Raw genomic sequence first — 65,671 nt, 5'->3', positions numbered from 1 at the left:
CATTGTCATACACGCACCGACCATGCAAGGGTGCATTGAACGTACTCTCAAGGTTCTAACGAGGGTCCGGGACTTTGGCCTCAAACTTGAAAAGAAGAAATGCCATTTCCTTTACCAGACAGTTTCACATCTCGGGCATGAGATAAGCGGTAAAGGGATTCGACCATGCCCATCCAAGATCGAGGATGTTCTTAATTGGCATCGACCAAACAATGTCCAGCAGCTCAGACAGTGGTTAGGATTTTGCGGTTATTACCGCAGATTTTGCAAAGACTTCAGCAAGATATGCCGACCACTGAATGATCTGCTGGTAGGTTTGTCGATGCCTAGGAGATCATCCAGCACACCAGCTGACCGCTCCAAGGTAAGGAGAGCCCAGCTTGAGCCCTTTCGGGAAAAGTGGACCGACAGGTGTGAGGATGCCTTCCTTGCACTGAAGAAGCTGCTTACAACTGCACCAGTCCTAGGCTTTGCCGATCTGTCGAAACCTTTTGAACTGCATTGCGATGCTTCTGGGTTTGGTCTTGGGGCTGTCCTCTATCAGGAGCAGGATGACATTAAACGGGTAATTACTTACGCTTCACGTGGTCTCAGCCAGACTGAACGAAATTACTGCGCTTGGAAACGTGAGTTCTTATGTCTCAAGTGGGCAGTTACTGAAAAGTTTGCTGACTACCTCTATGGTGAGAAGTTCATCGTCATAACTGACAATAATCCCCTAACCTATGTCATGACCAATGCCAAGCTTGACGCTACTGGCCAGAGGTGGGTAGCAAACTTGTCTGTGTTTGATTTTGAAATTAGGTACTGCCCAGGAAAGAACTTGAATGATGCCGACTCTCTCAGCAGAAGGCCGGGCCTAGTACCAGATGACAACCAGATCCAGGAAGAGGTAAGTACTCAAGTAGAGTTCCTAAAGTCTAGAGTCCAGCAGATGGATACCGCTGAGGTATCAGCGTTATTCCAAGGGTATGTACAGCCAGCCAACGAGACAGGTGAGATACAAGGTAAGCATACCCTTAGATACCCCTCCCAGTCTCCACCAGTTGTAATTGCAACAAGCCTTGCAATGCAACCCTCGTCCATACCAGACCCTTACACAAATAGTCTACAAGGTAACACCTCTCTCCCAGGTCTTAGTGACACTGATTGGCACCAACTCCAGATGGATGACCCAGACATTGGTAAGGTAAGAACATTCATTGAATCAGGTTCCCACCCTTCCCCTAAAGATAGGAAAGAAGCGTCCACACACCTGCGTGTGCTGTTCCGGGAAATGAAAAGGTTTGTTCTACATAAGAGTGTCTTATACCGGCAAACTAAAGACCCTTTGTCTGGTGAAGTAAGGCTCCAATTAGTAATCCCGCATAGCTTCATTGGCCAAGCTATACGTGGAATCCATGATGACTGTGGCCATTTGGGCTTTGACAAGTGTGCCTCTCTTGCGAAAACACGGTTCTACTTTCCGTTTATGGCGTCGACCATTAAGAAATGGATTGACCAGTGTGACAGGTGCATAAAGCGGAAAAGGAAACAGGAACGGGAAGAAATGGGCACCATCGTGACTACTCAGCCATTGGAACTTCTATGTTTGGATTATCTAAGCATAGAACCTGACAATGTAGGGGTAGAAAATGTTCTAGTCATGACGGACCATTTTAGTAAGTACTCTGTAGCAGTCCCAACCAAAGACCAGCGCAGTTCCACCGTGGCGAAAGCCCTGTGGGAGAACTTTATTGTTCACTATGGCTGGCCAGCCAAGATCTTAACCGACCAAGCACAGGACTTTAATTCTAAGTTGATCAAGGAATTATGTAATATGGCCGGAGTAGAGAAAGTCCGCACTACCCCATACCATCCCCAAGCTAACCCCGTAGAACGGTTTAACCGTGTCCTGCTAGACATGTTAGGATGTCTTTCCGATAAGGGTAAATCCGAATGGAGAAAACATGTCAGCCCCCTTGTACATGCTTACAATGTTTGCGAGCATGATACAACACACTTTTCTCCATACTTCTTGATGTTCGGCAGGAATGCTCGCTTGCCCATTGATCTTGCCTTTGGCATTGACCCCCAGTGGTCGTCAGAGAAGGACAAGACAACATATGTCAAGAATCTCCGGGAACAGCTTAAGGAAGCGTATGATATAGCGTCAAGAAACATGGCTAAACGTAGTAGTGCAAACAAAAAGCAGTATGATCTTAGAGCTAAGGCCCCCGTTTTGGAGGTAGGTGACCGTGTTCTGGTAAAGAACGTGCACTTGCGCGGAAAGCACAAGCTAGCGAACAGGTGGGGTGACAATGTATATGTCATTCTACATAAGATAGGGGAATCCCCTGTCTACCGCGTGCAAAAGGAAGGAAGCACGGATATCCCTAGAGTCCTCCATCGTAACCTCCTCCTCCCATATGACGGACCTGACAATGACAGACCCAATGACACTGACTTGCCAACCACCAAGCCTCCAGTTACTAGGCAAAGACAAGCGACCCCACGTAGTAGAAATACTGCTAATACAGTAATTAATGAGGAAGAAGATGAAGACAACGACGGGGACATCTTCATCATACCAAATGAGTCTGTCCCTATTGAACATACTCCAGACCCTAACCCCTCACTTGACGAAAATGACATTATCCCACCAGATACCCCCTCACTTGACGAAAATGACATTAACCCACCAGATCAAAGGACCGATTTGGCTATTGACATAAATCACCATGACGATAACCATGACGACAGGCATGAACATGTAAGGAATGTAAATGATATCACTCAAAATAATAACTTTGATAATCCTGATAATGCTGTCGAAGAGGATAATAATCAGACGGTTGCGAAAAGCGACGCAGTTGATGATGATGTGAATGTGGATGTTGAGGTGGATGTGCGTGATTCTAGTGATGGTGATCGTGCGGATGCCGGAGTCGATGAAAGTGTAAAAGTAAGAAAATCTACCAGGAATACTAAAGGTGTAGGACCTAGTAGGCTTACGTATGATCAACCTGGAAAACAATACGATGTAGATTTTAAGTTGGCTCTCGCTCAACAAATGCGAGCATTTTTGAATGATTTGTTGTAAATTAATTATAATTATTTGTTCATGTTAATATAGGATAGTACAATGGATACTATTAGGTCGGTTTTCTGAGATATGTTTGTTTTCTGTATTTAATAATTGTAGATTCCTTCTTATCTAATACCTCTAATGCTAATGTTAGGGCATGTCCTAGGAATGAGGGTTCTCATATCTAAGTGTTAGGACGGAGGGATCTACCTGTGGCCGCCATCGGATCTGCGAGATGTAGCTTATAGCCTGTCCCGGTCTGCAACGCTGGACAAGGACCTAGTACAGCCACCAAAGATGATTGTGGGGGATGCAGTGCTCATCGTTCTACACTTACTGAACCTTGATGTCGCCTATCGCGTATAAACAATGAAGCTGAAAGTACTTCTACGCGGAGCTGCAATTCACCCTGAAGTCATCGTAGACATACACAAAAGGATGAACATTGGAACAAGGAAAGTCAACAGTACTTCACCGTATTCATCCCAAGTTCACAGGATGCCGAGATGAATCTCCGTATCCGAACAGATTCTGACCGACATGGATTCGGCAGGACCATGAATTAGTTGGCGTCGTAATTATGATACGTGAGTCAGGAGAACCTTGACACAGACTGTGAAACTTCTTGTATCAGATCAACCCCCTTGAAGACTACACGGTGACATCCGAAGAGAGTCACTAACATTGTGTATAATGAGCTTCATGAATAATTGTATGTCGGCTGTTGTCGTGATGTGGACATCTGCTTTTAGGGCGGAAGAATATGTAGCCCCTGTTTGGTGCAACATTAATATTATATATAAAGTTATACGCATTTCATCACATGTTTGTAATATTACATGTGAGTCCATGAATTTTATAACTTTGCCCTTTTCACCTTAGTGGACATTCCACATGCCCAGTGCAGTGAGGAAATACATAGTACATATATTTGCCCATAGTCTATGCATACGAGTACACACGTGTGCCTTGTATGTGGTATACCAACTGTTCCTGGAACCAGGGGAGAACATCACCGTCCCCCTGAAACATGAGTCATGAGTCATGTGTGGTCAAGATTGACCATGGTTGGGTCACTCCATTCTTTTAGCCTAGGGGTGTTATGGCCTATGAATTAATGTACATAACTACATACTGTATCAATTATGATTGTTTATTGATTGTTTATCTTTCTCCACTTGGGAAAGTTATTTATATGATTATACAATGTTTCATCTATATCAATGTTGTATGATGTAAGTGTTAAATGCTTATCCTGAACATGTATTAATGAAAGTACTTAAGCTTTTTACCTCTAAGTTGGGAGATGGCATAAACCATCTCAAAGTCAGCCATCTTCTCCTCATCATCAGCCTCTTTTGTCTCCAACCTCCATTGGGACAACACCATATTAATTGTCGCTGACAATATTTAATATTTCTTCTCTTTAGGTAAGCACATTATTACACTTTTTGAATATCTTACTCAATTATAACCAACTGTTGGCATTATGTATTTCTCAAGAGTGGATGGTTATGCAGTTGTGAGATTTAAATGGATTTTGTGTGAAATTGTTGTAGAGATGGGAGAAAGTGATATCTCATGCTGTTAAACCATGTGATGCTATTGAATCATTCTTTTAACTTGTAAACTTATTACAGTTATTCCTGATTATTACTAACCGATGAAAATATACAATGACAATGATACTCTCTGTTATTCTGGCTGCGCGCGTGAAGCATAATTCTATACCAAATTGCAATGGGAATTTACTTGGCGCAATATCACAACGAGAGCTTTCTAGTTCATAAAAGCCTCCTTAAACAGAGAGTACTATCGTCATCATATATGTTGCATGTTTTTCTGTAAATATTATTTACTAACCATTTCAGTTTTGATGTATTGGCATGAGGATAATAATAATGATAGTAATTAATTTAGAGAATAATAGTAAAGATATTATTCGTGCTCTTTTGTCTCCAACCTCCATTGGGACAACACCATATTAATTGTCGCTGACAATATTTAATATTTCTTCTCTTTAGACAACGTCACAATGAAGGTCGTCGCCTCAGCACTAACCATTTCAGAACCCTCATGTCCAATTGATATAATATAGGATGTAGATGTAGTAGTGATAAGTTATGTATGACCTTGTAGGATTAGTATAGATAGTTATAGTTCAGTTAAATGTTATTGTTTTTGTTAAACTTCTATGACTTTATAGAAGTGCATGAAGATAAGTTGTAAATAATAAAGGGAAAAGACATCCCAATATATACTCACATAAATAATGAGTAGTAGTTTAGATTTTCAGACTCTTGTGTGTAGTGATTGAATGAGAGTGATTGCTTTGATTGTGTAACTGTATGTTCGGTGATATGTTCTCAGTGTTCGTGGTATGATTGATTGTTTGTTTATGTGATGTACTTGGTGTGCGTAGTGTGTGTGTGAATCCTGTGGTAACCGGCATAAAAGGGGGGATTATTTGCAGGGGTACTAATTAAAGAAAAGTTCCCCGATATGCAATTTTGTATCAGACTTCCGCTGCTATTATGAGTAACTGTGTGATTATTATATGATCCTCACCCCACCCCAAAAATGTCGGTGCTACACAGTCATGCATGAAGTCTCTTGTCTTCTATGTTTGTGAGGAGGGTGCAAGGTATCCACGAGGGATCGTATAAGAAGGAAGTTAGCCTACCACCCGACCGCAGCTGCGGTCATGCACGTTGAAAAAGATGCACGGCGGGTTGTGACCATAGGATTTTCCATAATTATTTGTAAAGTTTGACCCCTTTAATCGTCTACGCAGGTTTAAAACAATATACAATTAGTTTGGGGGGATTTCCCCGGTTTTTCACATAACTCCGATATTATTTTAAAAGTCCTCACCAGTAGTTACCCTTTGTAGATTTATTCCAAGATAAACACGAGGTCTATGATTCTTAGAAATAACACGGAAGCAGTAAAATAAAATTCTTGAAGGATATAACACGGTGATATCTCTATGGGTTCTAGGAGACCTACTCTCTGGACATCCACCCCCGTATAACCACCCCCAGTCAATTCCCCCCTAGGACAACTACCCACTAGGGCAACCAACCTCTAGGACGACTACCCCCCGGACAACTATCCCCCAGACAACTACTCTCTGGGACAACTACCCCCTAAGACAACCACCGCCGGACAACTACGCCCTTAGACAGCTACCCCCGGACAACTATCCTAGTTGGTTGTTGTCTGGGGGTAGTTGTCCGGGGGTATTTGTACCGGGGGTAGGGGGTAGGGGTCCTGGGGGTAGTTGACTGGGGGTGGTTATCCGGGGGTGGATTCCAGGGGGTAGGTGTCCGGATACGAATTCTATGATGAAAATGCTTCGGTTAAGGGGGAGGGGATGCTAGTCATATCCATATTCCGTACATAGAGAGAAGCCGACGTATGCCTCCCCCCTCCCCCATCCGTATGGAGGGCAAGGAGAGCAAACCGACAATACATCAAAAAGCACGCCGGGCTGCCGACATACCACATATTGAGTATTGAGTATTGAGTATATCAATATTGAGGATCCTGCTTCCCTGTGTATCAGTTTTACCATGAACTGCTGGCAATGCTTCTTTTCCATAGTGTAAAATATATCAAAATATAGATTGAAAAGAAAGCCCCCCTCAGTGCCGTATGTCAGTATTATCAGGAAAAGGTCATTGACGAAGGCACCGGCGCAGCTAGCTCCGCCTTGGCCTTCGCGCCTTTGCGGATGACCTTCGGGGGCTCTTTAGGGGCATTTCGGGGGCTAATTCGCCCCGAGCCCTCTTGTATTTTTTCACTGATTCAAAGAAAGATTAATCGATCCTGCAAATATTTTTGAATAATTTGTGTGCACTGATTGAAATATCTAATGAAAAACAATTCGTATCTCTATTTGAAACGTATCGCGAATAATAATCCGACCTGAGTTTCCTCATCTTACAGGCAGCTATACACTCAGTCCCTGCCCAATTGGTCAATTACCTCCCCTTCCTCGGACAACTTACTTTCCCCTGGACAAACGTTCCTTAAAGGTAATGGCCGGTAGTGGTAAAATTGCGGTTCAAGGGTTTTGGGGTGCAAAATATTCATTCAATATTGTTTAAATATTACCTTCAGAGGTTTAGATGGCAATACTCCCACCTAAATTCGCAAAAAAAAAGCAGAAATATATGCCCAAATATTCCATGTTGAAGTGCATTCGCGATATCTATCCAGACCAGATCGATATAATTTACCAAATATATCAATTAGTAGGCGGTTTCCAGGCAAATTTGTACCATCACGTATTAGTCAAAACATATTATTTCACATGATTGGTAATAAGAGCTTCTGTTTCATTTTTTGAGAGGGGGGCGTTTTCAAAACTGGTCTATACCTTTAAAACCAAGAGTGGTTCTACAAGATTTTTTTTTTTTTTTGATTTTTTTTTTTTTTTTTTTTTTGGGGGGGGGGGGGTTGGGGGGGGGGCTTGAGACCCCAAGCCCCCTCTTAATCCCTTACTGCATTACATTCTCAAAATTACATCACACACAATTAGTGTTAGTTGTCCGACGGTAATTCAAATGGGTAAGTGGTCCGGACTAGTTTTCCCGTGGTAGTTTCCTTCGGGTCGGTAGTCTAGGCTCATTGGGGGAATTTGTCCTATAAGCTTGTCTTGAAAAGTTGGCTAATTAAAAAACAATTAGTCTGTATATATCCAAACTGAAAGAGGAAGTCTGGCAACATGTCTTGCGTCTTCTCAATTTGCTTACAGGTACCATTCACGGCATGGCATTGTCATGATTCATAACTGACACAATAGAATTTCCTGTGTGAACCCAGGGAGGTGTTTACATGGAGAGAATAATAATGTCAAAACAAGAAACTTCCGTGATGTCGCGAGTAGTCATATCTCATAGATATATCTCATAGTCGTATTTCATATCATGAAATAATTGATTCCTGATATAAAACGATGGCACGAATGTTTCTTGTTTAACAGGAGGAGACTGTGCAAAATAATTCACATGTTTGCTTTTGAGACGCCAGAGTGTTGATTTAAGTTAAGACGTACGCTTTTGAAATGGGGAATATGCCAAGGGAAAGGCTACAGAATACAAAACATTCCCTATAAAACTTATAAATCTTTTCTCAAAAGTCAAGTTGTCGACTTTGTATATTAAATGGCAGAGGAAAACCTCTGAATGAAAATAGATCTGGTAACCACATCCATTCCCTGTTTCCTACAAGTCTTCTCTGCTGGAATCGGCCTTTATACATAGCTATCGCTGAATATCATTAAAAATCAGGCTGATGGTTCTCTTCAAGGCTATAATTATATTTTAGGAGAGAGGGGTGATATCAAAGCTCAGATGAGAACTTCATTCATTCATTCAATCATTCTTTTTTTTAATTGCTATGAGAATGATATCCGTTTATAAAAAAACGACGGCAATGGAAACCAGCTTGGCTAACAACCTGTCATATTAAATTGATTAACTTCTTCTGTATTAGCATGACGTTGAGACATTCACGACATCTTCAGACAAGCCAAACAAGACAATGTCAAATAGATATTACTTTCATGTCTCGTGCGGACCCGGGGTCAGCGGCAAAGGGTTCGAGAGGCGAAATTGTGATTCTAGAACAATCATCCATGTGCTTCTTCTTCTTCTTCTTCTTCTTCTTCTTCTTCTTCTTCTTCTTCTTCTTCTTCTACTTCTTCTTCTACTTCTACTTCTTCTTCTTCTTCTTCTTCTTCTTCTTCTTCTTCTTCTTCTTCTTCTTCTACTTCTTCCTCTTCGTCTTCATCATCATCTTTTTTGTTAAAGAAATCTTCGACGGGCTATGCAGCCTAAAGATAAATACGAAATAAATATTGCAAGCTAGCTAGCCAGAAAGACAAATTAGGTTTACTGTGATTAGGGCATATTGCATGCCTGAGGAGTACCTGGAAGTTCTCTGCACTGTCAGCGTGCACTATTTGCATTTTAGTGCTTATTTTAGTTTTTTTTTAAATAATACAACTGCTATATTTTGATCACGTATCCTGCTACATGTTGCGCCTTCTCATTGTCGCGTGTCAAGATGATATCCCCTTTTGACCTAATATGGAAAGGGTGAGGAAAGATAGAATACATGAGAGAATTGCATTCATATCTCGTTTCGATTGCAATATGTTCTTCACCAAAGAGATACGTATTAGGGCATTCGTTTCATTCTTTCATTCACCACCCCTCCCCTTCATCTGTTTTGAAAAATCATTATTCCCAGCCTTCTGACAATGCAGGAGATTCAGCAGCCAGTTAGCATTGTATGTGTGCATTGAGGCAAGGAACAACTTGTATTCATTTCTACCATGTCTCCCAATAATAATAATAGTTCTATTCTACCCCCCCCCCCCCATATTTCATACTTCCCTTCGGAAAATGTTGACGCACGCTCTGCCTCTGAGGCTCTGCAACCCCTTTTCTCGTAAGCACTTCCTTGTTTGTTGGGTAGGCTTATATGAAGTAGTCAACACACAGTATCGGTCGTATATATATATATATATATAGTAGGCTAGTCTATAACATTCAGCAAGGATTTCCGAACCGGACTAGGACATTTCATAGCACCTATTTACAGAAGCATTCAAAGGACGAATCATTACAATGTAAATATTAAACTACCTTGCTTACTTCGTGATAATTCGGTAGGTCTATGGTGGGACACAAATGTTTGCAAGTCTGTTCATTCGAGTCATGCAGCCAGCCAGCCGGCGAACTCTGTGATGCTTTCGGACCTCTGTGTGTGTCATTTGGAAAGCAGCCTGTCTAACTTCAAAGTGGAATAATATTGTCGGGATTTTGTTTGTCATGCTAGACTTGGCATGAACGTGGATTGTGTTCATCTCATTTTGGAAAACAGGTATTCTATAGATTTCATCAAAGGCAACGATTGTGACAATTCTCATTTTGTGTAAACACGATTAAATAGAAATTGCTACCATTTATCAGCACGGAATTATCGCAGTGCATTTTTCTTTTAATATAACTGTTAAAAAAACGTGAATTTCTTATTTTCCTTATAAGATTACGAACAGGCATATATGATAAGTATCAATATCCCTTCTATATTGTACTAGTAACAATCCCTTTCAGCTGTTTATCCAAATCTAATCGATAACAAGAGAAGATTTTAAATGATGGTAAGATCGCACTTTGATCGAAATTCTTCGGATAAAAATTACATTTCATTTATTAGTATTATTGATTCATATAAACATTATTGGTTGGTGACATATCTTTATTTTTCAAAGGTGAAGCTAGAACCTGTGTAAGATTCACGTGAAAATGGCGGGTAATAGCGGGGTTCCGAACAGAGAATCTTGGGTGATTACCTTGAGGGTGAAAGCAGGCAATGACCAGTGTGCTGACTGTCGTGACTGTGACTGTGATAAGTGCGGTTTTCCAGGTGAGGTTACAAGGATATAATTAAGTGTATACACGTACCAATTTAAATGATTTATAGTAAGAAATAAGCACGTTTATGTTTTCCTGTAACATGCTACTCTTTCTAGGCTATTCTGTTTGAGACCTCGTTCATTAACACACCCAACCCCAACCAGTCCGTACACGTGTGATAATCATCACTATCAGTACACTATGTTTAAATAAATGCTTCATCATGTTATTAGAAACCGATCCATCATTAAGAAAACAATGACTACAAAGTAACAATTGAGATTAATGAGAGTTATATGGATGCCGGGAAAAGAAAAAAATACTTAAGAATAACCCAAAGGTCTTCTTTTCTAATCCATGTTAATTATCAAGATTTTGGTATTCAAATTCACTTTGTCCTTTATAGAGGAAATAGCTCATCAGTTTGCCTTTTTAGCTTCATGCTTATACCATGGACCTACTATAGAAACAATGTAAGATCGCATATGCATTGTAATATGTCGGTGGCTTCCTCACACTTAGAGTGTGAGGATGAGTAAACCCAAAACATATGTGTGTAATCTGACATGCAAAGATATTCAGTCATGACGATTGCACAATAAACATGTATCAAAGTGTACTATTATCTTTTCATGTGTTTATGTTTTGGGGTAATCTTTAGAGTCCCTTTTTAGTAAGAATTTACGGATGTTATTCATTAAAATAAGGATTGAAATGACTTTCCATATGTAACGAATGACAATGCTGTCATAACAATTCGGATAAACTAAGATACTAACCCCTCCACCCCCACCCCTCCACCCCCTCCCACCAGCGCACCTCACCCCGTCGCTAGGTACATTACCGCCCCTATATACTAAAGTGATATTTGCTTAATCTGATTTTTCCAACGACCACTTACTGAACTTTATATTCTAAACACATTAGGCTGAAGAAAAGAAAACAAATTGTGTGATATACGAGAAAATCATGTTTTTATTTCCTCATCTATATTTTAAAGGGAACATCAAGTCATAAAGCCTGTAATAATTACAAGTGATAAGAAGTATTGCAACTCGTTTCTATTGCATCATAATGAATTCAGAGATGTATATTTGCCTATTATACTATGTATGCTTACTTGAATGAGATATTAATGAATCAAATAAACTTCACGATTATGTTCATAATATTTGTTCAACATAAACCATGCAATATGTTAGTGATTTATAACTATGCATATATCCTGCATGCGGGGCTTGTGGGCAATCAACTACCATGACTGATGGTGGTTCGGCAACTTTGTTATTTTGACCAAACTACTTCCTAGCTCCAACCTCTACCATCATATTTCTGTTTTAGGGAGATTAATTAATACCGAATTAAAATATATATTTGAATATTTGCAATATTATGAAATGTGCGAATCAATTAATACAATTACAATTGTTAAGTTTACGAATTTTCATTATCTACATTTGTTTAACTTGTTATCAATGTTGTATAGAATGCAGTTTAGTCAGTGGCTGCAACGAAATGATGATTATACCTTAAATTAAAAATATTCAATTCATTTCAATATAAAGGGACTGGTATAGTTTGTTTAGCAACATACACCGTAACATTGCAATGTTGTTTGGATAGGCCTAGTAATCCTTTTGTCGACTCTGTGGTATATCCATGATAACTGAAATGAGGATTTCTCAATCTCTCCGCTACATCTCATATACATATTCATATCTACCCATCGTCTTGTTATTATCATTTGTATATGATACGATATAGATCCTGTTTGGGCTTCGACTGATTTTGGAATCATTGTTTGTGAGGAATGTAAATCACTTCATGAATCGGTGACGAGAGTGGAATTCAAATCAATCCTGAGTAACAATGAGTGGACGGAAGAAGAATCCAAGGTAGGCTATTATTCTTTTAATATATTTATGATTTTTATATTTTTGATTGCTTAAATGATTTGATGGTTAACTTGAAACCAACGATAAACTAGGATAGGTCTGTTTATCCCCTAGTAGTAGTATCAGTGGTAGTGGTAGAAGTATAATGATGACTGATGATGATGATGATTTCAATTTCAATTTAAAATAAACATTTATTTTCTTCCGAACAATACAATATATAAGTAGGAACATAAATATAATTAAACAACTTGTATTACAAGGAAGAAGGCGCGAAACCCGAAAAGCATAGCTTGTAGTGGGTACGCCCGAATACATAAATACATTACATTATAAATGGGAGAAAGGAAGAAAGAAAGAAAGGGATAGGCAAAGAGGAGAGGAGGATAGAGAGCTTGGAGAAAGAGAAAAGAAGAGAGGAAAAGAAGAGGACTGCAACATAGTATCAATGGTGATGATGATGATGATGATGATGATGATGATAATTAATCATAGTAATGAGAATAACAACAACAACAATAAACTAATACTACAACTATTACTAAATAATATTAACAAAACAGTTTTATTATTATTATTAGTAGTAGTAATTAATAGTAATAATAGTGTGGTAATAATACATGTAGTAGCAGTAGCAGCAGCATCAACAACTGTTTTAGTAGTAGTAGTAGTAGTAGTAGTAGTAGTAGTAGTAGTAGTAGTAGTAGTAGTAGTAGTAGTAGTAGTAATAGTAGTATTAGAAGTAGTAGTAGTAGTAATAATAAACTAATAATGATACTAATAATAGTAGTAGTAGTAGTAGTAGTAGTAGTAGTAGTTGTTGTTGTTGTAATACTAATAAAGGAGTGTGTTATGCTTTCATAAAACTACATGAACACCGTTACGAAACAGCATAAATGAACAAAGATCAAATAAGACCAAACAAAACCACTCGTACTGATAAAAAACTTCATCTAGAAGTTACAGGTTTGCAATGTTTACCAAAGTCTGTGATGTAAAGTCTGTTCAAGAGCGTAGATCACCCAGAAGAGCAAACACCGTTTGAAATATATCTCAACAAATCAAATATTTATACACCAATTATGACGAGCTAGACGCAATTGATTTGTGTTTGCCATAAAGACGTACGAACATTCTGTAAAAGAAAATGCACAAATCATGATTTTGCTTGATTTTTATTTAAAACAATGTTACCCATGCAGCGTTTAAGATTAATTCATACCCACAGTTTAACAAGAGGAAAAGCTGTTCAATAATTTAAAACAAGATTAAGAAGACTGATGTGTTTCGTTTACGTGCAAAGTTTGGGTCATCCAGTCTATATTCCATTTTTGTTTAGCAGAATCAATAAACGAATCAAATATAAAAGCGATAATAAGTTATCTATTTATGGTATTCACTTAAAATTTCGTACAAGATATATATACCTATTTCAATGTTATAGGGTAAATACAATGTACGAAATATTTAATTCGATTGTTGGGGAAAAGGGTCAAAGGCCATTGGTGTTTAATTTCAATGCACCAAATGCAATGAATTTGTGTTTCTGTGGTTTGCTTTACAATTATGAGAAAACCGAACTTTTGTACAGAACGTAATGCTCTATTGATAATAAAACGAAGGGGTTTTCCCCTTCACTACTTAAATTTCTTTCGCTCCCTCGAGTGTTGTTTACATACACGTACGTCCGTCTCGTAGTCTAGCTTTCGGGCTGCATGAGTTTTTACCAACTTCACGGAAACATGGTCTATATTATTAACAAATGTGTTTAATTGAGGTCTCTTTTGTATAAACCTGAAATTTCTTTCTCGCTGGAGAAAGATGGGTAGTGGGATTATTTTATTCATACTCAAGACAACGCTAAACTTTTTTGTTAGATTGGACAAAAATTATTGAACCTAGAATATTTGTCCCGGTGCGTGGTGAACGCCAGCAACTGAAGACAAAAATTGCAGTTAATTGTGATTTATTGCCAATAATATATATATATATATATATATATAACAGAATAGGAAAAAACAACTAAAGCAACGATCATAAAAAATACACGTTTACTGGCGTGTTCGTCCATATAAATAAAAGATCAAATATCGTTTGAAGATATTAGGCTACTTTCTCCTTAAAACAAGGATGTTAAATGCACCTTAACACAAATTGAGTTGTCTTCTAAGGCAGATGATGTAAATATTATGACGCCTACCCTTATCAGAATCGAACTAAAGGGTTTGTGGCGCAAGGTCTATAGTTCAAAAGTTTATTAATCAATTCAGACAACGAACTATGGTTATGATGACACATTTCGTAGAAAAATGCCACCACCACCCCCCCCCCCCTCCTATATCATAATGCTTACGTCAAAACAGACCATAACGCGTATATGAAGAAGGAGAAGAAGAAGAAGAAGAAAACAAAAGAAGAGGAAGAAGGAGAAAAAGAAAGAAAAAAGATGAAAACAAAAAACAAAAAAAGGATGCAGGCTACATACAGCATATGTTGTAGCTTACTCGCCTGCCTTGATAACCCACGTGATTTACGGGAAAAATTAAGGATCTTATTGACATCAGCTCAACTAACATTGAACTCAGATGTTGTGTTCCTTAAAAATCTTATTCCAATAGTACAGGCGAATCTAGGGAGCATGATAATGTGGGGCATCCCCCCCCCCCACACACACAAAAGAAAGTTAGGGATCACAAAACAACTCCATAGCATTTCTTAGCCCAAGCAGGAAGGAAGTAGATCTACCACTGCACTTTTATATCAATATGATTCCGACCTATGATATGTTTAACTTTCGTGTAAGGTTCTACTCGAAGAGAGGCGGTGGTTGGCGCCTTACGTTAATGCAAATAAATTTGAAAAAATAAAGGAACCTTCTCAAAAGTAGAACTTCACTGTTCACTTTGCTTAACGAGGGGTATAACAGATGAATATGATTTACAGACCATTTAATATGTAGGCTGTTCAATCATTCTAATTCACAATCAAAGGAATACAAAGACATTAATGGCGGTAACATCACAATATAATACTCTTCATTCATGACAGTTAATTATCATGATAATAATACATTATTCAGGGATATTTGTCATACGCACAGACACATACATGAAAAAGAATTTCCAGCACAACTTCCGCATACCGATTATGGAAACTTGCAACTCTGTGAAATTGACCCTATTTTTTCATTCGAAGGCGCTCCTATTTATCATATCTTTTTGTAGTTGTATTTTGTATTAGCACATTCTTCAGACTGGGAAATGTCGAGAATAACATAACAATGAATGATTTATCTCTATCATTATTGTAACAATGAATGCAAATAATAATTTGCTTACAGGCCTTGTCTGATGCAAATATCCCCAACTATTTTATTCAGATCTATATGATTTCAGTTTATTTATCACGAAATGTTCACTTGAACACATGTGGTTAAGACTGCCACCGGCAAACCTGCAGATGTTTGTGTTATCATTATCCCTGTAAAGTATCTTAATCACGATTTCTCAATAGATTTTAATGGACGATTTCTTTGGAAATGTCTACATCCTTTACCACTGTGAACTAAAATAGCAAAAATATAATCAGGCGATAAACTGCGGTTCATTGGTTTCTAAGTGCCTGAAGTCATTATTTGTTCCCGTGTTAGTCTGTACCAGTTTTCAATTTCGATTTCTTCTCGTTTACCCCCCCCCCCCCTCCCCCTCTATCCCATTCACCACAACCCTCGTTCATATGAATGTATTTCCTTATTCGTCATTTTGGAATATTTGGGCCTAATCTTGCTCTACACTTAACTAATAATAAGTACTTTTTACAGCACACTTATATCATCCAAGGCGCTACAATGTAATTTAGTAATCCAATACATTAAAATGTTCTCTTCATGTGACATTAATTGAAATATGAATTAATTTACATTGTTACTACCTCTTTCTCAAAGGAGTGCCGGCTCATTATTCTTTTGTACCTCCCGTTCTTATATTTGTCTGAAAATAATGTCAACAGGCTGCATCTTTGAAGAATTATCCTGTGTTTTCTATCCTTATCATCTATATTTCCTTCTTTCATATCCTGTGTAGAAAATGGAGGTGACATGCAATAGCGAAATGAACGAGATTTATGAGAAACGAGTTCCACCTGGCTATCAGAAACCCACAAGATGCTTCAACAGGTAATTCTCAATAACCTATATTCACAACAGTAGTAAGACCCCCCCCCCCCTCCGCCGCCCCCAATCTGGGCACCCCCAACTAATGCATGATGGGGTTTCTTAAATTCATGTATATACCCATGATAATCCTTAACGGCTGCCTGTAGCAGAGGAATAAATGGTAAAAGATATATATAGACGAATAAAAGCACATCCTTTATTTTCTTGTACCTGTCGGCTCATGCCTGTCTTATTTCTGTCACCTCTTGATTTCAGGTGAATTGATTCAGATGTATCCAACTTAAGAATAGTATTGTATATTCATATTGTTTTATACTTGCCATCATGGTATATGAGCTTAAATATCATATACTCTTCTCTTGGAGCATGCACGGATGACATAAAATACAATGTAAACCTAACCGAAATTTTTAATTTCATATAACTCCTGTATTAGCCGTAACAGCTTGCGTAAATTATGCATGTCGAAACGAGGTTCATATTTGTATGTTTTGTTCGACATCCTTGCACTGTTATCAGACAAATAAAAAAAACGTTTCCTGGTTAGTATGAAAATAAGGAAATTAGATGTTTTGTATCTTATGTGCTGATCTTTATACACGTATGTGTTTGTGAAGTGACCGGTTCCCTTGCGTGTTCTCTATATCATGTTAGTATATCAGGCTTATTGGGTAGCCCGGCCCCCCCCCCCCCACTCCGGGGTCGGAATGACCGCATGCGTGTTACCAAAATGTCCGGTTAAAGGGTAATTTTCGTGCGACAAAGTCCGGCCCGAGAATTGTAAAAAAAAGGGTGTATGTGCATTTATTCACCCGGAGATTTCTTTAAAAAGGGGGTGTTTTTATTTTTTTCTCTCATCTCTTTCGACTCCTGAGAAATTATTCCGAATTTAGGGGGGTACATTGAGCATTTTTCCGTATTTAGGGGGGTCTCCAACGGCAGGAAAAGCCCGCGAAAGGGGGGGTTCGGAAATGTTGGCAGTCCTCAGATAGGGGGTGCTTTCAAAAAGACGGAACGAGCATACGCGTACCGTAAATAACACTGAGTGGGGGGGCCGGGTTGGGTAGACAGACTCATTGAATGGGATGGGAGGACTGCAAAGTTGATATGAAAGAAGAGTTGTAATATTTGTGTTATATGAACTTGATGTATGACATAGCATTCAGAATGAGACACCCCCCCCCCGGCACACAACGACTTATATGATTTCATAGCATGACACAGGCAAGTCATTATTTTGCAATCGCCCGTGCTTGCCTTTAGATACCGTATGGTTTTTTTCTCCTGTCATTTTAGCTTGTTATCGTAATTCTGAGCATTATCACCTAACCTAATGGAAATTTTCGGAATCATTTGCGACCATGTGAATTCTAACGAGACTGTTTGACCGAATCGTTTTTACAAATTTGTGAAAATAGGAGGCATGATTCCGTTGTTATAATACAAATATGTTCTACGGAAAATAATATCAGTATATAGAGCTATCCAGGCTTAAATGAAATAACAATGTTGCTTTTACCACGAATGATTTGGTTTTGTAGAAATTGAATTAGAAATTAACTTATAATATAATGTATGTGACAAGCAATGAATTTTATATTTTAAACATTGTCTCAATTTATATCAACCAAATGGATCTGTAGAACATTTTCGGGTTTATTTCCCACGTAGACTTTGTTTTTGTTGAAGGGAAATTGATCATTTTAGACAGGAAGTGTCGATATATGGATGATGACCCTTTAATCTCACAAACAAGGGCGTTTGTCCAGAGAGAGATAGAGGGACAGAAAAGGAGAGACAGAAATTGATACAGAGAGAGAGAGAGAGAGAGAGAAATAGAGAAAGATTAGGAGAGAGAGAGAGAGAGAGAGAGAAGGGGAGGGGGTGTGAAAGAGTATTTCCCTGATAAAAGTAAGGAAATTATTAAATGGAATAACTATGTCTAATACAAAGTTGATCAGTTAATCCTATTGAAAAGATGAAGATTAAGTTCGTAAAAGTAATTATTTCAAATCATATGTCCTTCAGTGAATGGGTATATCATAAAAATATCCTTTGCTGTATTTCGTAAGTTTGTATCTACCCCTTACTCCTGAAGGGCTTTCCGGGAACACTGGTTGATCTCAAAATACATCAAACGCCACTTCATGGGTCCAGAGAAGGACGCAGCCTTCCCCAAACTTCCCAAAAGGGCGGATAACATCTCCACCACTGTGCCAGCCTACCTCAAGATAGGCGAGAAGACTGGGTATCTATGGAAACGAGGTCGAGATGATGACATGTTCCAGAAGAGATGGTTTGAATTCAGTATCGGCGGTCAGTCGGGCTCGCGAGCATCCCTGGTTTACTACACAGACGCCAATGTAATTATTGTTCTTAGTTTGATTGGTTTGATTTGATTTGATTTGATTTGATTTGATTTGATTTGATAAGACTTGTTTATAATTTGATACTGTACTACATCGATGGCAATATAAGGATCCTTTACATTCTGTACTTTTTTTTAGAATAAATACATTTGAATCGATTTGATTTGATTTGATTTGACTTGTAGTTTTTTGATTGATTGGATCATTTAAACACAGTAAAAGCACAAATTAGCTATATTTATAAATTGACAATGAACCTATTGGAAACATACAAGAAACTAATAACAAAAATAGATATGTGACTGTCTCACAATATCATGTAATTCTAATGTTACCTTTAATTATAAGTTTGATCAAGAAGAATCTTAATCATGAAAAATTATAAATATTTGTGTAGGTGCGTTTGTACAATGGATTACAATTTTCCTCTCTTTTTATTAAAAAAAAACAGAAGCAGAATCTTCGAGGAGATGTAAGCCTGAATAATGTCCATGTATGTCTGGCCTCAGAAGATAAGATACGTCATCCTAATGGTCTTCAGCTCATCTTAGAAGAAGGAAGACAAGTCCGGATGATTTATCTATATGCTGATCACGAGAAGGTAAGACGTTTTACTGATACTTGTATGAAAGAGAACTAACTTAAGACGATTTAAAAAAGTTGAAGTACACAAGTTGACACATGGTGCTCCATACATCATTGCACTAGATTCTGTTTACTTAAGTCTGTACTAAAATAAACTTTTTGAATACAGGTCAACTATTAGATTATCGGCGAAAAAGGAAAGTACTTGAGCATTTTTTTCCACCGACTCGTAAAATAACATCAGAATGAAAGTCTAATTGCAGGATTTGTCTGTTAATACTTTCACTATAACGTTGAAATATTGCCTGCAAAATCATTGATAAGAGCTTACAAACACATTATTCATGTTTACATCATTGCGTTTATTGATCGCGTGTCATTCTTCTCGTGTTATATCCTGGAGTGTGTCGAAAGCTCGTCAATACAACTTCTGAGAATCATTTTTATTCGGTTTTTCCTATTATCACTTTCACACAGGAAGAAAGGGAAATTGTTTTGTCTTTAAAGAGCATTTAGAGTAGAATATATCAAGGCTGAGTTGACGTATGCTGTTTTGACAAGTTAACATCTTTCATTAAAATACTACTACTTGATGCACTCAACGAATATTCATTGTGCTTTAAAATCAGTATATACTATTTGCACATGAGCAGATAAAAGTCATTCGTACAAAACTATAAATCGTGCTGTTTGTTTAAAAGTGAACACACGGACTAAACCTCTGTACATTTCGGCAATTTTATTGGACTAATATGTCTATTATAGCTTGGGTCTTAATTTCAATCATTCTTTTCCTCTGCCCCTGCTGTCAATCGATCATGCTCCTTCCTATATTGACATTAGATTGCATGAGAATTGGTATGAAACTCAACTGAACTCTGTGAGATTCTTTTATTCACGCATTCGAAACTAAACGGATGTAGTTGGAGCAGGGATATCCCTGGTTGGAGGTTATTATGCGATATTAAAGGTCAGTTGGGGCCAAAGAATAGAAAAACTGTAGCTTTATTTCAATACCATGTTGGCCTATGATAGTCATTATAGGGACGTGTAGGTATTTTCGAGTAATTGTATAAAAACAGACAGATATTGTTGGACAAAATTAAGATTTTTTTTCTCTTCTACATGCAACATGGCATAACCAAAATCTTAATGATAGACCTGCTTTCAATATTAACAAGTTTCTGTTAAATTGATTTATTGATTATCAAGTTAGGCTATATGATAGAAGTGCCATTTTTGTACATCAAAAAGACTTTTACTTCTCGTTGACTGACATGAGTGAAAAAATTATAGTGAACGCTTATAAAACCAAAACTAACAACAGACTGTTTCCTATGAAATGGTTATAATGATACGAAATTAGAACAGGACAATAATATTTCCGTTTGAGAAAGGAGTCAAAACCTTGTTTCTGTTGATATGATTAGTGATGCATCCTTAATTTGAAGAACTGAACAAACAACTTTCCTTATAGATCGGGAAGGATGCAAATGTGTTAACTGATTAAATTACCAGTCCTGTGAAATATTAGAATCATCGAATTTCAACATTATATATTTGGGGTAACCCCGCTAGTCATAAGAACTGCTATTCACAAGGACCGTTATTCATAACGTAGAAATGGTGAAGGACCGCTCTTCATAAAACGGAAAGGGGGTCGCTATTCATAATTCACATTGAGAGTCAGTACTCTTAAGGACCGCTATTCATAAACATTAAGAAGGGGCGCTGTTTATAATTTATATTGGGGTCACTACTCATAAGGACCACTATTCGTAATACGAGAAGAGGGTGAATTATGAATAGCGACCCTCAATCTCCTCGTATTGTGAATAGGGACCCCTATGAATAACGACCCTGATTTCGTATTATGAATCGGGACCCTCTACTTCGATTATGAATAGCAGTCCTTATGAAATATGACCCTTATGAATAATGACCTTTTTCTCAAAATATGAATAGCGGTCCTTATAAATAGCGAGCGGCCCCATATATTTTTCTATTGTCTTATGCAATTAAATTCTGAAAATTGATAAGAGCAGCTTACCTATTCCTTCTGGTTCAGCCCAGTCTATACGGTCACCAAGCGTTCAGGCATCATTCCAGATATTAGTATTATAATTCAACACAATTTCAGAGTTGTTATTTTCTTTTTCAACCTTTTTTTAATTTTTTTTTTTACACGAGTTCATACTTATCAACTCTGCGTGTCAACTTTTACTTTGATAATCGTTCAAGTGAAATACAAACGAATAATAATTTCATTTAAGTGTGATCTCACATCTTCCTTCAGACATTTAAATGCCAACTTTATTGGAGGAGCTCGCGCCTTTAAATGTTTTTTTTTTAAACAGATAATATTTGCATGGCGCCATGCAAATGCAGTGAATCATCATCAGTATCATCATTCTAGAAAACTTTGTGATTAGGATTAATAATCATTATATTCAAGGGAAATGTGACTTATAATAATGTTTGGGGCTAACACAAAAACAAGCATAACAAATATGCATGTCCGATTAATAATTATAACCTGGTCAATAACAAATATAATAATAATAATAATAATAATAATAAAAATAATAATAATAATAATAATAATAATAATAATAATAATAATAGGTATTTCTATAGCGCCGTCTTTCTAGAAATTCTATTCCGAGGCGCATTTATTATTACCCCGGCTATAGCATTTCAAGGGATTAATTCCTGATAATTGATATGATACCGACCCTGTCCAGGTATAAGGTGGCACTCAATACTAAGGAAGTTCTCTATTGTCGTTACTAAAATTCTTACGGTGGCTTCCTCACGCCTTCCTGGTTTAGAATGAGACTTTCAACGTGTATGACTCACTGTAGACGGGAAGCTATTGTGTTGTCATTAATTTAGCCGAGCGTTTTTGAAGAGGTAAAATGTTGCCACCTTAAAGTCAGGATTCAAGACAGGTTAGGAGTGCATAGGAGGTGATGAGAGATAGAGAGAGAGAGAGAGAGAGAGAGAGAGAGAGAGAGTGAGAGTGAAGGAGGAACAGGAAGAAAGGGGAGGGAAAGAGAGAGAAAGACGCAAAGATGGAAAGAAAGTAATAACGAGAGAGAAAGAAAGAGAGAGAGAGAGAGAGAAATAAAGAGAGAGAGAGAGTAAGAACATGAGACAGAAAAGAAAGACAGGGAGATAGAGAGACAGAGAGAGGGGGAGAGAGGGGGACAGGGACAGAGAGAGAAAGAGAGAGAGAGAGAGAGAGAGAGAGGGAGAGGGAGAGATAGAGAGAGAGACCGGGGTGGGGGTAATTATTAGAGCAGAAAAGTCTTGGGAATGGTATCCATTACTTTATGAAGTAAAATTAAAAAATATCCGTTAATAAGGGAAGGATTTATATTCAACTGATCAAAGTGTTCAGGAAAATATATCTCTCTCTATGCGAAGATGATTTTGCACAAAAACCTGTTATTTTATCTTGGAAATAAATCTTGCAATGTCTATGATACTGATATAATGTTTATAATAGTGTAAATAGTTATCTAACAATAGCAGAATGTCATATTTACATCGACTTCGAATCTGCGTCTTCGTGGCGGGGGGTGGGGGGGGGGGGATGGGTGGTCGAGAGAATATGCATAAGCGTAAAACTTTGATCAGGCTTATTTCTGCCGACTGGTTACTAGATACCCATCCATTAATGGAAGGGACAATAGTATTTTCCCCATGCCCCCTTTCCATTTTGGCTACGCTAATGGACTTGAGTTCATAAACATATTTACCATGCATGATCTACAAATGTTGTGTGCATTCTTTACACAAGGCAAACAAAAATACAATGGCATCAGTGTAACTATGCAATCCATGTGTAGACTAAAAACATAACTCCCCTCTCTTTCTCTCTTTCTCTCTCTCTATCTCTCTGTCTCTCTCTTTCTCTCTCTCTCTCCTTCCCTCTTTCTCCCTCCCTCTTTCTCCCTATCTTTCTCCATACAGGACATGATAGAGTGGTACCAAGCCATTTGCATTGTCAAGTTCTGGGTTGCCAGGTATGTCAGACTAGAGTCCAAACAACCCGACGGTGTAAACCAGGTAAATATAGCCTAAAATCAACACGATACCAACCCACTTGACCTCGAAACATGATCAAGACAAACACGGAAGAAGCGAAAAATTGTTCTTCGTCACGAGTTGAAAATTAAAAACAAAAGCTCGGTTGATTTTCAAAGAACATGTCGAGGACAATGGAAGGAAGGGACATTACCTTTTTCTTCGTAATTGAAAGCAACTTATTGCTTTTGTGATAATAAATTAAAAAACACGGGACAAATGGGGGTAGAGAATCCTTCTGTCTGTGTGTTTTTTTTAATAATTCTTCAGCGATTATTATTTAAGTATGGTACGGAATAAACCTCGATACCATAATTACAGCGAATTTAAAGAATTCCACTGTTCCTCTTCGGGTGCTCTTGTAAGAAAGAGACGAAGCATTATCAACTATTTTCATTCGATGTAATCACATGTAAAAGAAATCGGAATGAATGCAATAACAGTTTTTGTTAATGGTGCATTCACGCACCGACCTGGATACTATTGTATTCATGTACAGGTCTGTATGAGAACACGTTACAAAACAAACACCTGGATGTATTATTTGTTCTTCTCTGGTTGATTTCTTTGCCTTGCTGTATTCTCAAGCGAAACTTTAAACCAGTTGGGAACAAATAACTTTACCGTAGTCCTAGACAAGTCATATCCCACGCATTGAGCATGCTGAGAACAAAATGATACACATATGCTGAAGTAATAAATAGCATTGAATGTATTCACTATTCATGTATTGTCATGCATTGAAGCAACGAGTAACTACAATGGAAATTCTAAATGTAGTTCTCGAATATTGCGGTCAGATCATAAAAAATACAGCTGCTTTTGTTTCTGAAACGAAACTAAAGATCATAATATACAGAAGGATATTGTATTTTTTCCACTGGAATTGGAGAGTTGTTATCGTGTGAAGAAGGGAACTGATAAAGAAAGACCGCCACATGAAAAAAACGCTATGAACAGACTATACTGAAAGACGGGAAGTTGTGGAAATTAGGGCTTTAATTGTCCATTTGATAGACATTAGCAGCCATTAATAGATTGAGGGACGCTTGATGCACTATTATTCAAGCTGGCTTGTATTAATTTAATTATCTTGCCTCAACGCTTCGTCCACTTCCAGATTCCAAGCCTTAGGCCTAATAATTGTCTTGTACACAGAGACATGACTTTGGTACAGTGTCTGCAGTTTTCTATTATTCATGTTGCAAGGTATCACAAGCTCAGAGTGGTCATTACAAATATAACATTTGTAATACGAAAATACAGGATAATTGTTGACATCACCATGATTAAACAGGTAACTTTTCGAAGTTATTGCATGTAATGTAATAATTGGAAATGGACTACAAAGCATAATGCAATCGGATATTTATTCTAAACTCGTATACCGAAGCGGCGTATAAAGAAAAATCATCGTATGTGAAAGGAGCGTATATAAACTAGAAAACAACATCGTCTAAAGAAATGCCATATAAATAAACCAATTTTGACGACGTGACAGATGACGATCATCAGTGTGCTCTCACGATAGGCCCAGCCCAGTTATATGATTTTAAAAAAATGATACGATTGGTCTTCATCGATTTTATGTTCCAAACGTTGCTCAAACAGGCGTTACGCTGCCTGACGTTTAATTTCCTTATATCAAAAAGATTCACCGGTTATGCCATGGATGTACGAAGTTTCTTCATACGATGTTCAGACGAGGAGTAATGTAATGACTTGTCGAATAACAGCTTTACGATAAATGCTCGTAGTGTGAACGCAGGCTTAGATGTTACAAAAATCACTTTCCATATGCGCCTTACTTAAATCAAAGATGGAGACGTACAAGTTTATGCGGACTGTTTTCAACTAAACTTAAGAAATTTTACAAACGAATTCAGTACTTGCCAATACTGTACTTGAGCCTTTACCCATCTTTATTCCATGAACCACCTTGCTTGAAAATGAAAATGAATTTGTTTCCATGGGTAATATGATTATTTACGAATCCACAATATGCCTGTCGATACATCACACACCCGGTCCTATTTCGGTCCTTGCACAGGTTCATCGGACTCTGAACCATGAGATTCTCTTGGAAGGGTCTTTGCAGAAGACTGATAGTTCAGCTAAGAAGGCCTTCAAAAGAAGATGGTGTATCCTCTACGGCAAACGCCTCATGTACTTCAACAACGAGCTGGTGAGTTATGTCATTGACATGCCATGAAGTTTTGTTCCTGGTTTGTAGGACCAAGGTCTAAGGCAAGGATTTTTGTACTCCCAACATTTGTTTGATCAAAATTATCAATTATGTATTCGGGTGTTTGCTTTATCTGTGGTGAAGACAGCTATCAACTTTACCATAACATAAAATGTCAAATCTACATCGAATGCAATCATTTTTGTTTGTCTATATATTTTTTACAGTTTGTGATGAAAGTATTGCTTTTTGAAGAAAAAATATGTAGTGATTGTTGAAAAAAGGTTATTCCAGGCCACCATGTGCACCTTTTTGACATGAAATTATGTCTTTGCAATAAATCATGCCCACCATGACCCAACAATACTTGATCGTTGGTCCTTTCAACAGGATGCTAACCCACTCAAGGTGGTCAAACTGGGGTCCCATACAGAAGGTTTCTCATTGAGCATGACTGGAGATCACCATCCTCAATGGCCCAAAGGGGGATTTAACTTCCTCCTGAAGACTCCTGGAAGGGTGTTCACCTTCATCGCAGATGCTGAACACGAGAGACAGGCCTGGTTTCGAGCTCTCTTCAGGGCGTGTAATCCGAATTCGTGTCAAGGTATGTATGATCATGGCTTTCTAGACAACTGAACTAGATTATTTGCAAATGTGTAGGTTGTCTAAAATGTATGACTAATAGTGTATATCAAACATACTGTACAGCAATTAAGATGAAAGCTAGACCAACAAACTCCAAGTAGTCTCGAGTGTTTTGGACAGGAATAATTGTAGATAACCACTAATCAGATGAACACCGTTGAAATGATTTCTCTACAAAAATTAAGATAATTTGTTCAAGTCTATAAATTACAGCGAGTTTTATAAGGTCCTCGTATTTGTGCCATACGTTATCTTAGTTAAATCATTTCCGGCGTGAACCTTCTGTACTACAGCTCGACCCAAACCACCACCTCGGCCGTCAAGTTGTACCCCTCTACCATCTCCTCCTTCCAAACCAAGGGGTTCCTTGCCTGATGTCCCGAAGCACGATGTCCCGAAACCCGAAGTGCCAAAGCCCGAAGTCCCGAAGCAGTTTACCAGTCAGCTTTCGATTCCAGCACGTGATCCTCCGACGCCGAGCCCACGTGTTCCTTCTCCTGCCAGATCAGTTTCTTCATGTGCTTCTGACAGAGATTCACAGGCATATCTCAAACCTATCTTCAGGCCTTCGGACGATCTTCCACCACCTGTCCAACCAAGGTGAGAGCAATTAAATTAAACAATAATGCAATCAGTTTCCTGACTATCTTAAGGTGGTATTCCGATAGAATCATTATATTAATCCACATGAACGTTGTAGAATTAAGTCCTAAAGATTTGTTTTCAAAAGACGATATGCAATCATTAGGATGTTCTTTTTTATTCTATGTTTCTAGACCACTTCAGACACTTCCTGGCTACGTCTCAAGTAGCGATGTACAAAGTGACGATGAGGATTACCCTGATGCATCAAGCTCGAGTGAAAGCGAAGAACTGAACTACATTGAGTTGGATGTGGTACCTATCATTTGCACCAAGGTAGACAAGCTTGGGACCTGCGTGAAGGCATACGGCTTCTGCCTGAGGGTTCCTCAAGAAGCCATAGATGTTCCTCGAGAGAATAAATGTTTTGTTTCCATCACACCACAGCAATGGGAATGCCCGGTGATTACTGACAATGAGCTACCTGGTATCAATGCCCACAGCGCGCAGGTCATCGAATGCAGGAGTTTCAACTACCATAGACCGCTTCTCAAACCCTTGCAGCTGGAGATACCTCACTGTGCTAACATCGGTGACCTCAACGAATGCAGAGTTAGTCTGTGGCATAGACCACCCCTAAGCGATAGTAAGAAATTTTTCTAGATCTTCCTTTTCAAAGGAATACTACAGATCTTATAAATGAAAATGCGACGCTCATGTTAATCAACTTGGGTATGAACATAACGGAACGGGAGACATATCAAGATTAAATATATTAACATTACAGTAAGTTACACCAAAATCTGCTTCCTATATCTATACTTGTTAACAAAACTATTTATTTGGGTCATTTTAAGTCCTTGGCCATCACTAATATTACTGTCTGCCTTTATCTTTATCTGGATTCTCTGTTGCATGCTTGCTTATCTTTCCTTAGACACCCTCGCACAATGGCGAGAAGTACCAGAGACTAACACAGCCCTGACATGCCGCGTCAAGCAGCGATGTCTTAAGCTTGGAACTCTTCATCTGGGTAGCTACGCCTTCCTTTTAGATGGTCCTGGAATACTTGGAAAGTCCATGCAGATGGCCATCTTCACTAGAGCCAGTGCCCATACAGAAGTCGTCACAGCACACATCTACCTCTTCAACAATATCAGCAGTGATGCAGTCTGGACGGTATGCATGTTTCTTGACTTGACTCTGCGTCCTGCAAACATCCGTTCAAAGAATTAAAAAACAAAACAAACAAAAAACACTCAATTTCAAATGATTTGAGATTCAAAATGTTTGCATGAACTACACTTGATTACCTGGGTTGTCTGACGCTAGTACACTCAATGACAAGGAGCTAGGGGGTTCAAGCACCAAAAAAGGTTGAAAAACAGAACAACATTCTTTTGAAGAAATCTCACGGGAGTCGAGGCTTCAGAATGCAATATCATGTCGGAATTATAAAAGTTATATGTAGCTTTGTATACATACCTTTTGCAAATTCCTTGCTGTACAACGATTGGAAAGGAAAATTGAAATCACAGGAACAAAATATCACAGGATTTCAAACACGGATTTAGACACCAGCAAAACGTATCTCACATATGAAAACCTTTCACAGACAAACTTTACCTACATGGTTACCGAAACTGAAGATGATTACGAGTGTGGTTTAGGAAAAAGAACAATACTGTATTAACGATTCCTTTTCTTATTTTGTTCTCATAAACTGAACAGATCATTGAAGAGAAGGAGTTCAATGGCGGCTCCGTATTGAGTGACGTCAGTACATCCTTTTCCATTCAAAGAGGTGGCAGTGAACTGTCCTTGACCTTACATGACCTTGAAGGTCTTCAACTCTGCAATGACCAACCCGATGTGCTGGTAAGTCAAACATCGAAAATACTGACCACTGTTCCATTATTTGAAAATATGATTGCAGGACTACATAACATGATGTTTCATTTTGGATAGCGGCCAGTGGCGTACGCAGGATTTTTTTCAAGGGGGGGGGGGGTTTTAAAATCAAAAGGGGGGTTTTAAAAAAAAACATACATAAAACATACACATAAAAAAAACACTCGAGGGGGGGGGGGTTAACCCCAAAACCACCCCCCTGCGTACGCGCTTGATAGCGGCACTGCAGTATCATTAAACTAATTCCTAATCCAAAACAGACTATATGTTAAATCATTTTTTAACCCGAAAGGTGTTGATGATCATTACATCGCAATTCAGACCTGCCTTTTTGAATGGTACTAATGGTCAAGGATTGAAAATACATGTTGAGTTGAGCATCATTCTAAAAGTGATGTGAGACAAGACTAGAGTAGGGAATTAATTTGATATTGCTCTTCTTGTTTTGATGTATTAATGCTGTTAGTGTAAGACGTATGATTAGAATTCACCTTACCTTTATTGAAAATAAACCTTACTTCCCCCCTCCTGAGCATTATGGATCTATTTTCTAACTTTCGAAGTCAAACTGATCAGCCATTCAGCTACTTGCCCGAAATATCAAACTTAGTGTATTTATTTGAATCCATTCCTTATAGACGGTTCCCCAGAAGAAGCTTTGGCAGTCTCCTTTCACCATGTTGAGAGTAAAGTTTAAGAACACAGCTAGTCAAGGAAAGGCTAACGTCACTCTCAGACAGGCCGATTCTACCGGGGCAGACAGTTGGCAGGAAGACGCAGTTTTTAGTTTCTCAGCCGATGTAAGTAATAACCCTCTGCCAAATGGCGTACCCATCATTGTTCCTTCGTTTTTAAAAAGGAAAAGAATCGGTACAACTTACAGTGAGCCAGATACATTTAGCTCTTCCCCCGTCCCTGTTTATGTAGATACGCCAACGAAAGAAGAACATCACGAGACTTGTTTTGTTGTTGTTGTTCGATTCAAAGGTTTGATTAAAAAACAGATGTGAACTATGATGATAAAAAGAAAAAGAAATCAATTCACCTTTTAAAAGAAGAACACACCGATGTGCTCCCTGATTCTTCATAATTTTTTGTAAGAAATCGGCCTTGAAATACCATTGATGAGAAGGGAAAAATGTTTATAAAATATTCCAGTTAGTTAGCTTGCTTGCATACATGAACGTTTCGCTATCATTTTATGAACTTGCTTGTCAAGGAATTTAATAAGATGTGAAGGAATCGTGAAAGAAATTGTTACTGTTAGAAGGTTCCTTTTTTTCTTGAATGATATGTTTTTCTATCTGTTTCTTATACGGTTTCGTTTCGTTTCGCTTCGTTTCGTTTATTTTAGCACGGTGGCATACTGCAGCCATATGGCTGTTCTTCAGCATGGCCGTTCATGTATAAAGGCAATAACAATTTTACAAAGAAACATGCATTAGATTAACATGGTTGACGTGCAAAGTTAACTGAAACATACACATACATATAGGTTAGAAGGCGAGAAATATAAACAAGCCCTAATTGAGAAAAGAAGAATAGTAACAGAAAAAAGAAGAAGAAAAAAGAGAAGTTTTTAATTCAAATAATTTATTCACTCAATATAAAAAACAGACACATAGAATTGCGAATAAACGCATACATGTATAACAAATATAAAAAGATGGACATAGCAAAATCAGTAGATGACAACACAAATAACATAAATTGAGTGGGGATCAGATTAAAGATCTACTCAAAGATCTTGTGAATTCGACCCCTTCGAAAAAACAAATCAGTAGTTTTGTTTGCTAAAGTCAAACATGATATCACAAATATTATTAATTTCTTTTGAAAGCATAGTAGGTTGGTTTACATTTAGTTTCTATACCGGCAATTCATTCCATAGTCTTGCACCAACATAACTTAAACTTTTCTTTTTGGAGCACGTTTTAATACTTGGTAAAGTAAACATCCGATTAAATTTAGTTGAAAGATGATCCGGATTTAATTGGTCTGCAATTTTATACATAAAACATGTTTTTTACATCTCCCAACTAAGGTATCCCAAAACAAATTTTCATACAAAAGTGTAGTTGAATATCTATTTTCCATTCTTATTACTGTTTTAAGAAATTTATCTATTTTGTAAAATTTGCCATTTTTGACTATTTTGTTTCTTCGTATTATTACAAACAACATCACAATAATCTAATTTACTTTGAGTTTTTAAGTTATATATAAAGAAATGGGCTTTTTTTGCAAAATGCAATTCTTATTCTTTTTAATTTTAACCAATACAAATTCTTTTCAGTATTTTTACACAATTTTTCTACATATTTATCCCAATCTAAAGAGTTATCAATGTATATCCCAAGCTATTTACACACGGTAACCTGATTCCATCTTCATGTTATCAATACAAAGATCTAGATTTTGTCCACGAATTCTTTTTAAAAATCCGATTAACATTGTTTCATATTTCTTTGTATTTAATTCCAACATGAAGACCAATCAGAAATATTCCGTAAGTATCTCAAAAAGTATTGGAATAATTTCCAAGTTAAGATTTATGTTACCTCATAAAACTTTATTTTTATTGTATAATTCGTTAGTACTCCCATATATAACCTACTGTAACGTTGTTTGGGCTAGTTGTGGTTCTACAAAGCTGACCCCTATTTTTAAACTACAAAAGAGAGCAATTCGCATTTGTACAGGATCGCATTACTTGGCCCACACCGATCCTTTATTTTTTAAACAAAAAGCACTAAAAATTGCCGACTTATATACTATTCAAATAGCTATCATTATGTTTAAGTATATTAATAATCTGCTCCCTTCGTCTTTTGATGACATGTTTAAGTTCAATAGCTCTGTCCATACCTACCCAACTCGCATATCCGGAAACTTTCATCTCACAAACCCAAGATTGTTAATTGCCTCTAAATCAATTCGTCATTATGGTCCAGACATCTGGAATAATCTTTCAGACAATATTAAATCTTGTTCGACCATATACTCCTTGAAAGCCACTCTAAAAAACTATCATTCAATCTTATGAATCCCATACTCCAAATTAATATATTCACATAAATATTCACATTCGTCATTCAATATCCTCATTTTACTCAACTGCTACATACAGCACCAGCACCTGCACCTGCAATGCACCCACTTGATCAGTAAATATCAATTTCAGTCACGAATCTTTTTATGAGGCCGCCATCAATTTCAAGCCTTACCGCTCACAATGGCGGTCTCCTGCGTTCATTGATTGGATTATATACTATATTATATGTGTTATATTATATTATATTATATGTGAGAGTATGTATAGGTGTATATGTGTATGTGTATGTATGTATGCATGTGCTATGTATATGTATATATATATGTATATGTATGTATATGTGCGTATATATGGATATATATCTATTAAAAAAAGTTTAAGCTCACTTCCTTATTTTGTATTCATTATGTATCATGACTATATTGTTTATCTTATGAATTATTTTGTATATTATCTTTGTAAACACATTTTATATTATGTATTGTATTATTTTGAACGCAGAAATAAAAGCAAACAAAGTCATGATTCAAATGATTTTCAATATCTTGTAGAATATTACAAGTATAGTAAATGCAAGTATCATCGGCATATAATGAAACAGCATAATTTCGAAGACAGTTTGGTAAGTAACAATAAAGATCATTAATGATAGTGGTCTTAACTTGAGGTACTCCACATTTAATTAGCGGTGGAGAAGACTAAACATCATTTACGACAGTGAATTGATCGCTCAAGTAACTATGAAACCATTTACATGTATGCTCATCTTATCCATTAAGACGCAGTTTATTTTACTATATCGAGAGGTCTACGGTATCGAAAGCTTTCTGTAAATCATATTGTTACCATGAATCACCTCCCCTTTATTCATAGTGTTATGTAACCAATCTTTGGTGACGCTAAAAAGTGCCCTTAACGTAGAATGATGGCGGCCTAAACCCTGATTGATTCACATTAATAATATTATTACTGAGAAACAAGTTTTTCTGATATTTTTGTTATAACTGGTAGTATGGATATTTGGCGATAATTGGTCATATCTATTATTTTACCACTCTAGATTGTAAGCTTAATGGAACTTTGCCAGTTGCAAATGACAAATAAATTAAATACACCGACGGCTTCAAAATATATTCAACGACTGGTTTCAAGAGCGTTACTGATGAATTCTCATTTTCAAATGCTTTTCTTTTATCGGGAATATTCATCAATAATTCTCTGACACTCTGATTAATCACTGACTGAAGACGAGTATTACAGGCGTATTCTGTACAATCGTTCATTATCATCATCATTATAATCACATCTCTATTCTTGAATTGATACACCGATATCTACAAAAAAATTATTAGATATATTTGCAATTTCTTCTTTATTTTGCAGTATACCATTATGGTATTGTATAATGATATTATTTTCATTATCTTTCTTACTTGGCATAAGAGCGTTAAATGATTTACAAATTTGTTAAGAGTTTCCTTTGCTTAATTAACACTCTTTAAATTAAAATCGGCCTTCGCTATTAAATACGAATTTACATAATGACTTGATTTCTTTAACATTTAAATTCAGTCCAACCATCATTTTTTAAAAGAATTTATTGTTTTTTTCATTTGAGAGTTTCTTTCACAAATTAAGTCCAATATTTCTGACGTCATCCAGAGGGGATTCTTATTTTTCTTATTCTCCGTTTCTTGAGAGGCGCATGTTTTTCAATAATAACCATCAATTTTTCTATAAATGTATCATAATATTCATATTTTTACATTGCTAAATATTATCCAAATGAATATGTTTTACATCTAAAATGTAAGCATTTACATTCAAAATAAATTAAGATCACGCATTGAGTTATACTTATGACAACTATTCTGTTTTACTTTACGATTTTTACCCCATGTACAGTATACAAGATAGTGGTCATTCATACTTATACATGTAGGTAAAACTCCAGATTTATCAAGTCAAGTCCAATATAGAAGAGGTATCTTTTGTGACTCTTTTAGGAGCATCTATGATTTGGGAAAAATTCAAATTATCTACAATTTCTGAAGGTTGGTTTGTTTAATTTTTTTATCAGCCTGCATATTGCAATTCATGTCACCAAGTATTACATAATCACTATTCATATCATCAAGTCTTTGTAATACATTTCGAAATTTCCCAAGCATTTCAACACAAGAATTAGGTGGTCTGCATCAAACAATACAAATAACATTTTTCATATGCGAGAACTGCAATTCAACAGCGCGTCAATAGACCATTTTTCATCAAATTTTCACGTATTACATAATTAAAATCAGCTTTAATGTATGCTGCTACACCTCCACTATGTCTATCTCCGTCCTTGCGTACAATATTATATCCACTAACCTTCGGTTTAGAGTCATGTATCAAGTCATTAATATGTGTTTCACTCAAAGCAAAAATCTCTGGTCGAGTTCTCGCGTGCAGTATTCTCAGTTCATCAATATTCTTCATAACCGATGTACAGTTGAGATGGATTAACTTCAGTCCTGTATGATTAGAGATTTTGTTTTATTTCTTCCTCTATATCTGATTCGGTAGTGTCACTATTATTCGAGCTGTCATTAATGACATTACTTGTATGTTGGTTTGTTCACATAGTTCACAATGTGTTATTTGAAATATAAGTATTGTGATCTTCATGCAACTCTTCACCTTTTGTTAAATGTTATATTTCTGATCAATGATGCATGATAGGTCCTGAAAACTTGAGGAAAGGGATGTGTTCCGAAGTTAACTGGCTGTATCCAATGCGTGGACTATAATGCCATTCATAACTGACAATAAAGGAACGTCGAAATTGAATAATATGATTGGACACGAGAAAATGACTTGACGTATGGAGGTATTGATGCTCGTATTTTAAATGATTTGACTGCTCATTGTGCATCTTGTTTTGCATGTCATTATTTTCTGTCTATGTTTGTTGACAGGAGCATGGTGCATACTGCACGCCTGCTGACATTGCCCAGTGGCAGGCTCGATCCCAGCACCTCATAACCCCAGCTCCCGGCTCCCGGGAATCTATCATTGCAGGGGAAGACTCCTACGTGCATCTTGACTTTTACCCGCTGCCCGCCCGCCATACGTCGGAACGCCGCGAGGCGCAAAGGAAACAGAGCCTTCGACACCACCACACCATCCGCCTCCTCGGACAACACCGCGGTCGCACCCCTTTCTCGAGGACCACACCCCGCGAATTTCAGAAGAAATATCAGGGCGGGTCAGAAGGGGATGCGTCATCCTCGACAACACCGAGTGAAGCGAGCACGGATGGCAGTAGCCAGACCTCACAATGCACTACCATTCCCAAGGGGTTGAAGAAAGACCTGGGTCAAGTTCTTGATGACATGGCCGAGTATGGAAACGACTGGAGCATGCTAGCACGCTATCTGGGGTTAGAACACCTCATGCATCGCTTCATCGTCAGCTCACATCCAACAATGGCTATACTAGACTGCTGTGAAAAGATGGGCTACACCCTGACCTACATCGAGCAAGCAGTGAAAGACATTGATCGACAAGATGCAGCCAGTCTTGTAAGAAGCTATATTACCACCAAGGAAGGTAACGAGGACTGACACATCAACAGTACTAACAAACGCTTCTCTTGATAATGATGGATGTAATCAAGGTCAAGTGAATATATAGACATTTATTTTCAAATGGTTCCCGGGATAAAAGATGAAAGCCACTGCGAATATGGTATTTTTTCTTTGAATATGTACTTTAGGACAAACTTGAAGCAAGTGTCTCGTCCAAACAGATGGCGTCGTTGTCTAAATAGACTACATCTTGATGGTAACACTGAAGAAACATAGCTTACTTCTCAACTCTGACTGTCATTCTGAGAAGATTATGTGGAAAGACTTTTAGTTCAGATTCAACTTTCTGCCCAAAATGTATGTTCATGTCATATGACTCGACTTCATTTTGTAGAACTTCGCTGCCGAACAATGATCAATTGGGTCTAAATACGCAAAACGTTCATAGGATAGAACTACTGTTTACCATTGTGGAAATAAGATTTTGAGTTAATGTGTAAAAACTATTTTGAATGAGTATACAGGATGTATATATTACTTAATAATTTCTGCTTTTGATTCGTAACCCTTTTGCAAAAAGGAGATACCGATGAAAACATCTCAGTAAATAAAGGTATTTTTTATTCTTTAAATATTTAACTAAGCAAACGGAAAAGGTATTTTTCAATATGTTTTAATTATGCCCTTTACTTTCCAATATGAATATCATTCACATGGATATATTTGGTGTGTATTGTGAAATTTCATTTTAAGTGCTTAATACATCTTTATTTTGTGTAAGACGTATCTAAAAAAAAAAACTCAGTTGTTCCTATGAGACTTAGATATAAAAACGGTACAAATTATCATCTATGGTACAGGTTATATTATTATTGTGTCAAAATTGAGGGTGTTAGCATATACTTATTTAAACTTCACATATCAGCAAAATACCTGTCACTATTTGCTCTTTATTCTCCGAATTACGCAAGCAATCAACTCTGGTCTTTTAGAAGTGGTGGTCAGTTACCTGACTGCTAAGAAAGCAATGCTTGTTAGTAAGCAACCAGAGGACTGACGGTTTTAGTTCCTCTCCGAGGGTCTTATTGGTTTTACTTCTGTGTGGAATATTCATTCCACATGGTTAAATATGAACCATAATCATCATTTGAATTCCTTTTCATATTAGTTAGTAAAATGACAGGTGGTGTTTCTTTTCATGGTTATATTGGTGCATTATGAACCTTTGGTCTTATTCTCTGTCATTGAATTTTAAATGTATATTGCGTCATATAGATTCATTTTTTTCGTTGATACTATGCATTATTACTCAGATAGTTTGCTACTTTTGTATTCTATTTGTTGACAAGTTTGTTGGTAATGTTTGAACATGTTTTCACCCATCCCCAATTTTTTTTCTTCTTATTTGCTGACAAGGTACAGAAAAGGCTCTTCATTAGCCGACAGGAATCATTAATGATTTGCAAAAGGACCTATTCCCCATGTTTTGACATAGGATGAAAACAATGACAGATTTTGCCGACAGACTTTCTGAAAAGTATTATGGCCTTCTAATGAAGCCCCTGATTAGAAATGATAATCATAATAATGAAATCACTGATAAAAATGAAGAAAATATATCTTTCAATTATATGTTTATTACAGTCTTACATTTAAAATGTGATTTTGTTTATTTGGTGTCAGATATACAAGACCTGTAATGAATGTAAATTTCCTTCGAAGATCTATATTTTCTTTAAAAGAAAGAACTAGTGGTATATATTATGTTCTGGGAGTGCGTGTAAATTGAAATATAATACAATGTATAAGCTGGAATATAACAGTTCACTATATGTTCATTCGTATATATACATATATATTCTTCAATGACGTAGTGACATGAGAACAATTGAAAAAGATACACACGTGACGCCCTGCCGGTGGCTGTCGACATGTGACCGTACGTGACAGAAATAAGTTTAAAAGTTTCCCTTATCAGCATATCTTACGAATTTGAGGTCATCAAATCATTACCCTGCTAATAACCTTATAACAAGGAAGAACATAAAAGCAGACAGACTAAATACAGGGTCAGTCATTTTAAAGGTTCGCCGTGTAATTTGTGATAACGATTGATCAGATAGGAATATCGCTAGCAATATTTCGTTGACAATGTTAGAAGTTTGTTGTGAAAATATGATAAGCAGGCAAAAGATGACTAGTCACTCGGCGAAATATTTCCCATGTGCCATAAGTTAGACTACAAATATTGCTGTTTTGGGGGAAAAGTATTTCTGAATTGATAATCATATAAATATAGACCCATGTCCCATGACAGAAAGTACTGTGTTTTCTTAAGTATCGTATAAATACGCCACCGAAGGGTGTGCGGGGGTATGCAGCTCAAAGCACAATAAATGTAATGTGAAACTTTTTATATGAATGCATCTGTATTTTTGATTGATTTTACGTATCAGAATCCAATCCAGAGAAAAAGACCAAGTCCCTTGTAAAAGGGGTCTCACATACCTTTTAAAACAGAACATCCTCTTTCAGAAGTGAAATTATTTCAAAAGCATAATCTGTTTTCTTATTCTTTTGAGCTCAAATCATGGAATTTGTGGTACACCCGAATATGGGGCCCAGTCAAAATTGATATGTTTAAAAATGCATCGTTATTGTCAACAGAGAATTCTTAATTTGTTTTGAGGATGGAATGTGTTTTTAATGATGTAGTGGCAGTCACTGTTGACAATAAACAATGTTTGAATGAATAATGCCATTTTCACGAATAGAAAATATTAATATTGATAGACTATTTAAAGAAGAGCTTGCACAGGTCGTATGATATGGTGAAAGTATATAAATTATCATCTTGCAAACATCACGTCCCTCTGCCTCTCTTCTCTGGGTCTCCTCCCCCTCTCATTTTAATCCTTCTCTCCATCTTCCCCGTTTGTTCCCTCTCACCCTACCACCTCCTCTCCTCTATTTCTTCATCTTTCCCCATTTCTCTCCCTCCCTCCCCTACCACCCCCGTCTCTCTCTCTTCCTCTCTTCATCTTTCCCGGTTTGTTCTCTCCCTCCCTGTACCACCCCCTCTCTCTTCCTCTCGCTCTTTTCATTCCCCCCTCTCTCTCTATATCTTCATCTTTCCTTCTTGTTCTCTCCCTTTCCCTCTCTCTTTTCATTCCTTATTTCTTCCTCTCTCTCCCCCTTTGTTCCCTCCCTCCCCTTTCTCTCTCACTCTGCACTAACAAAATAGATAACACAAAAAGCTGGGGTATAAGGATCTGTCCATCACTCGTAAAAATATTTTATTTACAGCCTCTACAAGTACAAAAAGGGCCAGTACAGGTAGACTGTATTCAATACATATATTACCTAATTTTATAATGAACATAAAGGCAAGTTTGATACGTATTGATATTTAAATCAACACCAGATGAGTAACATTTTACAAATGATATTCATTCAAAAGCAAAATAATCCACCATCCCTATTTAGGTGTATTATAAATTTTTTCAGAGAGATGTAGTTTCCGATTCTTTAGGTTTGTTGTGTAGGTTTTCTTTTATCCAAATGAACAATACACACAACAAAGATTTTTTCATAGTAAAATAATGAGTAACAGTATGCATGGAGAATTGTTTGGTAGATATGAACAGTATCTCTTGAAAACTTACTTTTCCAATGTGCCTTAGGCAAACAAAGACCTGAAATATATCGGAGCACACAAATAATAAGACGATATCTTCCTTTTCCAGGTATACAAATATAAGAACAATAATCTCCTACGTGTCAAACGTTCTAAATATGGGCCTGTATTATGAAAAACAATGGGATACATTTCTGCTCGTATTTGAATCTTGGATAGACAACTATTCAGAATTATTATCCAGGATTACACAGAGATAAATACCATGATATCTTCTACCTCTGGGACGGATATTTTCTATGAATAATTTTACCCACTTGTGCATCATATAACATTAACAACCAAGAAAAAAAATGCTGATCTAATATAAATAATCATATATTTACTTAGATTGCACTAATTCAAAAAATCTTGATATTTGTTTTAAGTATCAAGTGTTGACATTTCGAAATTAAGAGAGAAAGAGAGTGATATATATATTTATATATCTATAGAGAGAGAGAGGGAGGGAGAGGGAGAGAGAGAGAGAGAGAGAGAGAGAGAAGAGGAGAGAGCGTGAAAGAATAATAGAATGGAAGCATAATGAAAAAGATAATCATAGGAAGTGTGTTAAAATCTGTGTTTTTCCTGCCGTTTAAAAAAAATAGATAAAATAACACAATCGACAATTGCCATATAGGAAGGAATGAGAAATACAAGAATAAAAGGTAAGAAAAGACAGATCATGAAAGTAAATTACTAAAAAGGAAAATTAAATACTTGAGTTAATTGAAATGATGGAACACTATGAATTCCACTATTCACTGTTAGATGTAAGAAAAATTGTCTCTACCGGTATATGCCCAATCCTAAGCTACCCGTTAATGCTGGAGTACCTTACAAAATGAATGAACAGATGATATTCTGAAGGGGAAAAATACTGATATACATGTACCAATAAGAAGAAAAAAAATAAGACTGATCAGCATGCAATACAAGGAAAAAAGTAGTTACAATTCTAGAGACCAAGATATATATAGCCTTGCAGTCCACATTAGTGCTACGTCTGAAGAAAAGAAAAACATTCCCCAAGTTAGATTACAGAAAAATATTTTCACATTTTCACCATTTTCTACAAATTAATACAAAAACTGGCTCAATAAAAAGAGGATAAAATGATTACATCTCAGTTGCTTTACACAAAAAAAATGCAATTCAAGATTTACTAAACATTGTTGAGTTGATTATAAGTTTGAAAGGCATGCCAGTCTTGAAGTAAATTGAGTAGTTGGTTTTGAATGTAAAGAGGAAAATATGAGAGAAACAGATTAATAAAGTAATCAGACAGATATCGTCAATCATATAAGAATCTCTTTTTTCATGGTCTAGTGACCGTGATATCATGTAGGAAAAGCTCTGTTATTAAATTCACAAATTTATGTCATTTGATTACAATAAATAAAATGAAATAAAACTATTGTGTCTTTATAATTGAGAAAATTTTGTGGAAAATGGTCTAAACATCTTAGACTCACTTTTATTTTCAAATAACCATTGGAGATTCTCAAAATGTAAGGGTACTTTGGAAATGGGAGTTTTTCTTTCTTTTCTACTATTTAATGAAAACTGAAGAAGTACATGCACCACAGAGACTACCATAAGTCTGTAGATTTCATGCAAGATAGATACAAGAGATAGTGGTAGCAACTGATCAATAGCTTGAGTTGCATTTCCTTTTGACACACAAGAGCCGTTTCAATAAATATTCAAACTTTACACAATACTTCTTAATATAAAAAAGCAACATCATTATGTTGTATATCGCAGTAATAATGATAGAACTTTCTTGTAAATGGTGTTTTACAAATTATGTGCAAATAAGTTAATGATACATAATGCAGATAGTTACAAGTCCGAGTTCAAAATCTACAGGTATAAACTTTATATACATGAAGTGCTTGACATCAAGCACAATTTCTTTTCTTTTTTCTGCACTTTTTTTTGTTAGTTTGTATCAAAGAAGACAACACATACAGGAAGCACTAGTCATATTGAATCAATAGGTCTGAAAGTACACAGTGAGCACAAGTATTCAGACCTGTTTGTTTTAGATGAAGTGTTTGATCCAACCAAGGCTTTAACATAGAACTGATGAGGATGATGTTCTATGGTTAGGTAGTCACACCATATGAGTTGAATCAAACAGTACAAATACTACAAGCAGTTCTACAGATAATGCAAAGTGAAGTTGATTCCATGAATAGTTGATTTGATGTTGCTTGGGCTTATTCACAGAATCCAACCAGCAGTGTCTAACCTACCAGAAACATGTCAAATTTGCGCACACTACCGTATCTAAAAGACAGGTAGGAAAAGATGACTGTATCATCAATGATGAAACTGAGAAGAAAAAAAAGTTTGACACAATAAATACATAACATAAAAGTTTGGACAATGTGAATAAACCCAGTAACACAACCTCACAGCCGAGCCTTTACAAAAACCACTTCGATGTAACAGCAGATGTACACCTTTTCCTGAAGATTGTAATCTTGGCGGATATGCCTTCAGAGATCTTATGAACTACCATCAATGCATTTCATGCATGATTCTGTTCTTGAAGCGGCGAGAAGGTAAAGCTGTAAGGAAACTTGATGGACCGTCAGTGACACATGCCTTCTACTCAGAGGGTTTGTGAGTCAAAGTCTACTTCTTAAGTTAAGTACATAGCACCATATATTCATACACACCAGTCTCCTCCACATCCACAAGTATGTTGATTAGCTTCGGCAGTGCTTCAAGGTAAGTAATACCATCAAGATGCACCACTCCGTCAAACCAAATAATTTCCTCTTGTAGGGCGTCCATCCTCATGCATAGTTTAAAGAAAGTATTCTTGTTGTAAGAGTTCACAATAGTGTCCCATTAGAGAACAGGCAATGTCTTTTACTGTTCAATGGTCAATGCAGCTCTTCATCTACCTACTCTAGTACTGCTTCATTGATTGAGGGCATTGGCATGCAATCCTTAAATAGTCCACTAAGATCTGTTTGTCGATGAGGGGTTGACTTATTGCGCTTGAAAGTTGAAATGGCAATATTAAGTACAGGAAACTTTAGACATTTGATAAATGAAATCATGCAGCTATCCAATTGGAAATTTTGATAATAATAATAAAATAGACAATTTTCCAAATGGAAGGTTCAATAAATTTGTAATACTGCATTGAATCTACATTGAAAGCTGAAAAATAGAATTACCGTTTTTCATCAATACTTTTAAACGATTACAGAAAACAACATTATTTGCAGTATCATTGGCGGCTTTCTATGAACCAACAAGAACATGTTAAGGGATGTTCGAAAATTAATTAATTTTACAGGCCCTGTTGGACTGAATTGAAATAGAATGTAACCTGCCACCATTATTGAATCGGAATCGGTGTAACTTATTAAGAGGTAGATGTTGATTGGCTCCTTTGAGGGCACATTCTGAATAAGCATTCCTTCATTGAATCCAATGGTTTTTCAGAAGGGCCTTGGGACGACATCAGAACTTTTAACACGATAAACTAGATTTTACTCATAAGATTCTCTGTGCTTTTTCAAATTACATACAACACTATTTCAGATGCCTTGGGTGTTTGAAACACATTACAACTTTCAAGCGCAATGAACTGTACAATGAATTCATTCTCCTACTCAATCTGGTCCACCAGAATACTGTTCTTCCATGGCATGTCACCCATCATCTCTAGGCAAAGATTGGCCTGTCGATACTTCCGAGGGGGCTATTCTGTACCTTCTCCTCCTAGAAAGTAAGAATCAAGAGAAATTGGATGGGGTGCAATGAAAAAGTTTTCATATATCTTATTTAAAGGGACTTGGTAACATTGTTCAGATGACAGAAAATGGTGCTAAGGTAGTGACTTCAATGCTAGATGTACAATTAAAGATAATCTGAAAGTTTGAGTGAAAACTGATCTGATCGCTTCGTTAATTCTCCCAACTATATTATTACAATTTAATTACATTTTAGGTGAATGTAAATCGTCACAAAGCAATGAATTGGCTCTATATACCATTCCAGACATTTAAGAGTTGAAAAAAAAAATTAAAGCCTGTTTCATGTTTTAGTTTCAAGGAAAAAAGGTTGGAAAAATTAAATATGGTTGGGAGGGTGTTGAACAGTGAAAACCATAAATATCTTTGTGGTTTGGGAATTTTTCCAGGATTTTTTGCATGTTAGAGAGTTAGTTTAGTACAGTAGAAGGAATATAATAAGTAATATTTTATACAAAAAGTTTCATTTTTTCATCAACCTTCAACAATGTAACAGAGTCACTTTAATAATGTGAATTACTTAAATTTCATCACCCCATGGATGCACATGTAGTACATGAAAAATGAATACTACAATGGAGTCTTTCGAATCAATGAAAATAAGTTCTCTAATCCTCGAGGAGATAAATAAAAGTGATACATATTCTCTATTTGTTAGGGGAAAGGTATTTGCTATTCAAATCTAGGATGATGTACAAAATGCGTTAATTTAATGAATTTTCTAAATTATTATAATATGGAGAAAAAAATTGTCTTTATTTGGAAAAAAAAAGAATGGATCATAGGTAAAAAGGTATATTTGGGTATACATGTATATATACATCCATGTAAACAATTTTCATTACCAAAAACACTGCATGGAGATGATTCCTCTATGAATGACTTCAATATGAGATGTGCCATTACATGTTTACCTCCACCAACATAGAAATTGCATAAGGTACCTTTTATTCTAGGGATCAGCAATGTGATATTAAACTGATGGACACAAATTATGATATCTGACAAGTTATATTTTGTCTTTATTTGGAAAAAAAGAATGGACCATAGGTGAAACAATATACTTGGATATGTATATATACATCCATGTTACCAAGCTTCATTACCAATATACTGCATGGAGAGGATTCCTCTATGAATGACTTCAATATGAGATGTGCCATTATATGTTTACCTCCACCTACAAAGAATTGCATAAGGTACCTTCTATTCTAGAGATCAGCAATGTGATAAACTGACCTTCCTGAGACAACAGACTTGTCGGGTCTCCTCCCAGGGGGTTTGGGTTTGATCCCTGATGATCCCCCAGACATGGACGATGACTGACTGTCATCCCTGGACACCGAGTAGTCTCCCTCATCCCTCTGTAATCTTGTGCACTGGACATCTTGCGTTGCCCCGGCAGGTCCTCCCCGTGGAGTGCTGAGCGGTGTCATGTCTTCCGCTAAGGAAAAAGACGCACTCGTGGCTGCTAGGTCATGAGGAGAGAGTCTGTTGGCAGCTCCATTGCACTGAGGTTGTTGGTGGCGATGATGATGATGATGGTGATGGTGATCTATTTCATGAGAGTGATGCTCATTGTTCATATGAGTTCCATCGGCAATAGCTGGAACCCTCTCCTCATTTGTCAATCTGGAATCCCCATGGCAATGGATACCATCTGTACATGCATTCGACTGATTTGCAGGAGCTGGGTTTTCACTCACTTTTTCAGCAGGAGTTTGTAGAGGTGTACTCTGTTTGGAAAGCATCCTTTCTCTTCGCTTCCTCTGTCGAGGTGTCAGTGCCTCCCAGGCCAGTCTTGATGATAACCCTGAATCACTTGCTATAGGCTCCTCTGGTCCTTGATGCTGTACAGCATAGGAATCCGTCATACTTTCAACCATTTCTTCTAAAGAGGAAGCACGTTCACCCGACAGATTAGATCTCAGGCGTTGCCTCCTGGTACTTGTAGGTCCATGGATAGATTCTGTTGCAGAGAAGATCCCCTTATCCTTGATATCTGTATCATCTTGAGCAGATGATGAACTTTCTCTCCTCAAAATTCCTTTTACTGCCTCACCTTTATCCTCTTTGATATCTCCCTCGGAAGCACTCACTTCTTGCTGTTTCTTCAATTTGAAAGCATGTTCAGGACCAGGATCTGTCCGTCGTCTTTGTCTCTTTGCTCTTAAAGCTGCCCTGGCTGTGGGAGACAGGTCCCGTATCGTGCCACTTCTAACAGGCTTAACAGGCTTAGCGGGTTCCGCATCCCCAGCAGCTGTACCAAGAACAACCTCACGAATATCATCCTCAGGTGTAACCTGAAGTTTGGCTTTGGTTTTAGGTATTGCACCATGTCTTGCATCACTCCTTTCAGGAACGAATTCAGCCGATACTTTACGATCAATTTGATCAATGTCCACATGAAATCCTTCCCTTTTCTTCTCTTTCTTCTTAGGAGAGTCAGTGTTGATGAATACATCATCCACTCCAACTGCTGAGGTATTTTGAGGAGAGCTTGCTCTTTCTGGAGAATGCATATCATCTTCAGAAAACAACAGAGGTGTCTTTGCTGGAGACTGAGGAGACTTAGGAGGAGATTTGGGGATTGTTACCATGACTTCAGGAGGATTGAGGGTAGTTGGTGATATTCTTTTTGAATCTCTATCCTCTGAAAAAGCAGATGTGGCATCGTGTGATTCTGGAGAAGGGGAACGCCCCTTCATATCTTTGACTCCAAAAAGAGGAAGCTTAGCTTTCAGAGAAACAATAATATCTTGGGTTTTGCTGAGAATGTTCTTTCTAAAACCAGGCTTTTGTTGTTCATTTTTGGCATTAGCAATCTCTAACATCCTCGCAGGATCACTTTCAGATCTGGCTTTTCCTCTATCCCGATTGAATATTGATCTCCTAAGTTGTTGAGGCGAATGTCCGGGTGACCTGTTAGAACCTTGCTCTGTTACCATTCCAGGGAATGATCCTCTTCTTCCTAAAATGGACTCTCCTTGGGGCCACTTCTTTTCTAGTGCTGCACTTGGTTTTAAATGTGATGGTGTACTCTTCTTACTTAACTCCACTGCCCTGGATTCAGGAGACAGCTGGTCTCCCGCTGGCACGTCATTCTCAGTCCTGACAGCGTCAATTGAGGATTCACGAACCAATGGGGCACGGGAAGAAGACTCCATATACATGCTAGGTTCCTGCCACCGAGTTGCACATTCAGACACTTCAGGGTTACCTCCTTCATCATGTGATACGCTCTGCATAACTGCATATGTGGATGGATCATAGATACGTCTCCTCGGTGTGGCTGGAGATTGACGGGGTGACTTATCAACTCCTCTGTCACTAATTTGGTCTCTCCTGACAGGTACTGAGTGACTGCTCTCTGACTGACAACTAGTCTCTTCTAGTGTATCAGTCCTGGAAGACCTGTGCCTGCGTGGAGTCTTTGGAGAGTCATTCTGAGACTTTCCACTGGATGGTCTTGCTGCTGAGCGATCCTGTTTCAACTGCCCCAGTTTACTTTCAAGGAGAATTTTAGGTACCTCGGGCAATTTCCTTGGCTGTTTGACAGCTCTTCTACTTTGAGGACTTGCAAGATCAGGGGAAACTGAAGTTAGTCCATCTTTTCTCGGACTTCCAGGGACAGTCTCTCTATTTGGATCTTTCTTGGGAGTTTCAGGTAGTTGTCGAGCACGTACTGGACTCATTCTCTTGCGACCTTTGCTTGATCCAGCAGACTTTGTTTCACTAGAACTTTTGCTCTTTTCACCACTATTTTGCCTTTGAACTGGCTTTTTCTCCTTTTGCTTCTTTTCAACAGTGGTTCCCTTGACCTGTATGTCTTTTGCCTGCTTTGGAGCGCTAGATGTTGTCTTGCTTCCCTGCTTGTCATCACTTTTGCTCTTTTTGCTGAGTTCAGGACTCATGACATCATCATGAATGCTACTTGTCATATCTGAAAAAATGTTTTCCATTTCCTCCCTGTCCTTTGAAGACTGTCTGATCATTTCTTTTTCTATCTTCTTCAAGTCTTTTGATGCTGGTCTGCTTCTGGTTGCATCTTCCTTCTGAGACACCTTAGGTTGAAGGTCAACAGGTAATGAAGGCTTTGATTCATCCCCAATAGGTTCTGGTCTATGCTGAATATTCCTTCCATCACTGTTGGATACAGCTTCCTTTGGCAAGAAAACATCATCATCATCATCCTCCTGGACAATCGTTGTTGAAAATGATGGAGACTTCATCATTGCCCTTCCAATAGTCCCCTTGTTAGGCATAACCTTGACAGCCTGTTCTTTCTTCTTTATCTCCAGCCCTTGTACTGCAGTCGAATCATTTCCTGATTTACCTAATCGAGACACACTACCTTTAAGAGTAGTATCTGTTGTTTCATTCTGTTCATTCTCCTGTGATTTCTTTGAATTATCTGGTATCTCTTCAGCCATATCCCATTCACAACCCATCATCAAGAGCTGCATAACATCTTGTTTTTTATCTGTGTTAATGTCTTTACTGCTTGTTTGTGATACTGAGCTCTCGGATGTCTTATTCTTCTTCTTATAATCTGGTCTGTCATTCCATGGTTTCTTCTTCTTAGAATCACTGTCATCACTTGTAGGGGGATTTTGAACCAGTTCCACTTTCTGCTCAAAGTCTTTTTCTGTGATAGTGCCCATTAGAAGCTCTTCCATCAAATGTCGTTCTTCGGAGGCATTGCGTACCATGTCTAGTTGAGGTTTTTTCAATGATTCAGCAGGGGTTTTAACAATGATCTCATTTTTCATTTCTAGTTTTATATCATTGTCTTTCTTAATAGGAACATCACTAGGTTCTTTCTGCAAACATTGTTTTGCCTCAGTCCGCTGTGGAACAGCCACCACAGCCTCTGGAGTTCTGTTTGATGAAGGGGCATTCACTTTCTTTCCACTATCAGTTACATCCTTTGTGGGAGATAATGGTTTTAACTTTTTCAATTCAATTACAACTGGTTTCTCCACCTTTTCTTGCACTTTTGAAGGTACAACCGTTTCCTGCAGAACAGATTTTTGTGGTGCCTTGTGATTCGGCTGAGGTGCTACTATCCTTTTGATGACAGGTTCTGTTGAAGACACTTTGGGAATATCTTGTGCAGGAGGTTTCTGGTTAACATAGCGTTGTTCAGGAGGCTTACTAGCTTTCTCTTCTAACTTTTGTGGCTTGATTGTAAATGGTTTCTTTTCAACCACTGCTGCTTGACCTTGCTTTTTATTTCCAGTGTCTACTGGTTCCGGTGATTTTTTCTGCACACCTGGTTTCTGCTCTAACTGCTTAGAAAATAGCTGCACAGATGCTACCACAGGAGTCTTTTGTCCGGCACCAGGTGAAATTTTATCAGGGGTTGGTTGAGATTTATCCTTCAAAGGCTGATTTGTTTTGAGTTCAACTTTTGATTGCACCTTTGGTTCTTTTGATGTATTGCCTTGTAGCTGCTGAGGAGAAATCTGTTTTTGCTTGACAGCAGGACTGCCAAATGGCTTTGGAGAGGTGGACCGTTCTTGAGGCACTTCTTGTTGCTTTACAGTCAAATTTGTTGGCTTGGGTGAGACGGGTCTCTGACTCTCCTCTTCCAGTTTAAGGCCTTTCTTCACAGGAGACAAACGAAAAGCGATTTTGGAAGCAGGTTTTTCCTGTTTAGCATCAGATCCAGCCTGCTGCACAGGTGACAAAGCTCGTGTATTTGGTTTGATAGAAAGCTTCTCCTCTGGTTTCGATGTTGGTTGCTGCTTGGTATCTTGCAGGTTCACTTTCTGCTGTTTGCTTGCAGAAGGTTCAGCTGGCTTAGAAGAAACGCTTCGCTGTGGAGACGGTGTTTCTTCCTTCTTGCCTGGAGATAGCTTTTGTAAGATAGGTGATACAGATTTATCTTTGTCCTTGGTTTGCTGCTTGCAGTCTGGTACCTGCAGCTCAGGTTTCACTTTTTGATGGACTTGCTGGATTTCATTTTTCTTCACCTCAAATGGTGTTTTGAGTTTTTCATTTGTTTGTTCATTTGACAATACTGTTACACCATCTATTTGTTTAATTGCACTTAAAGGTTTAGCTTCACCACTAGTTTTCACTACTGGCTGAGTGTCAGTCTGATTGACAGTGGAAGGAACAGGTTTATGAGGAGGTGCATCAGTGACTACAGGTTTCGAAGGTTCAGTACTTGGTGTTGCATTTCTTGTTGGTGCATCTGCACTTGCCTTCGAACTAACTACTTTCAATTCACTCTTGGCTAAGTTTGTTGCATGTTGCTTTTGGGCAGACAGAGTCTCTTGTTTTGGGGGCACTTTCTGGTCTACGACAACAGGTTCTGCTTCCTGAAGAGGTTCTATTGATTTGAATGCCTTTGCAAAGGCAGATTTCGGTTGTTTCGACTGCAACACATCACCTTTCAATGTACTTTCAGTTCTACTTGTGACACCGCTTCCCATATCCTTTTTAGGTGATTCTTTTCCGGTTGGAATATCAACAGCTGCTTTCAAGTCTGGCTTTTTCACAACCTGAATTACAGGCATGATATCTTTGCCAAGTCGTCCTGATGGAGGTAAACCATTCCCTTTCCCTGGAACCAACTGATCTACTTTTTTTGTTTCCACTTTCGTTGATGATCCAATTGGCTCTGGCCTTGGCCTTCCTTTCTCCTCTTTTTCTTCCTTCTTCATTGTTTCTGCTGGAACAGTAACACTTTTCTGCATGGTTGGCAAATTCTCCTCTATTGAGGGCTCCCTCTCACTTACACCAAATTCCATTCCACCGCGGTAAGTACTAATATCACCCTCCATGATGGCATGGCTGTCCATGGTTCGGATCTTTGGTTTATGTCGCTTGTGGAGTAACCTTCGCTTTCTGTCTTGTGATCGTTTGCTCTTCCTTATAGCGAACATCTTGTCGCTTCCTTTGACATCAGTAGTTACTTTTCCTTGCAATTCTTTCTCTTGCGTAACCCCTGACATATTGATCTCCTCCTCTTCATCATTTTGATCCTCCTCTTCTTCCTCTTCCTCCTCGTCCTCCTCCTCCTGGACTTCCTTCTCTTCATCTTGTTTCTCATGACTCTCATCCACTTTCTCTGGCTGTGTATGTGTACTCTCAACCAGTCTGATCTCAACGTTGGCTTTGTGGATGTTTGGCTCTGGGTAGCTGATTTTCTTCTCTTGTTTATCTGGACTTGATGGCACTTCAAAGCTGCAAACAGAGAGAGGAAAAAATACAGATATTATAACAAACATCACTCATGTTGATATGGCATCAGCAAAAATCAATAATTATTCAATTAATCTACTTGTCAGATGTTAAAAATATATCTCCTGAAGAAACAAATGTTATATTACAGTATAAGTGATAAAACTTATGAGATTGATCTCAAATCAAATCAAAAAATATTCAGATATATGAAGTGGATAAGAAAGAATTCAACATAATTCAACCATTTCAATTGCAACAAGGAAAAGTTAAAGAGTATCTTAACATACACACAATGCAAAGTTTTAAATCCTACAAATCGTCCAAAAGAGATGTTTAGGAGAAAAATAATCTTCCTTCCTATAAAATAACCAGGATTGTATTAGAGACATACCCTTTCTTACGAGCAGGACTAGTTGAAGAAGGAGTAAGTTATGAGTTCCATCTACTGGTGGTCTTTCCCAATCATAGGCATCATTCTCCTTGATATTCTTCCTGTTCATACATCGCTCTAATAAAGAATGGATGCACTGTAGGAATAAACAGAAGTAGAGGCATTAACATGAATCCTATTTACACTGACATGGCTACAGAAGATAAGAAAGAAATATAGTGTTTCCCTAAATACAAATTATCAAATATGAAATTTCTTATGTTCATCTAAGCTAATCCTCTTTAGGCAGTTTATTACAAAAGACTTTCTTAATTTCTCTACAGCATACAATATAATGCATGAAAAGCAGCAAAGGATACAAAATGTTTTTTTTTTTTTTACAAATTTTGAATTATTCAAATTACTACGATCAAATTTCAGACAAAATTGTATGATTATGTTATTATTAATAATACAAAGATGAACCTTATATACTTTTAAATAAAACAGAAGTTCATTTTTGATATATATCGATCATAAACAAATGAAATTTTATCACAATATTCAATTTGTTGTAAAATTGAATATGTCTAAAAAAAACGACAACATGAAATTTACCACAACTTGAATGTTGTGGTAAAATTGCATACATATGTCTATTTTACCACAATATTACATTTGACATATTGTATTAAAAAAACACAAATACTCATAACATTTAATGATCAATATCACTTCAGTCAAAATTGAGTTTTAATAAAGCAATTAAATCAGATGTACAGATAGAAATTAAAGGCAATATGCAAGTGGTTTCATCGAGTATAAGTCCATTGACAGCATGACAATATAATTTACCTTGTAATCTGGTTTGTCTGCATATTCTAAGGACTGGAATTGTTCTAATATCTGCTTGAACTCCATGGGCATGTGTTTCAGTAGTAAACGATGATCGTACTTTTCCTTCAACAAACCTACTTGTTCCTGATGAAGAAGAAAAAAAAGCACAAAAAGGATATCATGTTTAACGCAAAGATAAATATCATTTCACAAGCTAAATTTCTGTTGATAAACGAAGTGTGATGTGTCATCTGGAACGAAATTACAAATAATGGAATAGTAAAGGGGCTAGTATGCTATGAGACAATGGAAAAACAATTTGTTTTACGGTTTTAAAACAAGCTCTTCAGAGGACATATAATATGCTTCATAACAAACTTTGAATTCAAATGTCAGTATAATATCATGGATGCCATGGCAATCTCATGCTACTAGCTGATAGGTTGCTAATGAAACATTTAAAACATTGACAGTAATTAAATACTGATTATTACTTGACTTAAGATAAAAGTCACTGATGATGTTATAACTTAACTTAAATGTTGCTTTATTTTAGGCAACTACGTTAAATCTAGCTCAGCTGAGGATAATTTACCTTGTCTTTGATTTTTCTCCATGGAAGTTGACCAATGACAAACTCTACTAACATGTAGAACAATGACCACAAATCATCATGACGACCCATCTCCTGCGATAAAGGAAGAGTAAAATAGGGAGAAGAGAGAGTAAATTTCAAACGTCTATAACAATGGCTTTGCCTTAAAATTTATGGAAGCGCATGTTAAATGAAGGTACAATTACAATAGAGAGATCATTAAAATGATCTTATAATTCTTTATTTAAAAACATGTTTGAAGAACGAGTCACAAGTGAATGTATAGCATCCTTTCCATTTTGCACCATTAAACATTTTTTGTTAAATAATTTAAACATTGCATTACAAGATGAAAGATTTCAACTGATATTTAGATTACATGAAGCGTTATTATTTCTGTATATTTCCAAACTCAAATAATTAAAAACAAAAATCTGTAGATTCCACACAGAATATAAAGGAGAGAAATGTCTCATCACACTAAACATATCATTGTATAATACAATATACTTTCTGTACTCATTCACATCTTGTCTTTCTTTTCTTTTTCTTTTCTTTACAGGCTATCACACTAAGTTCAATAAGAGGGAATAACTGACAACAATAAACAATCTGATAATCCAAATTATAACGATTGGCAATTACCAAAAGTTACATCAGTGGTCCCGGTTTACAAGTAGGGATAACTCCTGCCGTATTTACAAATGATTTGCCTCAGTAATACCACAACTATAACTACTGCAGAATGAGGTGACTTACTCTATTTCTATGAGCATTGACAGAAGCATAGCGAACAGTTCCACGAAACCCAGCAACTGGCCTTGGCTGGTAGGACATATATGTAAGTAAAGAAAAAGGCAAAAGTGATGACTACAAAATCACACTGATAAATATTACACATGGTAACATATGTATGTTTTCTAAATTACATACATTTTCTAGCTAAAATATTTCATTAAAAAAGGTGAGTTAAAACAAATGAAACTAAAAGTAGTACAGTGTAAGATACATTAAAAGTATATCACATATAAGGAGCATGCTGTAATTTGTCAGATGTGTGTCAAAAGGGAAAAACCCATGGCATTTTATAGAGGGTCCTCATGTCCTTCAAGTTTAAAGTAGGTAAATTATTGTAGTGATTTCATATCATACAATAAAATATGTAAATGGATTCTAGAACTAGTCTTTGATATTCTTGATTTCTGTATTGGAAATTCTAGTTCATCCCGTTAAATGGGATAGAATTGACTGGTTCACTCCCTATCGCTCTCTTACACAGACGTTTTTCTTTTGGCTTCAATTTTCAGTTGCTAGACAGTGTACTTACCGTTCTAACTTGACCCTGAGAATTGGTATACTGCCTTGCCAGACCAAAGTCTAACATGTACACCTTTCTTGTGTTAGCAGCAGCTTTCCCAATGGCAAAGTTGCTCTGTAAGGAGAAACAAACAAATAATTTTTAACTTGAACATAAGTTACTAAATCCTTTCTCATCAATCCAATAACATTTTAATATTTCTCAAAACAATATCAAACTTTTTTATTTTATATTACTATTCTCTTTATCTATCTTTATCTTTGTTTATCTATATGTTGGTGCATGTGTCACCAATATCTGTAATATTTCACATAACCAACAATATGCTTGTTTTTTCAATTGTCCTCATGCCAACTCTAAACTGACTATTACCGCAAGTACACTTGTAATTTAACAAGTTTTTATTGCAGTTTCACTTATAATGCTTAGTTGCTTTGATTCAACCATTTACGTTACATGACAAAAAGAAAGCCTATCTCATCTTGAGAATCATCCAGGAAATGGCTACTCACTACATCCTGTATTTTTACCCAAATTTAAACCTGATGCCAAGTTTACATGTTAGCTTGGTCTTAGTTTTCCCTCACTAAACTTAACTAAGGACTAGTGTCAAGTTAAACTGAATTAAACATATCATATAATCTAATCTAATGCAGCAGTCACATGTAACAATACTTAGGTGCTGAGAATCTAATATCTATCTTTAAAAGAACTTGTCAATCTGGAGGTCATAAATAGATATTCTCACTCTCTTCAAATCTATTTGGTATGTTTTTCTCAAGAATAGCATGCACATTTGGAGGTTATAAACCAACATACATGTGATAATTGTGTGTTTAGTCACACTTACAGGTTTGATGTCTCTGTGTAGAAAGCCCACTTCGTGGATGCTTTCTATCGATTCAAGAATCTGTACTCCAAGCCTGAGCATGGTGCTGACGGAGAACGTGCCACGGGGCTGTGCACGGCGGAGCTCTGCAAGGTTCTGGCCCTGGACGGTCATCACAACGTAGTTAAACTGATCGTTGCGACCGCAGCCTATGAACTTGCAGATATGATCCCGCCCTGTAATGAATTCAAAATAAAGAAATGATATAAATTAATTCTGAGAGATAATTCATGGATGTTACCGTATTTTGAGACAGAGGTTACCCATGTATAAATTTGTTCACTATACTACATAACAGCTATGTTTCTGTAAAGCTTACTTTTTAAATATCTGAATTTGGATCCTGTTGCAAAATCTTTGTAGTTTCTTGATAACTTAACCAAACAAACAAAAGTTTAATCAAAACTATAGACTCAAAATGGGTGTAACCAGACAAATATAAAATAGAGCTGCTATTACATGTAGTACATTGGTCAATGTATTGATAGCCACAAGATGATTGATTGACTGATGGAGGTACATTGTTATCTTATTCAATGGATAACCAAGGTTAGGATAATGCTACATTCATTGTGTATGACAAATTCTACAATAATTTGTAACGTCGCAGCATGTAGCTTATGGCATGTTTACATGCATTTCCATTACAGCTACATTGTACATGTACATGTAGGTGAATCATTCTACAACTTAGCATCCATGCTTCTGTATGATGTTTGTTCAGCTTCCTCCTCAACGTTTAAGTTACATGGAACTGATTGTACAGCACACAATGATAAATAAGTGATGTACATGTACATACATATATTTACATGTACCATTATACATATGTATATATATGTACATGTATACTGCTGTACATTGTTTTTTGCTCTAACTTATTTGTCAAAAAGGAAACAGTACTGTCAGTGTCACCAGGGAAAACAATAAGTGACCTTCACCTGTAAAAGCTCATTGCACTTCCTTAAAACAATGATTCATAATGATAAAATGTAAAAATTTCAATATGTGAAGACATTTTTTCAATTATTGGGAGAACATTAAATGTATATACAGTCTCTTGACTCGTGAGATGGACATTGTATATGCTCAAGACTGTTAAAGTCATCTTGAAGAGACTAGCAGGGCGACCCTGACGCACACATTAGCAATGGTAAACAACAAGCAGGGCTAAGACACAAGCTTTCTCTGAAGTCTTTAGGTTCAAGATCTTCAGGGAAATGAGTCAACATCAGCGGAAGATAACAAGCAGAATCACACACAAAGCCATCATCGGCACAGTGTGAAGGGCAATCCTGGCCTCATCCATCTTCTTTTCTGAGAAATCATCTGTTTGGAATCTGGATGTGGTCTATGCTCAATTAAAGGCCTGGCAGCTCCAGATAGCAAGGTCTAGTGTCTGTGCACTGGCATGTAGTGCATAATATCATGTTAGCTCATGTGTTTTCCAACATATATTGCTCATCGAGAAATATATCAATTTCAGGCAAGAGTTTATTAATATCTGATGAAACATTGTTTGTCACTATGATTTCAGAGGGTTCTGTAGTAAAGCATTTGATGACTACTATGAAAACAATTTACAAGGCACAAATGTATTAGCTTAGTCACTTTTTAAAATAAACAAAATGACAAGTACCGGTATGCCATTGACACTTTGAAAGTCCCACAAAAAAGCGCAACCCCAACATGACAATATAGGTGTATATAAAATCACTTCAAAATGTTACATACTGTACATTACAAATACCATCTTTAAAGATGGGTGGCAATACAGTGTACATGCAGATATATATTTTGTATACAGTTGTACCATAATCACTGGTCTTTACTGTTTATTTACTATATTTATTTTTAATCAGCATCTAGTAAATTTAACGATGCACTACATTCAAAGGTATATTGTCAACCCGTTCACTTCTAAACTATCTCATTCTAATTGGTTTAGCACACAAACTATCCAGTTCTCATGGGCAATAAGTAGACATACATTTAGCCTTTTTAACATACCGCAGAAGTGAATCATAAATGTAAGCGTAACTGTTCAGTATCATTGAAAGCATTTATGTTACATGATCTAGTCTGCATACCCTTCTCTGTACGACTGCTCAAAGCTAGTCTGAGCAATACACACGATACCCTACAACATTGATGATGGCAAGCTATGTATCCTACATCAAAATGCTCTGCAGATTCCAGGAATTCCTTCATTTCAGCTGTTAAACCACAGGACGTTCAATGCTAGCTGCAAATGCACAGTTAGAGCATCCTGTTTCACACAGTTTGATGTTTAATCTATCTGGACTCCAATGTTAGTCATGACATTGATATATCAAGATATGTTAAGCCTACAGCCTAGCTAGGTGATGAAATGATGGGATGACTGTCAACAGGAAGATGCATATCCAATGTCCATCACAAACAAGTGAAAGTGAATTCCAAAGGGAGTTATTTTGAGAACCTGATTGACTTATTGTTTTCATTTGGGTCCTCATCTACCGTATTCATTATCCTTAATTAAGCTTTGTTTTTCTAAACAAAAATCTAAAACAAACGAACAATACCTTTGTCATTATACATATCTAAAAGTCTTGGACTATATTTTCAACTCTTGAACTCTAGTTTCTTTATCTCTATAATAGTTAGAATTCTCTTTCTAGCTTTTCCTTTGCCAAATACTAACAAAGATCTGTCTGTAAAGAGCTAGCAAAAGCACATGTACTTCGCATGTAATGTATGGACTTGGCAATGTAGAAACAAAATGCTCCTCGACTTTTTAACAGGCATTTGAAGTCCTCTCTAAAATGCATTGCCTAAGGGCCCTAAGAGCAGGGTTGATTGACGTCATGCCATGATAGGTATGGGACTTAATCACATTTGGAGCTGTATTACAGACCAATTCACATCATACAAGGCATGGAACTACACGTTTCATTCAGGGAACTGCTGTTACCCAGATGCATTAATCCTAGCTTAATCAAATCTAATCTCCATGCAGAAGGCCAGTACAGGATTAGGGTATCCCTTTACCATTACAGAGCTGGGTGTATGATATCATATCCTCAATATATCATTCGGAATATCATTAATTCAGTATGCCTATATACCATACATGTTGTGTATGGGCCTACATTACATGATTTTCAACTAAAGAGTAAAGTGCTATTGTATAAATAGGCCTATGGTCTGTAGGCAGACTTATAATACCGGTACATGTACGTGAAGACAGAAGGGGATTAAAAAGACAATAGATGTAAAAGTTTGTTCACAGAAACTACATTGTAAATATGTGAGGTACAGTGCAACAAGAAAACAAGAGTAACGACCTGACAGGTATTCTGAAACTTGGCAGAGGTGTTAGGCACGTAAATAACTCTGGCGTAGACTCCTGGTCATATTACATATGTATGCATGGTGATACAACTATTTGTTGGTCTTATTTACATAAATACTTGGAATGTATCTGCCAGTTTGTACATGTAAATAAATGTGACATTTTGTCCCTGCCGAACCAAAGCTATCTTGTTTAAAGGGATAGCTTATAAACTATGCATGAAAACTGTGAGGTTGCTGAAAAGAGGTAATCTTGGTATATTATTCAAATTTATACAAATGTATAACATTTCTAAACTATTGTTGCAAATTTACTGAGATATATTCATTGGCCCAAATTTCAATTTTGCATCTCAATTTTGATTAGTTAGTCCTAAACCTCATTAAGACAAATGATGCAATTTGGGACTTTTAATGATCTTCATGGGTCATTAGGGTCTGGATCTGGTCACTACCGACAAACAGAAAATGCCATTATGATAAGTTTTGGAAAAAAAATTCCAGACATTATGGCATATTGGCATATATGTGTAATAGAGTGGCTGAAGGTTCTTAAATCAGTGTTAAAATCACTGATTTAAGAACCTTCATTGCCTTTAGCCACTGTATTACACATATATGCCAATATGCCATAATGTCTTTTGTAAGTGTACATGTCAAAGCCATTTCGTCTCATGTGTTTAACATACTACATGATGATTTAATAGCTAATTGGATAACACCAATTACCGGTAATAACAATTAATATTCAAAACTCCACAAAACACTTGGCAAAATATGGGACACAAAATTACAAAATACCTTGGACTTGTCATAATTGTTGTCTATTGAAAAGGCTGTCTGAGACCTGTATACATGAGTACATGTACATTTTCATGTAGTTGCTTTTGATTTTAAGTTTTGGTTATAATTCCAGTTTGCTTAAAAAAAAGGCATGATTAACAAACACAATCCATAATAATGTCTACATTCCAAGAAAGTATTTGAATCTCACTAACCCTGAAGTTTCTTGAGGACGGCAACTTCCATCTTGAGCACCTGCTTAGGTTGGAGAGCAGATTCTAGCTTGATGGCTACGCACTCATCAATGACTTGGTCAAGGGCTTCGTAGATCTCACCTAGATACAAAGGAGTCATAGGGCAAACAAGAAAGTTTGTGGAACAGCTTTCATGTTTCCTTAATTAAAAAGCTGAATTTAAATCATCTTTAAAAACAAATTATCCATCATGGAAAAATATCTTGTACAGAAATGTATAACATCGATTTCAACATACTGGTACATGTAAAAACAAAATTTCATCCTGTGATATTGATTAGAATGTTTTTGTTTTACTTATTAGAATGCACTTAATGAAGAAAACATGTGTGCATTCATATGTAGAAATAACAAATGCTTTAATCCTGGCGTTGAAAGTTTTTATAACCAGTTCCAAAGCAAATGGGTCAACTCTCAAACAACAAAAAGAACTTTTTATTGCATGAAATTATGTCTAATGATGGTATTCTATGAAACTTATTACAAATTTGTTAAATTTATAGCTCTGAATTTTAAAATGAGATATCTTACCGAAGCCTCCACCACCAATTTTCTTGGTCTGTTGGGTAAACAAAAACACAGAAATGGTCAAGATTCACATAGAAAGGAGATGAAATATATGAATTATTCATACTTTACAATAGAATTTTTATGGAAATTATTAGAAGTAGGTCGATCAATCAAAGGGGGTCAAAAGCAAAAGAGACAAACTATATTTCTGACCGACCTACATCACTGGGATGCCTACATGAATAGAGAAAATCACGTTCTCAATTCATTCCATTTCATTGTGACACACACAAGGGATTAATTTGAATGCTCATTACTGACAGAAGTGGTTAGAAGTTGGCACACACTGATAGGGCTAATTGGTCCATAGAGATAGACTGTGGGATTGTTTGCCATCAAGTGCCCTATATTGTACGCAAGTTTTAAACACGCACTAGCCAGATTTTTTTGGAAATCAACAACGATGATGTCATGGATGAATCTGAAAGTGACATCTACATGTATATGTACCGGTACTGTATACACATACTGTACATTTCCATTTCCATATACATTTACATGAAGATGTTATATCTTTGGCAAGAAATCTTTTGATTTTCCCACTATTTTTAAGAATCATTATCCTACTATCTCAGCTCGGACAAGTACATATAACTTGCGTATAAGCACCTTGAAGTACATGTACATGTACTACTGATAAATGCTTGCCTCATCCATGACAGATATAATTGCCCTATATCCATCTAGTAACTGATTACAATATACATGTCATGAACACATGCACAGATGTTGTTTATGTGCTATCTGCAGAGAGCCAGAAGGCTGTCACATGTAACTCTGCGTGTGGGTATGGTGATTTTGTGACTCATGATTCAAAATTTTTACTAGTAATAATACATGTAACACATAGGGCTATGATTATTTGGTCTTCCACTAATTTCATCAAGAAAGGTGTTTAATTCTTTATAATCGGATGACTACATTGTTTCATAAACAATGATTATTTCAACCCTCCTAGTTCTCTTTGTATTTTTGAATATGAATGCCCAGAATACGTCCTCCCCTTCTGGACCCTGTCTTTTACAAATCGATCACAAGTCCTTCAAGCAAGTTTACAACCTCTTATCTAACATGTAAAGAGTTGAAATTGCTATCGAACTCAAGTTGAGTTGCGATCGATTCAGCAACTCTTCATACATGTATGGACATTGTAACTCTGGTCCTCGGGTGGAAAAGCCATGTCCCCCTAATTTTGTTTATTTATAATATCTCACGGCCATAACTCTCACACATGTACATGTACACAATATGAATCTGTGTTGAGAGAAAGCCAACAGTCAGACTGGTCATTGGTAAAGGTCTAAGGTGACATAGGAACCTTGCAGGAGAAGGGTAGAGTGCGTAGGACGGTTCAATTGAAATCCAAGACCGATCCTGAACTGATCGCTAAACAAGCTGGTCACGTCTCTCACTCTCAACATAGCTCATATTATATTCTAATGAGTCATTCCATTAGTGTAAGCCATATGTTTGGGCGCCTGCTACAGGGGATGTACGTGGGGACTGTACATGTTCAAAACATTTGTATATTGTTCTTAAGCATAGATGTATGTACAATTTCAACTTCAGATAGCTAAATACATAAAGCAAAATGCAGATTCACAAGGACAAAGTACAAATTCATTTCAAAGTGAAAATTAATGGAAAGGATAACTCCATGTATGTTGACTCAATGGGTTAAACCTAATGTACATGTACATGTAGAACATTTCCTTCACATCACTCAGTCTTTGATTCTGAGCTTTGATACCATTCATCTCATTTTGAGACCATACAGTGTCAAAAGAAATTTATAACAGTTCAAATTAATAAAATCACTCACAACATGAATTTTGTAGAAATTGTATGGTAGCCGAGAAATGGGGAAAGAAAAATAACAAAATCCTGACCCATACCGTGCACAACAAGCAATCTCCTACATGTACAGTATGAGCAATGATATCAATAATAGATTAAGCACAGACACACATATTTGTATATACCTGTATTAAATAATTACCTTGAATTGGTGACATGATGCATTACTAAGCCTACATCTTTCAAGATACCAATAAATTTACAAAACCTGGGTAAAGAGAGTCAAACTCAGATTGAAAATAATATCCCATGGACTATCCAGAGGTTTATTGCCTATCATCTCAACAATCAAAGGTACAGTATGACATATTTATTGTGCAGCCACAAATTCCTACATCCAACTACATTGTACCTATTAAATTTCCAAATGACCTACAGTGTATTTGGCACATTTACATACACAGTACATGTACATGTAACTTCATTTTTTTTAATTTTTGAGTTCATTCATATCCTAACCACAAATATTACCATACTAATCAATCATACATCTTTACTCCTTTTAAAGATTCTATTAGATTCTGTTGGGTTTTTTTTTCTCCTCAATGTGAAACAATTTCTGAAAATCAAATTGACTTTAAAAAAAGATCAAATGAGGATACACATGTATCTACATGTACATTCAACATATACATGACCGTCCATAGGACTTGCAACATTTCTCGAGGTGTAGGTACATGCTATTTCTGCTTACAGGAATGCAAGTGTATTATTATGAGCCAGACATGCACTGCTGCTGTGTCGATAATGAGTGACATTTGTTGATCCTTTGCAGATATGTCTGACAAGAATTTTAAAGGGTGTTCAGTGCACCGTGAAAATAACACCATAATTGCTTGTATTCATTACCCAGTGACAGAACGTCACAGATCAAATGAAACATTGAAAGGATTTTAAATGATAAATGCTATTATATTTCAAATTTGACTAGATCGAAGGCTCATTCCTAAAGCAGGTGTGGACAAAAGCTTCTTTGCAAACAGGGTAGTCAAGTAATTCACATCAGAAATTAATAAGACATTAAAGTTACCTATTGATAAAGGTATTGCATTCCGAATTCAGAAATGACATGTAATTCAAAATATCCCATCAGCCTTCATACATTTTCTTCCATGTATAAACACCACTTTGGGCCCCTTGCACCTAACTTTGATTTTCCTGTTGCTAAAAATGCACAGAAGTAAGGACATGTCTAAAAGGACACCTTATTATTCAACTTTCACAGCTAGTACCCTCTTCACACGACCACTTAACCTTTAAAAAATACACCGCTGCTGGTGCAGATGGAGAAGTACACACTTATCTTTACACATGGTGAACATTGAAGGGGCTTCTATCATGTATGTGTACTTAATATAGGTTTCGAGGAAGAGAAGTCTGACTCAGTACTTTGGCTAGTTTAGAAATGTCCATTCATATTAACGACATAATAAATCAGAAACCTTGTCAGAAAAGTACTCTACTTGCATGAATGAATGAATTCTACTTTGGATAACTGAAAGAGCTTTCTTTTGTAGGCATACAGTGATTGTACCTGGGTCAGAGGAGAGTAATACAATAAAATATGAAACACAGGTAGCAAAATTTGATATAAAATATATTACCAAACATATTTGTTACCGTAGTTGTATTGTACAATGCATTCTCTTCTATTTTGAGTATTAAAGGCAATGTAGTAGCATTAAAAGTTGAAAGTTCAAAAATAAACTGAACTTTTCAACTGAAGGTACTGTACATGTACATGTAGGTATGCTAAGCATAATGAGTGACTTTAATGTATCGTTGCTCATGCGTATCCAGTGATATTGTTCACCTTCTATTCAAATAAAACCATTACGAGCCATTAGCATCTCTGCCTCATTACCCTCCCCATCATTACTGTAGCCATTTGAACAGTAAACTGAACAAACATTTGCATTGTCCGAGTGAGGTAATAAAAGCCTACAAACATGTACCTACAGTACCTTAAAAAAAGTCCAGTTTATTTTTTAACTTTCAAACTTTGAAAACAATTTTTTTTAAGTTCTGGAGGTGGAAAATTTTCAACAGATACTGGCTTTTTGAGTAAATCTGAAAAGTAGATTAGTGATTTGTATCAGCAAAATGTAAACTTCCAAGTACGTAACTGACAAATACTAGCTGGAAAATCACATTTGCCAAAATCTGCAAATGACATTTAGCTGGAATGTCTAGCGTGATTTTATAGAAATCTTTCTTTCCTCATTACTGTTTTACAATTTTAACCAAATAATTAACACGTAGAAGACATGATTTATTTGATGTAATGAATATTCAGTTTAAGCTTGGTAGGAATCTCTGAGCTTTCATTTCCAATCATAACCAGGACTCCCAGTTACCTTCAACCAAAATCATTCCATCCCTCACATTAATCTGTTAAGCCTTTTAAGCATGGAAAGGAAACGGACTTGATCTCTTCTTCAGGTTTGATCCTGGATTTAGACTTTTTCCATGTTGGCAGAGTATGAAGCATGTCATCATGCCAAAGACCAGCCCAGCAACGTGTAATCAGTCTCAAGGGTAGCCAATAAACATAATTACTGGGAGGGCTGGGTCTTCAATTTCAAGGGATTTTCATGGATGTGTAGAACATGAAATCCTTGAAGTGAATGTACCGCATTTGCCGGTGATAAGGCCGCACCACCGCATAGGCTGCACCCCCAACTTTGACATTTCAAAGAGGGGAGAAAAAAGAAAAAAAACGGACAAAACAAAATAATCATAATTTTCTCGAAAACACTATTTTTTTTTTTACAAACTGTTACCAAATTCATCCATATTCTTATAATTTACCGGAAGTTTAGCTAAAAAAGTAATCGCAGGCAGATTTGGTGTCCGATATACCCCTACCACAATGTACGGTGTAATGCGAAACTGCATGAAATGGAAAAACAAAATGGCGACTTCGGATGGATGTTCGCGGCAGCTCCGTTAGACTGTCCCTTCCTTTACCTTTGCAATGCATTGGCACGAACGTAGATCAAGATCTATCGGCAAATGCTGTGTTAGGACGTTTATTTTCGTCTTCATGTCAACTATGCAAGATAAAATTGTCGGTAAGATGTTTGGAAATGTCCTGTACCATAGTGGTATTGTTATTTTACCGTTTCTAGGCCCATACGTGCAAATTCGTGTTGGTTTTGACTTTCGTTTTTTTTTTTTTTTTACTCTTTCGTCGTAAAGGCGGCCCTTACGCTGGCAAATACGGTATCTTCAAATTCTTAATGAGAGATCTATTCATTCTTTTCAGAGCTAAAAAGGAAAATAGATCAAATATCATTATCATAAAGATAGTCAATATTCATGCACGTGCTTAGAAATCCACTCATTCATTTCATGTATTGGTATATGGTCAACACTCCATTAATCATAGCCCCACACTAGCCCTTTCTGTATTAAAGGGTAATTTTAGGGATTGTGTCCAGAACAGGGGGCCATGCTACAGTACCAATGGAAAGTCATGGTTACAGTCAACAGGCTCTACTGAGCAAATGCAATGGTTTTACACTTGAGTTTGACAGTGGGTCTACTTCTAAAGTACATGGCAAAAAAGCATGGGGTCTTCAGAATTTCTACAGGACCCATGTTATGGCTCATCTCTTGGAGATCTAGAAGGTTATAACACTATCTTGAAGTTTGTGTTCATGTGTATATATAAGTTAATGCCCTTCTGGCTCTCAACAGATGATCTTGTTTTGATACTTACAACTTTCCATCGATCTTTGACGATGGCGCCTGGATGCAGCAGGTCTTCCGCCATGGTGACCGCTGCCTGGTATCCAGGTGATGGTGGGAGTTACTGCTACGTATGGTCTTCAGCCCACTGCTCTCTCAGCATCCTAGACAACAGAGAAAGAGACAGACGCTACAAATATGAATTTACAAAGTATAAACATGTATATAGATGGGACTTGGAAAGAAAAGATAAACAAAGGATAAGAATGGACTGAGGAAAGTACATTTAAATGATAAGTGAAGCAAGGCTTGGCACTATAAACAGGGGTCCAGTTTAACTCTAGACCCCCACCCCCTTCCGATTTTCAAATTTTAATCTGGACCCTCTGTGAAAATGGTGTACAAACCTGGTGCTGAAAGAGAAATAACTAAAGAAAATAACAGGCAGGCAGCACAGTAGAATACAACAATGAAAATAATCTTATTACATATGAAGCCAACAATTTCTTTTAAGATAAATAACTACATTTACTACAAAAAAACAGACAAACATATATGCCATACACCCTTCAAAGTGTGCAAGTACTACATTTCAAAAGTAAAACAGAAAATCTTACCTTTTAAAGATTTGAAAACATAAAAAACTGAAAGCATATTTTCCCATACCGGACAAATCAATAAGTGCATTAATGTAAATAACTTTACAAACTGCAGTTTCAGATAATGCTGCAACACCAACGAATCAAATCCATCGAGTATGTAGACTGATTTTTCCTAATTCCCTACCTGACATAAATTTAAAAATCTATCGGGTAAACAATTGGCTAATTACCCATCATCTTGTCTGAGAAGAAATAAGGGTGCTTAATGGCTAAGGTTGTACTTGTAGGTGAGGTGTCGTTTATCAGTTATGACGTCAACTAATCCAAAGAGACAACACATGCTCATC

The 65,671-nt window shown here is 36.9% G+C and overlaps 2 protein-coding genes across 4 annotated transcripts; one reads left to right on the top strand and one right to left on the bottom strand.

Annotated features, from left to right (window-relative positions):
- The first annotated feature begins 9,558 nt into the window (after positions 1-9,558).
- On the top strand, positions 9,559-38,429 carry LOC582857. 3 transcript variants are annotated; one of them, XM_011681630.2, is made up of 16 exons: positions 9,559-9,964; positions 10,356-10,510; positions 12,265-12,395; positions 16,478-16,569; positions 18,668-18,932; positions 19,390-19,539; positions 23,502-23,597; positions 25,666-25,800; positions 26,191-26,407; positions 26,742-27,048; positions 27,225-27,676; positions 27,968-28,209; positions 28,762-28,908; positions 29,580-29,741; positions 31,433-31,450; positions 34,957-38,429. In XM_011681630.2, the coding sequence occupies exons 2-16, from the start codon at positions 10,390-10,392 to the stop codon at positions 35,602-35,604; spliced, it is 3,183 nt and encodes a 1,060-aa protein (XP_011679932.2). In that variant the 5' UTR covers positions 9,559-9,964; positions 10,356-10,389; the 3' UTR covers positions 35,605-38,429. The 3 variants fall into 3 exon arrangements, with proteins under 3 accessions (XP_011679932.2, XP_011679933.2, XP_787888.4); XM_011681631.2 differs by lacking the exon at positions 31,433-31,450 and having other exon boundaries at positions 35,060-35,450; XM_782795.5 differs by lacking the exon at positions 31,433-31,450 and having other exon boundaries at positions 9,560-9,964.
- A 404-nt stretch (positions 38,430-38,833) lies between these two features.
- LOC582833 (titin) lies at positions 38,834-64,807 on the bottom strand. Its single transcript, XM_030999188.1, has 10 exons — positions 64,754-64,807; positions 59,134-59,161; positions 58,564-58,683; positions 54,194-54,408; positions 53,353-53,457; positions 52,026-52,118; positions 51,449-51,574; positions 50,629-50,750; positions 44,266-50,223; positions 38,834-42,994 (listed from the first exon to the last, which is right to left on the bottom strand). The coding sequence occupies exons 1-10, from the start codon at positions 64,805-64,807 to the stop codon at positions 42,925-42,927; spliced, it is 6,891 nt and encodes a 2,296-aa protein (XP_030855048.1). The 3' UTR covers positions 38,834-42,924.
- Positions 64,808-65,671: the final 864 nt, after the last annotated feature.

Source organism: Strongylocentrotus purpuratus, unplaced genomic scaffold (assembly GCF_000002235.5).
Source record: "Strongylocentrotus purpuratus isolate Spur 01 unplaced genomic scaffold, Spur_5.0 spur5_scaffold_5, whole genome shotgun sequence".
NCBI classification, from domain to species: Eukaryota; Metazoa; Echinodermata; class Echinoidea; order Camarodonta; family Strongylocentrotidae; genus Strongylocentrotus; species Strongylocentrotus purpuratus.
Note: the sequence above shows the minus strand (reverse complement) of the source record. Positions and strands in the feature narration are given on the sequence as shown.

Excerpts from the sequence above, each read along its gene's own strand:
- LOC582857 (XM_011681630.2), top strand. The coding sequence starts at position 10,390 with ATGGCGGGTAATAGCGGGGTTCCGAACAGAGAATCTTGGGTGATTACC. Across the intron at positions 16,570-18,667 it reads CCCACAAGATGCTTCAACAG|GGCTTTCCGGGAACACTGGT; the intron begins GTAATTCTCAAT and ends TTACTCCTGAAG. Across the intron at positions 27,049-27,224 it reads CCACCACCTGTCCAACCAAG|ACCACTTCAGACACTTCCTG; the intron begins GTGAGAGCAATT and ends CTATGTTTCTAG.
- LOC582833 (XM_030999188.1), bottom strand. The coding sequence starts at position 64,807 with ATGGCGGAAGACCTGCTGCATCCAGGCGCCATCGTCAAAGATCGATGG. Across the intron at positions 50,751-51,448 it reads CAGACAAACCAGATTACAAG|TGCATCCATTCTTTATTAGA; the intron begins GTAAATTATATT and ends TTATTCCTACAG. Across the intron at positions 42,995-44,265 it reads AAGTCTGTTGTCTCAGGAAG|GAGGAGAAGGTACAGAATAG; the intron begins GTCAGTTTATCA and ends CTTACTTTCTAG.